At 35.2% G+C, this 72,089-nt stretch overlaps 1 pseudogene; it reads right to left on the minus strand.

The window, feature by feature from the left end:
- Positions 1–23,073: 23,073 nt before the first annotated feature.
- LOC123383988 lies at positions 23,074–36,053 on the minus strand (annotated as a pseudogene).
- Between the last annotated feature and the right edge of the window lie 36,036 nt (positions 36,054–72,089).

Consider the following 72,089-nt stretch of genomic DNA (forward strand, 5'->3'; position numbering starts at 1 on the left):
TTGTACCTTTTAACCACCTTTACCCAGTTTGCTCACCCCGCCCCCTACTTCCTTCTTTGGCAACAGCCAACTTGTTTTCTGTATCTGTGAGGGTTCTTTTTGTTTTTTCAGTTTTACATATAAGTGAGATCATACTGTTTTTGTCTTTGTCTGGCTTACTTCACTTAGCATAATGCCCTCAAGATCCATTGATGCTGTTGTAAATGGCAGGATTTACTTTGTTTATGGCTGGATAATATCCCTTTGTATATATATGCCACATTTCTACTTATCCGTTCATCCATCTTTGGACACTTACGTTGTTTTCATGTCTTAGCTGTTTTTAATAATGCTGCAGTGAACATGGGATATAGATACCTTTTTGAGTTAGTGTTTTCATTTCCTGTGGATGAATACCCAGAGGTGGAATTGCTGGATCATATTGTGGTTCCCTGCTGTTTTTCATAGTGACTGCCCCATTTTGCATTCTTTACATGCTGTTTTCCACCCTGACTGTCCAGGCTGTTTTCCATTGTGACTGCCCCAATTTGCATTCCCACCAACAGTGCACAAGGGTTTCCTTTTCTTCATATTCTCAACAACACTTGTTATTTCCTGTCTTTTTGATAATAGACATCATAACAGGTGTGCGGTGATAATCTCATTTGGTTTTGATTTGCATTTCCCTGATGATTAGTGATTTTGAGCACCTTTTCATGTATCTACCTGTTAGCCATCTCTATGCCTTTTTTGAAAAAATGTCTATTCAGATCCTTTGTCCACTTTTTAATTGGATTGTGACTTTTTTTCTTTTCTTTTCTTTTCTTTTTTTTTTTTTTTTTTTTGCTGTTGAGTTGTATGATCATGAGTTATTTTATATTCTTACTTTTGGCCCTGATAAGTTTTCCTGAAAGATGCATCTGTTTTACTGTTCTCTCCAGAACATTAATTTTCAAGGCTTTTCCTTAAGAAAATTGAAGGTCAAAATCATGTAAATATTAATAACTTGAAGACTGTTTTATTTTCTTTTTCATATATAATGCACTACAGATCTATAGGAGTGTAACACTATGGGAGAGGGTGATTTTTGTAACAACCAGTACCTTAGCAGGTGTGCAGAGAGGAGCTAACTTAGGACTGATTATCAGAAGAGTCCGCTTGCCCAGCTGACCCTTGGCTGGCTTTTGTAATGATCTCTGATTGATAGGTTGTTCTGTGTGCCTGGGACAATGGATTCTGTTGTCCAACTTGTCTGGGCTATATACCAACAGTGTGATCAATAGTGAGTTCTTACTTTTCTTTTAACAGTCTGAGATTTCAATGATTGTGGCTGATCATAAAGGCAGAGTGTCTGTCTTACCAGCTCACAATAAAAAACCTTGGAGTTTTAAGGGGCCTTACTTGAGCAGGAAAACTGCATAAGTGCTGTTACATTTTGCTATTGGAATAAGGAGACTGTAGGAAGCCTGTGCATGAGTTCCTCTAGATTCCACCTGATGTGTCTTTTTCCCTTGCAGACTGCTGTAATAAACTATAGCTGCGAATACAGCTGCATTTGAGCCCTGTGAATCTTTCTAGAGAATTGCTGAAATTGTGTTTGTGAGGACCTCAGAATAGAGGTCCTCAGTTACCTGTTATAGAATATCATGCAGCCAGGGATTATGTTAGGAAAGGTTATCAGAATTTATCTAGGGCAGGATCATAAATAATAGCTGGTTTAGAGTGTGAGAAGATAGCAGTTCCTCTGGGCTTAGCCCTAAAGGAGTTAGTGATGAAGTGAAATCCAGTAAAGGCACATTTTTTTATTGTTTTCTTCTTTTGTGTTGACAGTATGATAACCCATATGCATGTGTGGCTAGTGGATACTTTACTGAACAATGCCAATCTAGAAGTTTCAGATTTTTCCTGGCAGACACGTAAGGTGACAATGCTTGTTAGTTCTTAACATGGAATGAGATGGTCCTTTATTCTGGTGGAAGACATCATATGCCTAAATTTTTTTCTCAAGCTGAAAGCATCTCTCCTGTACTCAAAGTCAGCATTCTATAAAAATCTTTAGTTAAGTACTTAAATCAGTAAATTTTTTAGCATTTTTCCCAATATATGCTTTGTTTGTTCTTTATATGCATGCATCATTGTATTAATAATATACATATTAGAAAATACACTAGAAATTTTTAAAGAATAAGCTACAGTAAATATAAAGTCTAATATTATTCTCCCACATAATAATGGTTGCTTTGAGTACCTGTGAAGTATGTGCACTTGCATTTGGAGACCTCACCCTTATTTCTAAATTCCATTCTTCTAGAACGTACTGTAGTTCATTGAAGAAATGTGTGACTGTGTTGCTGGTGCAAGGAAAATGCACCATAACCTTATAACATGTTTTGGTACCAGAAAGTAAGAAGTGCTCATTGAGTGATGGAGACATATCCAAATGATAATTGGGGCAAGTTGAAAATCAAAACAAAATGTTAGCCCTCAATTGTAAACACTTTAAGCAAATTAGGAAACCATGAACCCATATTTATGTAAATAAATAATGAATACCTAAATAAATTCAGTAGAAAGGAAGCTCTACCATACAGTATCTCTGCTTAAAATAATCATTCATTGATTAATGAATGTAAAATACTATAAATTAACTTTTCAGTGGAGAAATTTGGCAGATATGATCTTAAGCAAGTGATAAAACTAACATCATTGATAATGAGAGGTAGAAACATCATGTAACCTGTGATATTATGCACTGAGCAGAAAACATTCAATGTATCTTTGAGTTCTAAACAAAGGAACAATTTATTTATGTGGAAAATCAGAAAAACCGCAAATGAGAGACTTTTTTAATGAAATTACTGACCTGTATGTCAAAGTTATGAAAGACAAGGAGACAATGAGAAGCTGTTCCAGTTTACAGTAGGGTGAAGAAAGATGACAACTAAATTCAACTTGTGATCCTGGATGTATTAAAGACTTTACTGGGATAATTGGCAAAGTTGAGTGAGTTCTGTGAATTAAATGATAATCTAGTGCATAATGCTAATTTTGTGATTTTGATGGTTATAATTGGTTTTGTAGGAAAAAGTTGTTATTTTTAGTGTATGCAAACTGAAGTATTAAGGAGTAATAGGATCATTTTGATTTTAATTTATTAAGTGGTAGAGAAAGTGTATTGTATATATATGTACCTGTATATATGCATACATATATTTATATAGACAGGTGTATTATATACACAAACATACAAAAAAAGCAAATAATAAAGCCAAATGCGAAATGCAGATGACGTATATACTGAGATTCTTCTCTTTTTTTAAATATATATTTTTTAGAGCAGTTTTAAGTTCACAGCAACACAGAAATTTTTCATATACCCCATGTCCACACATGCATAGCCTGCCCCCCCCACTATCAACCATCCCCCACCAAAATGGGACCTTTTTATTACAATTGATGAAGCTACATTGACACATCATAATCGCCAGAAATCTATAGTTTACATTATGGCTCACTCTTGTTGATTCTGTAGTTTTGGACAAAGGTTTCATGACATGTATTCATTATAATGAGTTGGGTTTCTTTTACTAGTTTTGCAACATATCTGAAAGTTTTAAATCATGTCTGAGGTTTTAAAAAGTTCAAAACACTGAAGATATTATCTTAGAATTAGGAAACATGATATTTGCATCAGTAAAAACTTTTGCTTTGGCCAGGAGGCCATAATAATTGGCCTCTACCTTGGTAGAGGCCTTGAGAGAAAGACTGTGAGCCAGGGAATAGAGGGTCCAGCTAAGCTACACCCAGGGTTCCCCACCCACAAGAACTGTAAGATAATAAATGTTGCCTTAAGCCACTAAATTTTTGGTTAATTTGTTATTCCACACAAGGTAACTAACATAGGTAATAGGCACTGTTATGATTCTCACTTTTGAAAGTGAGGACTCTGAAATTCGTTTCTGTAGTAACTGCTGGGATGTTCTTTGGTTTAAACACTCAGTGAGTATACTGGTACTGCCAGTTAGTTATCTGCCTGACTCAGAAAGATATTTGTCTTATTGTCATCCCCCAAAATGTCTTTTGCTTATGACAAAGCCCAATAACTAAGGTTTTCAGGGATTGTATTCTGAGAATACACTGACCAAATGCTTTAGCCAAATCTGTGTAGAACCCATTTGTGTGCTAGTTGAGCATATTATACTTTCAATAAATGTTTCAAACTCAGACTTTCTAGTTGAACTCTGGAACATTTCCCAGATTTCATAGATTTTTAATAATCCCCTGGTGAAACTGTACTAGTTTATATTATTTTAACTGGATCTAGAGTCCTCTGAATCCTTTATATTGTATACTTTAGGTTAGGGATTCTGATGGGAGCAGCCTTAAGTATTAAAGGTCACAAGAGTGTGCTTAATTCTAATCTCTTTATTTACATAAATATCAATAAAATGGTCTCTCTGGAGTGTGTGTGTGTGTGTGTGTGTGTGTGTGTGTCTTTTTAACCAAATGCTTTTTATAGTTACTTTTCAATATTTTCATAGTTAAGTCTATTTAAATTTTATATAAATGTATTTTGCAGAATTTATTTTTCATTATTCAACAAGCAAAAATAAGAGAATAAAGGATAAAATTGCAAGAATGTGTTCTCAGTGAAAGGTTACAGAGGCATTGAGTTATTTGTCTCCTCAACCCTTATGTAAAGTGTATGGACTCCCCAGACCTGTCCCTGGCAGATATGAGCGGCCTTACCTTAAGTCCCAGTCTGAAATACAAATTTTAACATTTTATGGGGTCATGCCAAAAGAAAGAGCAGGATACAGCTTAGTAAAATCTTTGATAATGTACTTTTTCCCTCAATCCTGCCCTTTTATTCAGTCACAAATATATTGGGCAGGGCTCTTAATAACAGAAATCAACTGTAGCTAATATGGGCAGAAAAGCAGTTTAAAGAGATGTCATGAAAGAATTCTTACGGAGATTGGGAAAGCTGGAATTTAAGGCTAATCAGCAAGAAATCATTTCCAGTTTGATTATGCTCTTGGATCTTGAAACTGGATTCAGACACCACAGCCTATACCAATAATACCCCGATACCTCCAGTGACATTTGCCTCTGGATTCTAGATGGTATACAGATAACTGCTATACTCTTACAATGAGCAAAGAGGAAGCACCTGCCACTGTCACTGTCTCTCCAAGAATGGATGCTGTGTGACTCTCACTTCTTCACCGGCTTCCAATTAAAGCTCAGAAGCAAGTGTTTGAATCCAGGCTTCCAAAAGGGGAAGGGTTATTTGACTTCTGTATGGGAGGGGCGTTTGCCTCCTAAGTTGAAAGAGTCCATACACATAGGACTTTTGTTAAATGCAAGTAATGTGAAACAATGGCAAATGTACATGCAACCAACCATTATCATAAATCCATTAGAGATGATAGCTAAAATGGATCATTTAAGAATGGTGAAAGTTTAAATGATTATAAAACTAAGGAAATCTCTGTAAGGGTTGTTTCTGAAGATGTTAATGCACTGCTTAAATATTTAAGAAAAAATTAGTCTGTTTCAAAGCCAATTTTCTGAGCTAAGTTCTGTTGGTTTTAAATTTGGAATGAAAAGTATGATTATTGGCCTAATAATGATTTGGAGGCTCATTTACTATCGTGGGTTACTGCTAAGCAATGTTTCAGATTCATTCATGATGGTAGGACAAAAGTCAAAGTGAATAAAATGAGGCACATTAACTCTTTTTCTTCCCTTACATTAGACATTCTTCAGAAATAAACGTGTTTATTAATTGATATTTTATTACCATCATACGTTTACAGGAATCTTATTTTAGTTATTGTGATACTTATATAAATACAGGTCATCTAAAGGAATGTGGTGATGAAATTATGAAATTTGGTATGTAATAAATGAAACGCTTGTGCTCTAAAACAGTTACCATTCTCACACTTTGAAAGCAATGTATGGTTTAGATTAAAAACGTTTATTTGGGACCAATATAGATTATGGGACAGCATTTAAAGAAATTCTCAACTCCTGGGATCTGTGAGCTTTCTAAACTGGATGAGTCAGTCAACAAGTCATGGAACTTCCCTGTAACATGGACTGTAAAGTGTGACTCAATATAACCCTGTTCTAATGTATTAGACTGTCAAAATCTTCTAAAGAAAACTGTCTTGTATTCAGTAATTTATTTGCACAATTATAGAATATTTTAAGCTTTAACTTTGTTCTCCTACCCACCTGTATGCACATGTGCGCACGCGCACACACACACACACACACACACACACACACACACAAACCAACACACAGATAGACAATTAGACACACATACTCAACTGGGATGCAGAATAGTCAAACCTATATTTTACTATCAGTTCTCCCATATTTAATTCTTTGAAGAACCAGACTTCAAATAATAGTAAGTCCAATTACAGCTTGACTTTATAGCCAAATTCAAGTCTTGAGTAGTAGATAGGTGAGTTTGTAATAACCGTTAATCAGTTTTTATAACTAGTCAATCTAGTTATAAGAAAAGCAATGTGTGGCAAAGAGGTAATGGAAGGAGGGTGGGAGTGGCAAGTAAAAGCAATAAACTTGTTCAATGGTATAATTTCCTTTTTTTATTTGGCTTTAAGAAACCAATTTGGGATCTATTTTCATAAGTAAGCTCTTAACTCTGGCCCTATGATATTGTGATTGTAAGAAATATATATTTAGTCATTCAGATGGCCAAAATATATTTCTCATATATATTTGGTCTTTGTTCACAGTTCCTGGCTCACAGCTCCCAAAACCATAGCAATTTTTAACTGTGGAAAGTGTTAAAAGTGTCTTTTGTTATGTTAACAGGGTATCATTTGGAAAGCACTTAAAGATGGAGCATGGTTGCCTAGAGAGCCAACCATGTGATTAGAAGGTTAGAATTTTAAGTCTCACCCCCTGATCTCTTGGGAGGGGAGAAGAGGTGGAAATTGAGTTTATTTGCGAAGGCTGATGATTTAATCAATGGTACTTAGGTCATAAGGCTTCTTTAAAACCTAAAAGAATGGATTTGGAGAGTTTCTGGCTTGGTGAGCACATAGCTATTCAGTGAGAGAGGTGCCCTGGAGAGGGCATGGAGGCTCTGTGCCCTTTCTCCATACCTTGTCCTATGTATCTTTTCCATCTGGCTATACCTGAGTCATATCCTTTTGTAATAAACTGGTAATCTAGAAATTAAAATGTTTTTCTGAGTTGTGTGAGCCACTCCAGCAAGTTAATTGAACCCAAGGTGGAGATCCTGGGCACCTTTCATTTATAGCCACTCTTTCAGAAATATGGGTAACAACCAGGCCTTGAAACTGGTATCTGAAGAGTGTGTGTGTATGTGTGTGTGGGTGTTGGTGTGTGGGTGTTGGTGCATGGGTGGGTGTGTGCGCATGCACGTGTTGGAGCTGGGGTATCAGTCTTGTAGGACTGAACTCCTAACCTGTGGATTCTGATGCTATCTCTGGGTAGCTAGTGTAAGAATTGAGTCGATTTCTCCAACCCCCTGCTGGTGTCTGAGAATTATTAGTCAATGTGAGGGAACCCCCCTTTCCACATTGGAAATTGAGTCTCAGACTACCAAAGGAAGCCCTTTTAAATTTACTGTGAACATTTTTATTGTATTTGTACTGGTACTGCTTTTGCCTTTAAGGCATGTATAATCTGAAACAATATAATTGTATACTTCTAAGATATAGAAATAATAGAATAAAAACTGAATTAATAAAAAAAGCAATTAGCACATTGTACTCATTATGGCAAAAACAACATTACTCTTTCCTAACATAAAATCTTCTTTCTATGACCTGGATATTATTGTAGAGAAATGGAATATTATAGTAATTAGAACTGTCAATTTTAACAAAGAAAACCTAGATTATCAGATAACCAAAGGAACTATCTTCTTCCTATACTCTGAAAAAAATATTCTATAAACCTGATAGAATCTTCATAATTTTCAGACTTTTTTGGATCATGCTGATAAGACATTCTCTTATGAATGTATGTGATGTAAAATCAGTGGCTGTTCACCACACAGTGACAGGAAGGTTAGGGTGATTAATGTGGAATGGGGGTAGGAGGCACTGGCAGAATGTAGCATTTTCATAAATTGTATGTTCCCCAAGGAGCTGCTTATTATGGCGCCTTCAGCACCAATCCCATCATTTCTTGCGGAACATGCCATATTCCAAATTAGTGCTCCATTCCCAAGACAACTTTCCTCGAGAAGCAGTCCTTTCCTGTACCGTGGATTCTTTTGACAAACTATTTCAGCAAGTGACACTTGTCCTCTACTTTCTCCTTCACGTCTTCCTCATCTGGCTCATGAATTTTCAATTCATGTTCTCGTACATTTGGGGGAAATTCTAGAACACTACCAACTGGACAAGTACTTAATTTCAACTCTGGTCATCAAATAAGTCTTTCAGGGTTTTAACACTTTTTCCACTTCTACCTTTCCTCATATTCTTATACTCACACCTATGTTATTTCTATGCTTTTACCTAAGCCCTGTGAAAATAGTAATAAAATTGATAAAGCTAATCTCAATACCTTTGTGGACAGAGATGGCATATAAATTAACATCTGAGCTGTGCTTCCATAGGTGTGGTGTTCCAGGAGCTTGGGGTGGGGAGAGCAGCAGGGAGAGTTAACTTATGGGCTGTGGTACACGTTAATAAAGGGAGGAAAAGGGATATCATCTTGTGAAGAAACCTGAATTGAATGCCAAGCAGAACAAATAACTGAGAAAAAAATCCAAATACTATCAAGGAAGTAAATGTATAATTTTGATGAGAACTCTAACCCAAGGAAAGAATAATCTGGAAGAATTCTCTGTGCCAGAAGAATTTTGTCAGAGATTCTCTTGACAGCCTCCTGTGCTTTCTGCCTTTGGTAAAAAGTACATTCTTAAGGGCGGTAAGTTTTCTTGAAATTCTACCCCTTCTTCAGAAATCCCTAATCTCAAGTAGGGTGGAGATGTTTTTTTTTTTCAGGTTTTCTTAGTGGGTGGTTTAAATATGCCTTTATATATTCCACTGTAGAGAAATGAGTTCTGACCATGGCCCTACAGGATGGACTTTCCAACTAACAAGGGTGCAGTTGCCAAGGCATTAATGAGAGCCTCTCTCTCCACTCACTTTGTTTACCACTTTATTCAATTAAAAATAAGAGTTTATCAAATGCCAAGGGCTGTACAAGATGTTGAGGGCAAGTCAAAATAGAAATTGTCCATGTCATCATAGAGCTCACAGGTTGGACAATTTATAAGCTCACTCCCCTCCAGCCTGGGTCGGTCATCAATTTAGAACTTGAGGTGCTGGGTGGGCAGTTAGTATTCATTTTCTGCATAAGTAAGAGCAGAGTAAGGTGGGATATTCATTGGTAGAATTTCATGAAACAGAGGTTTTTCCAGAGATCTTCAGGGAACTTACAAGGATTGTGTGTTTTTTCAAAAGTATGCCAAGAGTAGGAAAGGAATCCACTGTTACTATGAAAAAGGATATTTTTGATGAGGGACAACAACAAAGCAGTATAGATGGACTTGGGGAGCAATCATGTTGTTGGTTAGGCATAACAACAGTTTAGTATTCATTTGACCAATATGTACCTACTACCTATTCTCTGAAAAGCATTGGAGATACAGCCTGCAAGAAGCAAATGTTTTTCTTTCTCTCATGAATCCCACATATTAACTGGAGAGACAAATTTAAAGAATGTAATTACACAATTTATTAATGAATGTAATTGCCAAGATTACTATAAAGAGAAATTTCAGAATGTAAAGAGAGCACATCAGGAGGGTATATAACTTAGTTTAGGGCATTTGTAAATGTGTCTTTGAGTAAATTATACAAAGGGTAAGTAGAAGTTTCTAGAAAATGTGTGCAGGAAGGATACATAAATAGTATTGTCGCAAGGAGCAGTCTTTGTGCACTCTGGAAGAATGATTAAGTATGATGAGTGTGAGTAACTAAATTTGGAATGAGAGGTTTTGGAGAGCACATGGTTGTCTCTGCTCTGTGGAGCAGGCAATTCTTAATCTTATGGTTGTGATTTCAGGCCCCACTTTGGATATAGAGATTACTTACATAAATAAAATCTTTATTAAAAAGGAAAAAAGAAAGGGAGCCTTTGGGAGTGAAAGGCAGAGAATGGTAGACAAGGGTTAATTTCTGTGATTCCTAATTGACCACATTAAAGATTTCATGTTTTATCCTACTTGAGCGGGCATCTACCTAAGTTCTTGGGTCAGTGAAATGTCACAAATAGATTTGTCTCTAAAAAGTACTAGGAAGAATGTGTTGGGTTGAGGACAAGAATTAATTTAAAGAAAGCAGTGAGGAGACTACTTCAGTATCCAAGAAAGTGGTGGTATAGATATAGAATATGGTGATGGCAGGATTTGTTGTTGGGATGGATCTAAGGAGTAAGCAAGAAGGAAGAATCAAGTTTCTCTCTTATATAACTGCATGATAATTGTGCCAGTCACTGAAATAGAGGATATAAAAGTATTAATCCTTTTTGGAAGAAATAATCTAAGTTTTATAGAGAGAGATAGAAGTGCTTCTACAAATAGAGATGTCAAATAGGGAGATGGTTCTGAGGTTCTGCAACTCAAAGGTGAGGTCAAGGCTAAAGGCATCAACGTGTGAGTCATTGTATGTCAGAGTGTAATTGAAGTTAGGAAAGTGGATGAGCTTGCCTGGGAAAAAGTGTAGAGTGAACAGAGACTAGCACATAGGGTCAAGCCTAGAAGAACTACAGCATTTTAAAGTTTAGAGGAATAAAAGAGTCTACAAAGGAGGCTGAGAACTGACCAGAAGTATAGAAGGAAAAGAAAGACTATCTTGGGGTATATGTCTTTTAAGTATATCACTGGTCTTCAGGAATCACATTTGTAATCAGGATACCATTATTATGAACCCTCTGTGCCTCAATTTGCTCATCTATAAAGTAGAGGGTAAGAATACTTACCTGCCTATCTCAGGGGCATTTGAAGATCAAATATGATAATGTCCAAAAATAAATTCAAAATGGATTAGAGACCTAAATGTGAGACCTGAAACCATAAAACTCCTATAAGAAAATATAGGTAGTAATCTCTTTGATATAAGCCATAGAAACACTTTTGTAGTTCTGTTTCCTATGGCAAGGGAAACAAAAGCAAAATTAAACTATTGAGACTACATCAAATAAAAAACTTTTGCACAGCAAAGTAAACCATCAACAAAACAAAAAGAACCTACTGAATGGGAGAAGATATTTGCAAATGGTATATCCAATGAGGGGTTAATATCCAAAATATATAAAGAACTTAAGCAACTCAACACCAAAAAACACAATCCAATTAAAAATGAGAAGACATCAATAGACATTTTTTCAAAGAGTACATACAGATGGCAAAGAGACACATGAAAAGATGCTCAACATCACTATTCATCAGGAAAATGCAAATTAAAACCAATGATATACCACCTCACACCTGTCAGAATGGCTACAATTAACAACATAAGAAACAACAGGTGTTAGCAAGGATGTGGAGAAAAAGGAACCCTTGTGCATTGTTGCTGGGAATGCAAACTAGTGCAGCCACTGTGGAAAACACTATGGAAGTTTCTCAAAAAATTAAAAATGGAATTACCATATGATCCTGTAATTCTACTACTAGGTAATTTATGAAAACAAATAATAAGTTTGAATATGAAAACACTAACTTGAAAAGATATTTGTACCCTAATTTTATTGTAGCATTTACAATAGCCAAGATACGGAAGGAACCCAAGTGTCCATTCATAGATGAATGGACAAAGAAAGTGTGGTGTGTGTGTATGTATGCGTGCACACATATGCATGAGCATACACACACATATAGGAATATTATTCAGCCATAAAAAATGAAATCTTGCCACTTGCAATAACATGAATGGAACTAGAAGGTATAATGCTAAGTGAAATAAGAGAAGGACAAATACCACATGATTTCATTCGTGTGGAATTTAAGAAACCAGACAAAATTAAAAAAGAAACAAAAAACAGACTCTTACCTATAGAGAACAAACTGATGGTTACCAGAGGGAAGATGAGTAGGATGGTTGAAATAGGTAAAGGGGATTAAGCGTACATTTGCTGTGGTGAATATTGAGTAATGTGTAGATAGTTGAGTCATTTTATTGTACACCAGAAACTAATATAACACTATGTTAATTATACTTGAATAAAAAAATACATGATAATGTCTGAAAGGTCCCTGAGTACAAAAAAAAAAAAAAACAACAACTCTATGACAGCTTAAATTATAATTATGCATCATCATTTTCCCTCTTAAGTGTTTTATTATCTCTGTGTTCCTGAGGGTAAATGTACATGAAAATAAGACTCTGCCAAAAGCTTTTACTCAGCATGCTATCTCCTAACCTCTTTAGGTAAAGTTTTGTTCATTTTTCATCTTAGCTCAAGACTTACTTCTTTAGGAATGCTTGGCCTCAACTTCCAACATAGGCAAGACTCCATTGTTATAGAACTGAGTTCCTTTGCTTTAGAGGACTTAACTTGGATTTTTAATTAAACAGAATTTTGTGACTATTTGCTTACACTAGAATACATGCTTCATGAGAGCATGGGCCATGTCTTTATTGATCTTTGCTTGATTACTATTTCTTAGAATACTCTTTGTGAAAGGTAGGTATTTAAAAAATATTAGTAGAGGGGAGCCTAGGTGAGTCAGTCAATCGAGCTTCCGACTCTTGATTTTGGCTTAGGTCATGATTCCAGGGTCATAAAATTGAGCCCGTGCCTCATTGAGCTTGGAGCCTGCTTAAGATTCTCTCTCTGTTTCTCTCTCTCCCTCTCTCCCTGTCCCTCTCCCCCACTTGTGCTCTTTATCTCTCTTTCTCTCTCAAAAAAAAAAATAGTAGTAAAATAAACTGAATAAATGGATTAGTAAATGTTTTCTTCAAAAGTCAAGAAAGAGGAATTGAAAATAGAAAAATATTTAATTTACCAACATATAACTCATGTGTGAAATTAGGAAGACCTAGCTCAGTAAAGCATTTGTGATGCAAAAATGAAGGGCCTTGGAGAACAAATAGAAAATAAAATGCAATGATAGAGAACAGACAACTTGTTCAAGAGGATTGGCTATGATAAAGATGAGGGTGTGTGCCTGGGTAGCTCAGTCAGTTAAGTGTCTGACTTTGGCTCAGGTCATGATCTCATGGCTCATGAGTTTGAGCCTGCATAGGGCCTTTTGCTACCATCACAGAGTCTGCTTCGGATCCTTGGTCTCCTTCTCTCTCTGCCCCTACCCTGCTTGCTCTTGCTCTCAAAAACAAACAAAACTTAAAAGAGAGATGGGAGAAAGCAGTGGAAGTATTCTTCCACACCGGGTGAAGATACCTTATTTCATGAACACTAGATAAGTGGAATCAACATTAGAGGACTACAAAGAGCATACTTTACAACCTGAAAACAATTCAGAGACTGAAGTTAGACCTGAGTAGCATGGCATCCCACAGAGACAGCATTGTTTATGGATACGTGGGCAGTTGCATGTATAAAAAGGGGACCAGCACAGAAGATGAAGATGAAGTATATCATTTTTTGGAGGCTGTCTTCTTCATGTTAGGGTATCATTGTAGTGGGCCTGCCTGAACATGATTCTGTAGTACAGAAAGGAAGGTGTCCCTCAGTAAGCCTGCCATGGGAGTAGGCCTGTTGATGTCAGAAGGTATGGGCTCAGAAGAAGGTATGTTGGTCCTTCAGGCTGCTTAGTACAGGTGAAGCAAGTACTCAGATAGCACATATCCCACATCCCTGAGGATCCTGTGCAGTGCTTTGACCAGGCTGCATTAACACATGGTGGTAGTGTAGTACCTCATCACACTGGATGAACTGTTTCCCACGTTCATATCCCAGGTCTTAACCAACATCTCAGAGGCTCACTTCGATCATCTGAGTCAGTTTCTAACTAGATGGTATCACTGCACATTTCTCCATAAGAAGTAATTCCCAAAGGTGATGTCCCATGATACTTTAGATGCTAGGTTAAAACATCTTGAATATTTTCCTGACAGATACATAAGAAATAGACCTGTAAAAGTCCTCAAAGGGCTGCTTCTCTCTATAGACAATAGCCAAAGTATGGAAGGAGCCCAAATGCCCATCCACGGGTGAATGGATAAAGATGTGGTGTGTGTGTGTGTGTGTGTGTGTGTGTGTGTGTGTGTGTGTATATATATATATATATATATACATGTATACATATATATACATATATATATGTATATATATATATACATACTTGGTGATCAGAAAGAATGAAATCTTGACATTTGCAACTCATGGATTGAACTAGAGGGTATTATGCTAAGTGAAATTAGAGAAAGATAAATATCATATGACTTCACTCATGTAGAATTTAAGATACAAAACAGATGAACATAAGGGAAGGGAAGCAAAAATAATATCAAAACAGGGAGGGGACAAAACATAAGAGGCTCTTAAATATAGAGAACAAACAGGGTTACTGGAGGGGTTGTGGGAGTGGGGATGGGCTTGGCTATTTCCAGCTTGGCCAGAATGAAATTCTCACGTTTTTCTTTAGACTGCTGTTGCCTGTTGGCAGACAACTGACCTCTTCGATAAAGTCTCCAAGGCTTGGAGGAAATTTGATGGTTAGAAACTTCCTTTCCCAAAGAAAGAAGTTGGTCTTCAGCTTTCAGGAGAAGGCCCACGGGAGGCAGCCATTGGGGATGGAGTAATTTTAGGCTCAATGACCCATACTAATTGCCAGAGGCTTTGGTCATAGTATAAAGGAAATGAGAGGCATTTTTAAAGGTGAAGTTCCATCTCAGTGCTAGTTAGAAGTCTCCTATAATCAAAATAAAGTCAATCTCCACGTGACCCAGTCTTCACCCAGTGTTGTAGTTTAATAAATTTCTGTATCTAAAAGTAATTTTAAAAACATATAGAGATTAAATTGAGAAAACAGCAAAAGAACATTATTTTCCAAATACAAAGAAGAGTTCCTAAAAATTCTATGTCCTCAACTATTTCTCTCAGAATCTGATAGCTACTTCTTTGAATCCTGTCTTCTTTTGGTAAAATTCCAGAAAATTCTCCATCTTCTTAGCTCGAGTCAAATCTCCTCTCCTTTTTCCAGTCTCCTTTTGGGCACCAGACCCATCAGTGGCTTTCCATATTTTGCAAAAACAAAAACAAAACAAACAAAAACCAAAATGAAGTTGATTTTGTGCCTCTAAAATTTCCTAATCATCACCCTGCTTCTAAACAATGGAGAAACAGAACTTGTGTAGGGATTCAGAATTCTCCTTAGTAGACAAAGAGAAGGGTAAATTCTTTATTTTCTTGTCAGAAAGCTAAACCCGAGATTTCTCATTTCTTGAGCAAATGAATATATTGTGTACCTATTGACTCTAAAGTTGCACCAGCCTCATTTGAATTCAGAGCTGCTAATACTGGATATTTGACTTTGGGCAAGTCAGGTAATTTTCTCCTCTCTCAGTGGAGTTATTAATAGCTGCCACACAGGGATGTTGAGAGGATTACATGGAAAATATAGGAAACGATTCTGTTGTAAATGGCACATAGTTAGCTTGCAACAAGAGCTGGTTCCCTTGGAATAGAGTTCTCTGCTTGTGACAGTTGTAACTGGCACAGTAATAATTACTATGAGGATTAATTTTAACCTAAGTTTGTTTCAGCATATAAGGCAGGTTCAAAAATTTGACCAAAGACATTTCACTTTTACATTTGACCTTGAATTGTATAACACTTATGCTGTAAATAATTTTAAAATTATTAGTATTCAAATACCAGTGGGAAAAACATGGAGAGAATAGATTCTAACATGGTTTTTGGCAAATTGCTTACCATATGTGAAGCTGGATATTTTAATGAGGTGTTTTCTCTTGTTTCATCACACTTACTTGTGTTGACAAGAATCCCTTGAACATGATCAATGCTAAAATCTCACTTTGGATATTAGTTAATATTCTCATGTTCTAAAATTAAAAAATACCTCTATTTCTACTGACATTCATTTGCCTTTGCTTCTTTTTGTAGTTGATTGTAAAAGAGTTACTCTCATAAACATGTCATTACCATTAAGATTATTTGAAAACATTTTTATCAGTGTTTACCTTTGCTTCAAAGGATATAGTCAATTAATTTTCATGTCAGCCTTATCCTCAAGTAGAGTAGTTCCAGGGAACTTTTCACTGAACTTATTTATGTCTAAAAAACAACAACGTGCTGAATCAGTAACAAGAGAAGGAATCCGAAGCTTTTGGAAGTCTTTTTACTGAATTGAAAAATTTACTTTCATTGCATCAGTGTTTTATTAGAACAACTAATCAAATATATAATGCCCAAATTCTTTTATTTATCTATTTATTTATTTATCTACTTATTTCTAAAAATATTTTATTATTATTATTTTTTTTTCTTGAGAAAGAGCATGAGCAAGGGAGGGGAAGAGAGAGAGAGAGGGAGAAAGAGAATCCCAAGCAGGCTCCATTCTCAGTGTAGAGTCCAATGCAGTGCTCTGTCTCACAACTGTGAAAGCATGGCCTGAGCCGAAATAGAGTCGGATGCTTAACTGACTGAGCCACCCAAGCACCCCAGGAAATTCTTTTAAATCAACGTGTTTGTGTTTTTCTTAAAAAATCATAGTTTGTGTCAAGGTAATTCTAAATTACATTGGATAACCAGTTGGGATCAGATGGTTTGAATCAGTTTTAGTGTATGTTTCATTCACAAGAACCAATAGCATTCTTCTACTCAGGAATTTAGGGAATGAAGTTATTTGTTTATTAAAACAAAAATAGCAAAAATTTCTCAGAGTAAATACAAACCAAACATAAAACAATTTGGAATTGAAAGTGGAAAGTCACTTATAACTTCTTCTTTCCTTCCTTCCTTACTGCCTGCATTCTTTTTTCTCTTTCTATCTTCTTTTTTTTTCTTTCCTTCCTCCTTCCTTCCTTCCTTCCTTCCTTCCTTCCTTCCTTCCTTCCTTCCTTCCTTCCTTCCTTCCTTCCTTCCTTCCTTCCTTCCCCTGCTTTTATATCTTCCTTCAACTCATGTGAGAGACCCTATCCACAGGGATTTGAGATGGGGAGGTGAGTGGAGAGAAGAAATACATGTAGGCATCTCCTTGCAAATTGTTCTCAGTGGTAGCTTCAGGAGGGGCAGACATGGGCCAAGAAGATTATATTAGAATGTACTAGAATATGTTTGTAGGCTACAAGGAAGAAAGAAAAATTAATATTTGTTGATTCACCTAGATTAAACACTTGTCTGACATTTGACATTTAACTGAGGGCAGTATTTCCCTTTGACTGCAGAACTACATGGTAATCTGCCCTACACAAACTCCTGTCCTGCCCATAGGTGAAGGAGTGAGAGGAGAGAAAACAGGGGAAATTAGAGTAGCACCTGCAGAACATTCTGGTGCCTGAATCAGGTATAACTGTTAGTCCTAAAGGGATATACCATCATGTAGCCTGTGTCAGGACTGCTTTCCTTTTTATGGATAAATAATATTCCATTTTATGGATGGACCACATTTAAAAATTTTTATTGATGCAAAGCTTTTTAAAAATTTTAAATTGAAGTTAGTTAATATACAGTGTAGTATTGGTTTTATTTGGGATTGTGTGACTAAATAGATCAATTTCAGAAGAATTGGCCGGTTAAAAATATTGAGTCTTTAATCCATTACCACAAAATATCTCTTCATTTATTTATGTTGTCTTTGTTTTTTTCCAGTTTTTTGAGGTTTTCTGCATATAGATTCTGCATATATTTTGTTAAATTTATACTTAAGTATTTTATTTTTTGAATTGCTATAATATAATGTACATATATTATATTACACAGCATATTATATACTAGATTGTATACTATAATAATATACAATATAACCATAATTTGCACCTTTGATATGCTTGCTTTTTTACACAGATTTCTGGGAAGATTTTTTTGGTGAGAGGAATAAATTCTGTAGAATTTTCTTTATAGCCAATTGTATTGTCTCTGAGACAGTTTTTTCTTTTTCAATCTATTTATCTTTTATTTCTTTTTTTGTCTTCTTATATTATTCTTTTACTTGTATTATTGTCTTTTTACTTCCAGCACAATGTTGAATATGAATGGAGAGAAAGAACATTCTTTTGTTCCTGATCTTAGAAGGAATGTGTTCAGCTTCTCATGATTTAGTATGGTATTAGCTGTAGGTTTTATGTAGATGTTCTTTATCAAATTGAAGAATTTTTCTTGATTCCTAGTTTTATGTGGGTTTTTACCATGAGTGGATATTGATTTTGTTAAATGCTTTTCTGAATCAGTTGGTTATGGTGTATGACACTTTTTATACATTGATGCATTGGTTATGGTGTATGACACTTTTTATACATTGATGCATTCAAGTTGATGATATTTTTGAGGATTTTTGTGTCTTTGTTCATGAGAGACATTGGTTTATAGCGTTCCTTTCTTGTAAAGTCTTTATTTGTTTTGATGTTGGGGCACTGCTATCTCAGAGAAACAGTTGGGAAGTATCTCCTCTGCATCTTTTTTCTGAAAGAGATTTTAGAGAATTGGTGCCATTTTTTCCTTAAATGTTTGTTAGAATTTACCAATGAAATGATTTGGGTCTGGTGATTTATTGGTTTGGAAGCCTATTGCTTATGATTCAACTTCTTTCATAGATATAGAATCATTCAAGTTTTTGTGTGAATTTTGGTAGTTTGTGTCTTTCAAGGAATTAGTCCATTTTATTTAAGTTATCATATTTGTGGCCATAGAACTGTTCATATTATTCCTTTATCATTTTAATCCATGGAATCAGCAGTCATGAGTCCCTTTCAACTCCCATATTAATAATTTGTGTTTTCTTTCTTTTTTGTATGGTTAGCCTGGATAGAAGTTTATAAATTTTATGGCTGCTTTCAAAGAACTACCTTTTAGTTTTATTTATTTTTTCTATTGTTTTCTTGTTTTCAATTTTATGCTTAGTGCGCTAACTGCATTTTTTTTCCTTTTTCTTGCTTTAGAATTAAACTGATAATCTTTTTATAGTCTTTTAAAGTTGAAGCTGAAGTTAATTGATTTTAGATATTTCTTTTATATCATAAGTGGTAAATGTTACTCATTTCCCTTTAGACACTGCACTGTTTTCACAGCATGACAGTAACTTCGATAAGTTGTATTTTTATTTTCATTTAGTTCAAAATATGTTTTAATTCCTCTTGAGACTCTTATTTAACCCATGTGTTATTTAGAAATGTACCATTTAATTTCCAAATACTTGGTGATTTTCTAGCTAAGTTTCTGTTATTGACTTCTAGCTTAATCTCATTGTAGTTGGAGAACATACTTTGTAGTATTTATATACCTTTAAATTTGTTAAGGATGTTTTATGGCCCAGAATGTGGCCTCTTTTGGTTGGTGTTCCACATCAACTTGAGAAGAATGAATATTCAGCTTTTAATGAAGAGAGTATTCCAAAATTATCAATTAGATGAAGATGATTGATATTGCTGTTCGAGTCTACTCTCTCATTGATTTTCTACCTACTTGAACTATCAATTACTAAAGAGGAAGATGTTTTAATTTCCAGCTATAATAGAGTGCTTGCCTATTTCTCTTTTTCATTTCTATTAGTTTTTGCCTTACATATTTTGATGCTCTAGCACTAGGTCATACCCTTTTTGGATTGTTTTGCCTTCTTGGAGAATTAACCCCTTCATCATTGTGTAATGTTCCTCTTTATCACTGGTAATTCTCTTTGTTCTGAATTTGTCTTGTTAGAAACTAATATTATTCTTCCAGCTTTCTTTTGATGAGTCCTAGTGGAATTAGTCTTATCCCTTCCTTTGCATTTATCCTATCAGACTCTTTATATTTGAAATGATTTTGTTTTAGACAAAAATAAGTTGTGTTTTGTTTTTTATCCAGTCTGAAAATTTTTATTTTTAATTGCTATATTTAGAACATTTTATTTTATTTTATTTTAAGATTTTATTTTTTTAAGTAACCTCTATACCCAACATGGGTTCGAATTCACAACTCTGATATCAAGAGTGGTACATTCCACCAACTGAGCCAGCCAGGCGCTCCTTAGAGTATTTTAATTTAAAGTGATTATTGATATGTTTGGATTAATATATATTTTTTAACATTTATTTATTTTTGAGACAGAGAGCATGAACAGGGGAAGGTCAGAAAAAGAGAGAGACACAGAATCTGAAACATGCTCCAGGCTCTGAGCTGTCAGAACATAGCCTGACGCGGGGCTCGAACTCACAGACCGCGAGATCATGACCTGAGCCGAACTCGGACGCTTAACCGACTGAGCCACCCAGGCGCCCCATGTTTGGATTAATATTAACCATGTTTGTAAATATTTTTTTATTTCTTGTCAGAGATTTCTTTTTCAGACTTCTTTCGTTTTAATTAAGCATATTACACAGTTTCATTTTATGTATCCTCCTAAAATATACAAGGATACATTTTTTTTTTAATTTTTTTTTTTCAACGTTTATCTATTTTTGGGACAGAGAGAGACAGAGCATGAACGGGGGAGGGGCAGAGAGAGAGAGGGAGACACAGAATCGGAAACAGGCTCCAGGCTCTGAGCCATCAGCCCAGAGCCCGACGCGGCGCTCGAACTCACCGACCGCGAGATCGTGACCTGGCTGAAGTCGGACGCTTAACCGACTGCGCCCCCCAGGCGCCCCTCAAGGATACATTTTTACAAATATGTTATTGGTTACCTCAGAGTTTACAATACACTTTTTGAGTAACATAAGTCTACCTTCAAATAACACTATTCTCCTTCTCTTGTAGTGCAAGTATCTTAAGTCCAAGCATTCCCAATCTCTTGCTCCTGCTCCTTATAACATTGGTGTCATTTTACTTTGCTTATGTGTATGCTACAATAACCCAATGCCTTGTTGCTATTATTACTTTAAATACAATTAACTTCTAGATCAATTAAGAAGAAGAAAAGGCCCCTGCCTTACAACACTCACAAAAATTAGCTGAAAATGGATTAAAGATTAAGTTAAGACCTGAAACTGTGAAACTCCTACAAGAAAACATAGAGGGAGGGAAAGCTCCTTGTCATTGGACATCAGCAAGTCAGAGTATATGTAACTAAAAAGTTTCTGCACAACAAAAGAGAAAAGGAAGCCTACAAAATGGGAGAAAATATTCTCAAAACATAAATGTGATAAGAGGTTAATATGCAAAATATATAAGGAACCCATATACGTCAATAGCCGAAAAGACAAATAATACAGTTAAAAATGTGCAAAGGGGCAAGTGGGTGGCTCAGTCGGTTGTGTCTGACTCTTGATTTCAGCTCAGGTCATGATCTCACAGTTTCTGGGTTCGAACCCTGCATCAGGCCCTGTGCTGATGGTGTGGAACCTGCTTGGTATTTTCTTTATTCCCTTTTCTCTCTGCCCCTTGTGTTCTCTCTCTGTCTCTGTCTCTCTCAGAAACAAATATATATTAAAAATAAGAAAATAAAAACAAAAATGGGCAAGGGATCTAAATAAACTTTCCCAGAGAACATATACAAATGGTTAGTGGTACATGAAAAGGTGCTCAGTATAGCTAATGATGAGGGAAATGCAAACTGAAACCATGATAAGATATCATCTCACACCTGTTAGAATGGCCATCAGTGCTGGTGAGGATATGGAGAAAAAATAATGCTGTGTGCTGTTCATGGAAATGTAAATTTGTATAGCCACTATGGAAATCAGTATAGAGGTTTCTCAAAATATTACAAATATCATGATTCAGGATTCCACTTCTGGGTATTATCTGAGGGGAATGAAATTGCTATCTTGAAGAGATATCTATACCCCTAGTTCACTGCAGCATTGTTATAATAGCCAAGATATAGAAACAGGTGTTCGTCAGTGGATTAATAGATGAAAAAAATGTGATACATATACACGCACACACACACACACACACACACACACACACACACACACACACACAATGGATGATTATTCCACCATTAAAAAGAAATCCTGCCAGGGGCGCCTGGGTGGTTCAGTCGGTTAAGCGTGCGACTTCAGCTCAGGTCATGATCTCATGGTTCATGAGTTCGAGCCCCGCGTCAGGCTCTGTGCTGACAGCTCAGAGCCTGGAGCCTGCTTCGGATTCTGTGTGTGTGTGTCTCTCTCTCTGCCCTTCCCCTGTTCACACACTGTCTCTTTCTCTCTCTCTCTCTCTCTCTCTCTCTCTCTCTCAAAAGTGAATAACCAAAAAAAAAAAAAAAAAGAAAAGAGATCCTGCCACTATGACAACATGGATCAACCTTGAGGGCATTAAGTTAATTAAAAGAAATCAGACAAATACTGTGTGATCTTACTTATATGTGGAATCTAATAAAACCAAACATGTAGAAACAGAGAGTAAGTTAGTGCTGGCCAGGATCAGGCAGATGGGGGAAATGGGTGAGAGAAGTCAAAGGATACAAACTGCTAGTTATAAGATAAATAAGTTGCGGGATAATGTACAAAATAATGGCTATAGTTAACAATACGATATGATACACTTGAAAAGTTGCTAAGAGTGTAGATCTCAGAAGTTCTCACCACATACAAACACACAAAAATGGTAACTATTAGGTGGTGGATGTCTTAACTAACCTTATTATGGCAATCCTTTCACAGTATTCTAGTATCAAATCATCCCATTATACACCTTAAACCAATCCAATGGTACATGTCAATTATATCCCAATAAAGCTGTAGAAAAAGAAAAGAAAAATATTTTATTTCATTTTCATTTATTCCTTTCCCACTGTTCTTTTTTTTCTTTACATATATCTGTGTTTCTGACTTAATTTTACTTCTCTCTGAATTAACTTCTTTGAGTAGATTTTACAGGGCAGGTCAGCTAGTGATAAATTAATTCTCTGCTTTTTTTTTTGTCTGAGAATCTATTTTTCCTTCACTTTGGGGATAATTTTTCCAAGTGCAGATTTATAAACTGATTTTTTTTCTTTTAACACTTAAAATATTTTGCTTCGCTGTCCTCATGCTTGTACGTTTTCAGAGAAGTCTGCTGTAATTCTTCAAGTTGTTTTCCTGTAGGTAATCCCTCCACCCCTACTTCTTTTAAAGTGGCCCCATAGTCTTTGGTGTTCTGTTGTTTGAAGAGGATATACCTCATGTTTTGCTTTTGGTGGGTATTTTTGCTGTTTCTCTGCTGGGTGTTCTCTGGTTTTCCTGTATCTGTGGTTTGATGAGCATCATTAATTTTAGAAAGCTCTTAGCCATTGCTGATTCAAATATTTCTTCTGCTCTGTATATTCTGTCTTCTCTTTCTGGTTTTCCAAATGTTTATATATTAGGTCTTTTGAAATTGCCCTCAAAGTTCTTGGGTTTTTTTTTCAGGATTTGTTTTTTCTATATTTCCATTTCACTTTTGGAAATTTTTATTGCTATGTATTTAAGCTCACTAATTCTTTCCTTAGCCAATTCAAGTTTATTGATGAGCCCATTAAAGATTTCTTTATTTCTGTATCATGTTTAAAAAAATTTGGTTTCAGCATTTTCTTTTGATTCTAAATTCAAATTCCCATGCCTCTGCTTACAGAATCCATCTGTTATTGTATATGTATCTGTTTTTTTCCATAAGATCCTTTTAACACATTTATTATAATTATTTTATATTCTTTGTTGGTGACTCCCACATTTTGTCATATCTGAATCTGGCCATGATGTTTGCTTTTTTTCCCCATGGTCCATGTTTTTTCTCTTAGTGTGTTTTTCATTTTTTTGGTTTAAATTTGGACTTGTTGTTTTGGGTAATAGGAACTGAGATAAATGAGTCTCTAGTGTGAGGATTTATGTTAATACGGGTAGGTGTTACACTGTATTTTAATTTTGTTGTTGTTGTAGTTGCAAGATATTCTAAATTCCTCTAGTGTCCTTGGTTTTGTCTCTTCATAACTTTGGGCATTTTTAAGTTCTCCTTTCCAGAGAGCATTTGCACTTTGCAGGTTTTTCAGCTATAATCCACTCTGATTTAGTATAGTCTCCTGGTATGGTGATAAGGCATAGCGGGGAAGAAGTATTTAATAATCTTATTATTGAATCTCAGCCTTTTAGTGAGCCCATGTCTCTGGTCTGTGACTTTCACATGTCTTTCCTTGTATTAATTTCCAAGTAATGATACCTGGCTTGAGAAGCCCCCTCTCCCCCCCCATCACCTTTTTCATACAATGCTTATATAGGTAGTTATACTGCCTCTACACAATCCAGTTCATGTCACATAAAGCAATAAATAATAATAGGGAGCACTTTTATAATTTTTACTCTGTGTCAGGGACTAGTCTTAGCCCCTTATATATTTTAACCTAATTGTTCCCCATAAATAAATTATGAAGGGGTACTATAATTATCTGCATTTTGCAGTTGAGGAAACCAAGAGACATGTTAAATGATTTGCCCAGGGTCAGTCGCTAATAAGTGGCAGATCAGGAGCTTGTCATTGAGAAGACTACATCTTGAGTAATTGGAGACTTGGATGGATGGATGGATGTTGGATAAATGAGCCTTTGTTTTGCCAGATAAAAGCATGATTTTAGCTTGTTAGTTATTACTTTCTTTTGCTCTCATGAAAGGGCATAAAAAGCATAGCGTTTCTACAACCACTTAGTATATTGTTTAGCAGTTATTTCTGTGGTTGCTACCTGACAGCAAGTCAATACTTGTTACTTGTGAATGTTTTCATTTCTTTAGTGATCCCCAAATTTATATTCCTCCTGCACCAATCATTGAAGTGTAATCGAGTCTTCACCAGTAAATGAATTAGGTAGGTGAATCTGTAAATGTTTCTGATGAAATTAGGTTTCATTTTCTGTGGAGTCTGGTGGAAAAAATTAGGCATTTCATTCAATGAGTTATGAGGACACAGTCTGAGCTTCATTGATTTATTTACCTTTATTCCTTTAGTGTGGACTTTGGAAATGTAGTTATAACTATTATACTTCCAATAAAATAGGAAACTGAATTTTCACTACTGGAATGTTGGCATATATTTGGGTTAGTTTCTTTTTAAATGTTCCCTATATTTTATATTTAAAATTGATTAAAATAACCTGTTTTATACATTTATCAACATGATCAAATATATCCTATGCTTTAGGCTAGAAGTTTGGGAAGTTTGGCTGCCAACATTTCATCCTGTTCATACCATATTGGCCAACATTATATAAAGCCTAACATTCGCTGGAATTTTAGCAAGTAAAAAGAACCAGGATACAAAAGGTATCTTCTGTAAGCTTAATCTGTAAATTTACCAGATATATTTATTTTCTTTAAGCTCCTGAATAAAGCTTGGATATGAGAATTATGATCCTTTAAAAATGTATTTTTATGAAGATAGTCAATTTGGTCAAACAGTTGGGCCCACTGGCCAGCTAACATGAAGAAACATTTTTAGGTAAATATGATGGAATGTAATATCACAGGGAATCTACTCTGTGACTCAAACATATAGAATACATAGCTGGATAAATTAAATGCATAGCTAAACTGGAAATCAAGAATGGAAGAAGCCACAGGCATTTGAAAAGAATCAGAAAAGCAAAGAACACTGAATAGACACCTAGCCAAGATGTCCATAGGGAAAACTAAGGAATATGGGGCTCTACTCCTGATATACTAATAATCCTGACCCCTGATTCGAAAAGTATAGGAAGTAGGAGTTGAGTTGCCATGAGAAGGCCAGGAACCACACAGGCATATATTGTGAATTGTAACCCAGAAAAATTCCACCCCGGTTGCCACAGGAAAATAGCAAAGGGATTTTCTGTCTGCTATCTGTCTGAATAATATCCTCCCAATTTCATCCTTGTAAACCTTTGTTCTACTTGAAAGGTGAATAAAGGGGACCTTCTCCTGCCACAAGGCCTTTGAATCTATTGTTTCCTCTGCTTTGGATGTTCTTCCAGGGAGCCATGTGTCTCATCACTTTTCTTTGATCGGGTCATTGGTCAAAGATCATTTTGCTAGAATGGCCTTTCCTAAACTGCCTGTCCCCTTTACCTTTCTTTAGATTTCACCATAACACTTATCATCTAAAAGATGACAAATTGATTTGTTTACTATCAATCTTTGTCTAGTAGAATTAAATGCTATGCTTACAGGGACATGTTTAACCTCTTACTACATAGAAAATCATCTGGCATGCAGAAGATGCTCAGTAGTGGTTGTTATTAAGAATGTGAGGAAGGAAAGGGAAGGTAAGGAAAGGGAAGAAAGCAAGCAATAAAGCAATACAAACAGGTAAAGTAAATAAAAGTTTGCCTCTCTAAAAATAAAGGAGACATAGTTTGGGATTTATTGCTCACCGAGTTACCAAGCTGTTCTCATTTTTTAAAAAGTTGCAAATATTATGAAGTCATCAGTGATATTGTGTGAGGAAACAGATGTGCATTTGATATTACAAAGAGTTAAGACTCAATGTGTTTAAAATGCCAATTTAATAATCATCGGTGCATTATTACCCTCTAATCAAAGATCTAGTTTATGGCAGGAACCATTCTTCTCGATCCTGCTTGAGTTTAAGAAATTTGTCCTCAAGATTGTGCTACTACAGAAGTAGCAAAGAATTTATACCCACATTTCTTTCTCAGTTCATAATCTCTCTTCATGTTTCCTGTATTCTACTCATCTTCACCAATAGATACAATTCTTATAAACTTTATTATATGTCTGATGTCAAGTGGATTTTAAGATCAAAGTAGGCAGATGTGACCCAATGGCCATGTCTAGTCAGTAGAACTCTCCATGGGACAAATGTCTCCATATGGGACAAATACCAAATTTCTAAATCCTTCAGTGCCTTTTCATGATTTTGGTGTATAACTTTATGCCATTCAGGTTAGAAATGCTGACTTCCTATCTAAAAGCTTTAATTTCCCACAATATAAGATGTAAACCTTCATCTGAGTCTTGAAAGGTGTATAATACTGTGCCTTCTTTGGATCGATCCTGAAGGGAAATATAAAAATCATGACTTTTTTCATGTTACCTACTGATTTTTAAACACTATCCATAAGAATTGCCCTTGGTTATGAATATTTGAAATCTATAGGGCAAACATGAATGACAGTAAAGAGAAAATAGGGTCAAAATGGGCAAAGATTTGTCAGACTGAAGGAGAAGATGTTTTAAGAAAGGTGAAAAAGAAGTTTCTTTGAGAGACCTACAAATGAAATCTAGCATTCTTAAACATTTTATTTATTAACTTGGTTCAGTATCATGAATATTGGATTTGATTCTTTGAGAGGGCCTCTCTTTACATTCCTGTCTTGAATCCAGAAGATGAGCTTAAAGTATAGTGTGGTTACTTAAACATCATTATAGGCTTCATATTGTTTTAATGATTCATTCTTTCAGTAAGCATTTATTGTTCATGACTACATGCATAAGCATTTAAGCTGCGGTTGAAATCTATCCCGTTTAATGAATTGATTCAGTATACTACTATTGTGATCCACGTTTATCAGCTTGGGGTCAGAACATCTGGGTAGGCAGAGTTAACAACTGGGAAAGTTAAGACATTCCTCTTCCTTTGCTCTTTATAATAATTCATAGGAGAAATAATGTAGTCATCTCAGTAACTTTTGTTTGTGTGTGGAAGTGGGAGTTGGGGAATGGTGGATAATAGTGACCATACCCAGATCATCCTCCAGTGTGAAAGAAGCAGGAACAGAACTGAAAGGAAAGCAGAAAGAAGCTCTGTTTCTTTAACCTCCCAGAAGAGTGTGTGATTGGCTAAAAATTTAATTCATTGGCTTACTATAATTACAATTCAAACCAATCTATAAAAACTGGCCACATTTTAATGATGATGGAGCTCTAAAATTATTCTTCTTTAAGAAGACATCATACCTATAACACATGCTTCTTTGTTAAAATGCTTCTTTGTTATTATCTTAGCCAAAAGTCACACTTGGACACATTTTCTTCCTTTATATTGAGCAACATATGATGGAATGAACCCTTTAAAAGATTCCTTCTGGGCATAATTTAAGACAGAGTTTGTAGGACATGTGGGTGGCTCAGTAAGTTGAGTGTCTGTCTCTTGATTTCTGCCCAGGTCATGATCCCAGGATCATAGGATTGAGTCCCGGGTTAGTCTCCACACTAAGTGTGAAGCCAACTTGGGATTCTCTCTCTTTCACCCTCTGCCCCTCTCCTCTGCTCATGCTGGATGCAGATTGTCCATGACTAGCATGGTGATTCAACAGTGTTATTAGGGGCCTGTCCTACTCCTGAGTTTAATTTTCTTCATGTTTAGTGTATGGCTTCCATTTCTGAGGTTTTTCTATGGCCCAATGTAGCTTCTGATGCTCTAGGCAACATATTTATGTCCTGAGCAGCATAAAGGATAAAGATGGAAAGAGAACATGTCAGATACCTCAAGGGGGATACCTCAGGGGAGTCCACATTCTCAGCATCCCCACTCATATACCAGTAGTATGTAAGAAATTAGTAACGTGGACATACCTAGTGGGAGGCTAAGAAATTGATCTTGGCTAAAGATCGCTCCTGAACAAACGGTAGGATTCTTTTCTGAAAGAAGAGGTAAATGGATACCTGGTATGCAACTTAGAGGGTCTGTCACGGAAAGTGGGATGACCACAAGGTATCACATGTGTGCAGGGCTTGCAGTAGCTGGCAGAACATTGAGAGGTCCTTATGTAAATCAGGACCAAAAAGGTCATGATTCTTTTACGTCAGACATCAGGAATTCTGTATGAGAAAGGTATACCATTAATAAATAGGGAGGCAGTGGGCTATCATTAAAATCCAATTGGGGATTAAAACAGACTTCTTTTCTGCATTGATGATTTTATATTCTTCATCCTTAAGGAAAATATAATTTCTTTCTTTTTTAAAAAATGTTCATTCACTTTAGAGAGACAAAGTGCATGCACGTGCAAGTGGGGAAGGGTCAGAGAGAGGTGAGTACAGAGGATCTGAAGCAGGCTCTGTGCTGAGAGTAGAGAGCCCGATGTGAGGCTTGAACTCACAAAGAACATGAGATCATAACCTGAGCTGGACTCAGACACTTAGTCTGCTGAGTCACACAGGTTCCCCAGAAAAATATAATTTTTACATGGTTAAGAACTGAAGACTTTTAGAAGATTGACCAGTAAAGATTGAGAATAAAAAGAAGTTTAGCTACAGAGTTTTAAAAAAAATGCTCATTTCTGGGGCGCCTGGGTGGCTCAGTCGGTTGAGCGTCCGACTTCAGCTCAGATCACGATCTTGCAGTCTGTGGGTTTGAGTCCCGCATCGGGCTCTGGGCTGATGGCCCAGAGCCTGGAGCCTGCTTCCGATTCTGTGCCTCCCTCTCTCTCTGCCCCTGCCCCGTTCATGCTCTGTCTCTGTCTCAAAAATAAATAAATGTTAAAAAAAATTTTAAAAAAATACTCATTTCTTCTATTTCTTTGATACAGTGGTCAATGAGTCAATGATATGTCCTGTCAAATCTAGTTATTTAATTCTCATGACAGTGAGTTTCTGTTTGTTTGTTTCTTTGTTTATTTATTGTGTCCAGAGTTTATAATACAAGGACCAGAGCTTTCTCCCCAACTCAGGTTTATAAATTTTTCAATTGGCTTGTGAGGTCAGTAGGGATACTTTTTTTTTTTGTCTAATTTGGTTTCTGGGAAGACTTTATTCAGGTCCTCAATGCTCATCTGTTCACATGGAATTATGTTCTTCATCTTCTCCAGCTCTTTTTCATATTCCTCATTCCTGGCTTTTGAGGGAGACAAAAACTCAGCACATCTTTTCACATCTTCTTTTTCTTCAGCATCTACCTGGACAGTATATTTACCTCTGGGCATTAAACTTCTCAAAGTCATCTACCAAGCCAGACTTCACCACATTGACCTTGTAGTAAGCCCAGTAAAGGGCTTATAGCAGGTGGATTCTAGGGGAGAGTAGCCAACCTAGATGGAGGTGAGGGTCTCATTCCAGGATTTCAGGGAGTTAGCAATGGCCTTTTGGTTTCCAGTTATGGTCTCCCCAAAAGCTACCCAGTCAATGACTTTTAGAGCAAGTTTTTGCCCAGCTATCTTGAGATCTTTCACCTACCCTGGCAGCCCCATGAGTTTCTTATTTTAAGGAGCAATAGTTAAAAATGTGACTCATATCATTTGAGGAACTTAATCCTGGATTTAATAATGCTGGTGCTGAGCCTGCTCTAGAGATTCGGAGACAGTCTAGCTGTGATGTGGTCTAGGACTTTCTAGTTAGCAAAACCTCAAGGTGGCTCCATCCTGTCTAGAAAGTTTTCTGTTCTTGGTTATTGGATTTTTTGAAGGGAGAGAGAATAGGTCATTGTGGTAGAGAGTAGGCACAGAAGAGAAGAAAGCAATATTGGAAAATTTTCATCAGAGAGATACTGTAATTAGTTTTCCTCAAAGGAGCATGAACCCAGTAATAGCCTGACCAACTTCAAACCACAAACCTTAGTAAACACCTGTTACTTAATTATAAATTTTTACTATTTAAGCTTTCTTTTTGCCTCACTTTCCTCATTTATTAAAAAGCTTATTCAGTTGCATGAGTTTTAAAATATTTTGTATCAGTGAAGTGGTAAAAAGTAAAAGTTACCCATTAAAATAAAAGTATTTGGAATTGGCTGATTTTCTTGTCTTACATACTTCTTTGATTTTTCTTATTATTTGCCAACCAGTGTTTTCTAATTTTGGACTTACTGAAGAAAGTCAATAATTTTCTGTGACTTACTGATGGATCTTTTGTAATTACTGACATATTCAGTCACTGTGAACAATCATTAATTTAATGTTCTCATCATTCCTTATCTAGCCTATTCTACATATTTGATTATTGTTTCCCCTGAGCTCCTCCCCATAGCATATAACATATCCTCAAAGGAATGTAAGCCACATGAAGGTGGCATTTTATATCCATGCAATGCCTTTCCCTTACATATTATAATATCTTGTCATTTTGGAAAATAAAGTAAAAATGTATCTTAAATGTAGCTGAATTTCAGGGCACCTGGGTGGCCCAGTCAGTTGAGCATCAGACTTCAGCTCAGGTCATGATCTCACGAGGCTTGTGGGTTAGAGTCCCACATCTGGCTCACAGCTGTCAGCCAGGAGCCTGCTTTGGATCCTCTGTCCCTTTCTCTCTCTGCCCCTCCCCCACTCATTCTCTCTCTCTCTCTCTCTCTCTCTCTCTCTCTCTCTCTCTCTCTCTCACACACACACACACACACACACACACACACACACACACTTTCTCTCTCTCTCTCAATAATAATAAACATTAAAAATATTTAAAAATGTAATTGAATATTATTTTTGCAGTAAGCTAAGTAATAATTTTTAGCTATTCTTCACAGTGGCCTTATAGGCTGGCTGCTATTTATTTAAGGTTATCTTTCCCCTAGAGAGGATATTACAAAGGGAAGGGCAGATTCTTAAGTTAAAATTGTGTTTCCTGATCAAAAGCACAGGATTTATATGGTTGCTTTACTAAAATTATTGTTGCTGCTTTTTATTTCACTCCTAGGTTATTTGGTAAATAGAAACTAAACTTTCTTGTCAATTTATACTTACAATAATTTCAGAAGCTGTTGAGGTTGAAAGCATGAGCTATATTCCTCTGAATCCAGCAATATGAATTTTTAGTAGAAAGAGAGTAAACAAATTCAAAGAACACATGAACTGTTATTAAAGGTTCCTGTTATCATAGAATTAAAAGTTGTTAGTTGTAGATTAGCAATGTGGGTTATTTTTAAAAACAACTTTACTCTTAATCAAATAAATCCATAATTATAGAATTAATAAATTTATGTTTATAAAATAAGTTGCCTCAGCTTATTGATCAGCTTACAGAATCGTTTTAGAATGTTCACAGGGAAACAATTAGCTTTCCCTTCCCAAAATATATATTCCTTTCTCTCAAAATGTCTTGAGAAGAACATTCCAACTTCTAAAATTTCCATAATTGCTCTTGTCTGTATCTTCTAGTTTACTTTTTTCTAATGACTATATGACTTAGAGAAACTTCATTTCTATAATTCTTAAAATTTCATCAAAACACTTTCCTGAGCTATTCAGGTAAAACAAAAATATATATTTTCTGACTAATTCAAACAATTATTCTAATATTCACTTCATTTTGTGTATACCTACCCTTTTCCTATACATTTTAGACTAAATTTGTTTGATTCTACTCCCTGCTAGTTACAGTTGAGTCTTGAACAAAAGGAGTTTGGACTACGTGGGCCCACTTACATGCAGATGTTTTACAGTACCCTACTGTATGTGTATTTTGTTGATGATTTTCTTAACAAGACTTTTTTTTCAAGCTTCCTTTATTCTAAGAATACAGTATATAATACATACAACATACCAAGTATGTGTTAATTGGCTGCTTATGTTATCTTTAAGGCTTCTAGTCAGCAGTAGGCTACTAGTAGTTAAGTTTTGAGGGAGTCAAAAATTATATGTGAATTTTTGACTGCATGGCCCCTAATTGCCCCTAATCCCATGTTGTTCTAGGATCAATTGTATTTTCAACTTTTACAACATTAGCCAAGATTTAAGAAAGTGTAGGAAGAAAGAATGTATCTAATCAGTAACCTGAAAGTATAGCTAATGAATATGATCACTACATAAATAGCTGTCAAAACATGGATATTTTTTAAAATGAACGGAGGTGCTAACCAGGCCAGACACAAGGATAACTGTTCAAAATAACTGAGGCTGTCCTGGGAAAACTGAGGCAAATGTTCATACTGGTGATAAATAATTCACCACAAGAACTAGCTAAAATTCCCCATATTCTGTAAATTTATTGCAACATGCACTAGCTAAGATTTCCCATATTCTGATGCATATATTTTTACTTTTGGGGAGGAAACTTTTGACATTTTCATTCAACTGCATTTAGTTCTGGGATGGGAGTGAGGTGCTGAGGCTCAGCACTGAAGGAAACACATCCCACCATGTTGGTTCTCAAAGCATGCATATCAAGCTTTCCTGTTAAATAGAGGTATTACCATTTTATGGTATCTCCAATGTTTTAGGATGTAGTACAGATAAACTGTAATTAAGCTGTCATATTTAGGTACAACTGTGTAGTAAAACTGCTTTTAAAACAACATAATTTAAAGGAAAATCTATGCTTTCAAATGCCTAGTGCTTTTTTAACTTTTAGAGCTTATCTTAGGAGAACTAGTAAAGTGTAGGAGCATCTTTAAAGAGCAAACAAGTATTAGATGAATGAAGTCATTAATCTGTGGAAATCTCTTTGAAAGACAGAATGTTTAGCATAGCAAGTGGTTAAACAGTGATCGAAATGTAAAAGACAGAAACTAGAAAAAACAATAACACTATTACAGTTAAGGTTGCTTAAAATCAGTTTAAAGTGATTTAGAATATCTATTCCTTCTCTTCCTCAGAATAACTTCATATAATATTCTGCACGGTTCCTGATTTGTACTCTGAATTGGCAGGAACAATCATTTCCAGATAGATCTGTGTTTACCAGTGGTAATGAACACATCTATTCAAATTCTCCTTCTAAGTGGAGAATTCACCTGGGTGGCTCAGTTAAGCATCTGACTCTTGGTTTCGGCTCAGGTTGTGATCTCATAGTTCTTGAGTTCAAACTCCGCGGTGGGCTCTGTGCTGATATGCAGAGCCTGCTTGGGATTCTCTCTCCCTCTCTCTGCCCCTCCCCCCTCACACCCCCCCCCAAAATAAATAAATAAACATTAAAAGAAATTCTCCTTCCACATTTGATTAGAAATACTGGTGTTGCCTCAGTAATAGAAGTTTATTATAAAAAAATTACCAGTTGTTGAACTGAGTAGTACCCACAGCAATACCATGTGTTGTTGTGGAGACGTCCGTTTTGGTACTAGATCTTTTACTGCTTGACAGTGATTACTTATGTAAATAACTTTTCCTCTTTGGACTTAACCATGTGTGTGAACAGGTTGGAATTAGCCTCAAATGTCTTCTACCTTGAATGTTTGGTGAGTGGTTTTTTTTTTTAACATTTATTTATTTTTGAGAGATGGGGAGAGACAGAACGCGAGCAGGGGAGGGCAGAGGGAGAAGGTGACACAGAATCCAAAGCCGGCTTCAGGCTCTCAGCTGTCAGCATGGAGCCTGATGCGGGGCTCAAACTCACAAACCGTGATATCATGACCTAAGCCAAGTTGGACACTCAACTGACTGAGCCACCCAGGTGCCCCTTGGTGAGTGTTTTACTTTAATATTATAATAGAATTTCTCAACTTCTTTCTCTCATTATCGTATATTTTCCATGTTCCTTCTATTGTAGGGTTTTCTAATTTTCCTTTCCTTTCCTTTGGAGAGAAGCTTCTGAAGGAATAGGTTCATGCATTTTTCCACATTTATAACTCTGATTCACTAATACCTCAACTTTTTGATATGGCTTTTCTCTTACCATTTAACAGATTAATTATTATTTTTTAGGTCACCAAAGACATTTCTGTGACTAACCCAAGATGAGCATAGGAATTCTTATCTCATGTAACATCTCTGCAGGATGTGACCTTTTGGGGCACTTTTGCCATTTTGAAGTTCTCTCCATCATGGTATTTCATGACATTTCTTTTTACTTTTTGTTTCCTTAACTTCTCTAGCCACTCTGTTTTTTTTTCCTTTCTTTACCCTCTTCTTTAATATTGGTATTTCATGAACCCTTGTTCAACTTTTCTTTAATTCTACTTAAACCTATAAAAATTTATCTATATCCATAAGTTCAATTTCCACTTATTATGTACATAAATCTCTCTCATTAGACCAAATCTTTTTTAGGTTCTGCTTTACTACATACCTAACATTCATCTGAATATCCAACAGATACCTCAGGTTCAACAACTGTAAAAAAATAAACAAAACCAGTTTAGCATTCTAATACAAATGTATTCCTCCCAGAGTATCCCTTATCGCTACATATACTAGTTGCCCAAGTCTCAACCTTTTATCAGTTTTATCTACTTAAAAAATTATCAAACTCTTCTTTCCTCTTCATATTCATTACAAATGACTGTGGGTTAGCCTTATTATTCTTTGCATTTATGTATTAATAATACAATAGCCTACTGGCTAGTCTCTTGTTCTTCACCCCCAACCACTGTCTAAAATTTTGGCATAGATACAGCTTTCTGAAACAGTGAATTTGTTCTAGTTCTTGTCTGCTTGGAACCCTTCAATGTGTTTTCATGGCTCTTAAGGTAAAGCCAGAATTACTTGGGGCAGTGGATTCAGCAGCCGACTTCAGCTCAAGTCATGATCTCATGGTTCATGAGTTTGAGCTCTGCATCAGGCTCTGTGCTGATGGCTCAGAAACTGGAGCCTACTTTGGATTCTGTGTCTCCCTCTCCGTCCCTCCCCTGCTCATGCTCTGTCTTTTTCTCTCTCAAAAATAAACATTAAAAATTTATTTTTAGAAAAAAAAGATAAAGCCAGAATTACTTAACATGGAATAAGAAACCTTCCTGAGTTGGCTCCTGTCCATCCAGTCTCATCCTGCTATATAGCACTCTATAATTATTTATATATTTATTTCTTCCCTTGAATTATGTGTCCCTTGATGGTGAGGACTGTGAAATATCTCATGAGCTCAAACTCATGGAAGTGTGTCCCACATTTGAAATATGTTCAGATGGTATTAATTATTTAATTAAAAGATTATCAAGTTTAATAAAAGTAAAATAGGATTAATATGTTTTCAAAGTTATACAGAGTTAATACCTACATCGAATAATTAGAAACCTAAATTCTAATCTTCAATCTCTTATTAATTAGTTGTGTAACTTTCACCAAGTCACATAACTTTCCTGGCCCTCAGTTTCTTACCTGGAAAGTGATTCTGTAGTGTTAAATGATTTCTTAAGCCTCTTCTAGTTCTGACTTTCTGTACAACCTGGTACTGTTCCATGGTCATAATTTAATGAGACACATTAACTTTTCTGGCCTCTAAGGAACAATTTCCTTAACACTCAAATATAGTGTTCCACCCTAGTTTCTGTCCTATATCTAAGTATGTTTTGCCCAAGGGAAAACAGGCTCAGAGTGCTGTGATGGTGGAGAACAGTTTCTCATTTCCATTGGTTTTATATAAAGGGGAGAAAATGGTGTCATAACTCCAGTGGATTTATTTCCTGCTAACTTTAAAAGCTACGAAATGCTTGAAAATATATCCTCAATGTCATTGATTAGAACGTCCTGTGGAGACAAATTAATTTTCTCTAAATGACATTTGAAAACTTGCTAAGGGCAAAGAACAGGAGAATATGGCTATCCGATGAGTCATTTCATAATTTCAGGATGAAGTTGACTACCTTGTATGATAAGTTTTTGTGGAGCAAACAGGACAAGGTGAGTTTTACCCAGCTATGAGCAAAGTACCTATTACTAATTTAGAAAAGGGAGGGATAACAGTCTGGAAAATTATAGGCACATTTAAATAACTAAATGTGCTATAAAGATATATGCCAAGATTTTGGTGACAAGACTTAGAAGAGTTATGGGTAAATTAATACACAGGGACCAAGTTGGATTTATGAGGCATGAAATAATTACAGACAGTATGAAGAAGAGTTTTATGTTAATGCAAATTGATAGTGATACTGAGACTCTGGTGTTTGCAAATTCTGTTAATATCCTGGAAGTGTGTAATAGAATGGAATAGAAATAGCTAAGCTAATATTAAATCATGTAAGTTTATAAGTCTTGTTTTTTTGAAGAAGATATTATTGTAGCAAAAAAGGTTGTATATTTATGGTGCTAAATACCCAACATAGAAGACGTAGATAATGGAATGCTACCTAATTGGAAAGACATAGGTATATGATTGAGGTAACAGTTCTTTTTTTTTTCTTCTTCTTCTTCTTCTTGTAGACTGGCTACATGTTGAAAGTCATTTTTAAGTAGCTCCTACTTGTTTTACTCTTTTTCTTATTTTAACTTTTGTGATTAAAGAATGGCTTAAGTCACCAGTATGACACATTTTAAATAATACATTCTCAGTCATGGGGATTTGAACTAATTTAGGAGTTGCAAATTTAAAATGCTGATGATAGTGTATTCTTACCAAGTCTACAGAATATTTGAGTGAGATGCATGTAATCCTTTTGACTGAAAATATTAACATTTAAAATTTCACAGAACTAAAAACAATGTTTCAAACATGTCCATTACTGGTAGAGTAGTAGTTTAGACACTCAGAAGAGCTCTCCTGCAAAACAACTAAATCTTGCATTACAAACACATTGCTGAGTTTCAAGAAATAAAGGAAATCTTCAGGGGCCCAAGCAAGCAAAGAGCAAAGCTGTAAGTTGAAACCTTACCAGGAAGCAGTGAAGAATAAGTAATGGGAAAGCTGAGTTGGTCCAAGGTATAAATAAATACCCAGGCTAACCCTGTGATTAAATGCTGTTATGAGGATGTATCATAGTGTGCAGGAGCCTAACCAGGAGGGGTAAAGAAGCCCCAAGTAGGTACCAGAACTTGTTGATAACAGCAGAAGCAAACAAATCCTTTTTTGTTTGAAGTGTCATACTTTTAGGGCCTTATGATTCCCACAGAGTAAGGTCAAGAAAAGAAATGCTTATAATCAGAGACCACAAAACACAGAAGGAAAGAAGACCCAAGGGTAAGTATCAGCGTCAAGAAGAAATATTTCAGATGCTTTTTAAAAAGTTTTTGTTTTTAAAGGGCACTTAAGGGGTGGCTCAGTCAATTGAGTGTCTGACTCCTGATTTTGACTCAGGTCATGATCCCAGGGTCATGGGATTGAGCCCCATGTCAGGCTCTGTGGTGAGTGTGGAGCCTGCTTAGGATTCTTTCTCTCTCTCTCTCTCTCTCTCTCTCTCTCTCTCTCTCTCTCTCTCTCTCTCATTCTCTCTCTTCTCTCTCTCTCTCTCTCTCTCTCTCTCTCTCTCTCTCTCTCTCTCAGTGCCTGGGTGGCTCAGTCAGTTAAGCGTTCAACTTCAGCTCAGGTCATGATCTCACGGTTCGTGCGTTCAAGCCCCACATTGGGCTCTGTGCTGACAGCCCAGAGTTTGGACCCTGCTTTGAATTCTGTGTCTCCCTCTCTCTCTGCCCCTTCCCCTGCTCACTCTCTCTCTCTCCCTCTCTCTCCCTCTTTCTCTCTCTCTCTCTCTCTCTCTCTCTCTCTCTCTCTCTCTCACACACACACACACACACACACATACACAAATAAACATTAAAAAAAAAAGATTCTCTCCTTTTCTCCATCTACCCCTCTCCCCATTTGTGGTCTCTGTGTGTCTGTCTTTAAAATAAAAAAAAATTAATGTTTTTTAAAAGTATAATTGATATTCTTAAACAAGGAGAGAAAATGGAATTATATAAAATGCTCAGTTAAAACCGCAAAAGGCAGAAAAACTGTGGAAGACAAAAGTAAGAAAATGGGCAAGAAGAAAAAAAAGTAACAAATATGGTGTATATCAATCCACCTCTATCAATAATCATTTTAAACATCAATAGTCTATGCACCAATTAAAAACAGAGATAGTCATGCTGATCAAAGAATAGGATCCCAGTATATATTGTCTGTAAGAATCTCAATTTTATTAAAAGGAGATCTTTGAATAATAATAGTAAAGGGATGCTGAAAGATATACCACACTAACACTAATCAAAAGAGTGAACATCTGTATTAATTTCAGCCAGAAGAGACTTCAGAGCAAGGACAGGTATCAGTGATAAAGAGGGAATTGCATAATTATAAAGAAGTTAGTGCTCCAAGAAGACATGATGATCCTTAATAAGTACATGTCTAATAATAGAACATCAAAATATGTGAAACAAAAACTGATAGAACTACACAGGGAAGTAGATGAATCTACTATTATAATTGAAGACTTCAATGCTCCTCCATCAGAAGTGGACAGATCCAGCCGCAGAAAATTAGTATGGACATAGTTGAACTCAACAGTGCCATCAGTTAACTGGATATAATTGACATCTATTGAGAATTCATCAAACAATAGCAGAATACACATTCTGTCCATACTCACATGGGACATTTACCAAGATAGACTATGTTCTGGGCCATAGATCACGCCTTAAAAATTTTAAAGGGCTGAAAGTTCTAAGCTTCTAATCCTAGCTTAGTCTTTTAGTGACTGGCCCTCATTCAGGACTATTGCCTCACCAACCATTGCCTCATAAGAACAAAAGACACTCCTATCACCCAGGAAATTCCAATGGAATTTGTTGTATAATGCCACCTCTACATATATCCATTTTCCAAATGTGTGTATTATTGGTGAGATTTCTAGTCAGTTCCATTTGTCTGACCTTGTGCTAGTTTATCATTCTGTCTAACTTATCATAGTCATTTAATTGTTAATGAGGTAAGTTCTTAACAATCTCCTACCTGTGCTGCTTCTCAGGAAGTATCCTATATATTCTGGAATCGTTTTAGGCCCAGTTATTCTAACTCAACAATCTACTTTCAACCACATTGCCATCATCATTTGATATTACATTTGACAATTAACAAATACGTATTTGGCATCTACCATATGTATATACATGAGCTATGTTTGGGGATGTAGCACTGCACTGTGCTGTTAAGGCTCCTAAGCGACAGTAGCTTATGGACTTACTCTGGATTTCATTTACCATGCTCAAAGCTAGCAAGCAAGCATGTTCTCTTTTAAAAGAATGTGAAATTCAAAGTTGAAGAAAATATGACCATCCTCCCCCTGATTTTAAGAGATGCAAAATAAAACTAAAGCTAAGGAGTTCACGCCTAAGCATAACTGACTTCCAGCCAATTCCTAATACCTATTTAAAATCCGGCAGGTCTGCACATCTGTATACTTTATTCCACATTGGTGAAAGTCTGGAAAGTTGGTGAAAGTTCGTTAAAGTAAAATTAGAAAATCTAACCTTCAAAGTAAGTAGAGAAGGTGTTTCCTTGATGTGATGCATGTGCTTGTAAGAAGGAGCTGGTCTTCTAAATAGTCACTACTCTGAGTTCATGGCTACATTATAATCATTACAGAAATTAAATATTTAGGTACCAAGATTATCAACTGCTCTAATGCAGCTAGTACTTGCACTATTTGTGATGGTAGGGAGTATTTTAATTAAGAAAAGTCAGACTTCTGAGGATTAAATCATCTGTCACTTACCTTCCAAAATGGCAACTAGCCAACTGAGAACAAACTTCCCTAAATAAAAGGGAAAAAAAAGATGTCTAGGGAATTCTTCCTTCTGAAGCCAGGAAGCAAATGGAAGACCATGGGGGAGGCAGAGGAACAGCAGAAAGAAGTGACAAACCAGAAAGCTCACATTTTCACTTCACCTATCTCATTCCTGCTGTTTACACTTAGGATGTGATTTTATGGAGTACTCTGTTCTCAAAGAATTTTACCAATCCGGACAACACTGGACCCAGAGAGAGTGCTGAAACCAGAGGCCACATAAAACTGGAAGAGTGCAGATGGGATGGCAGAAGCTTATCAAGAGACAGAAGCTTGTTTAAAAAATGTTTTTAGAAGACAGTATGTTACCATATAGCAACAAAAGGTACTAAGTTCCAATTGAGCAAAGTATTAAAGAGCATAAAGTGCTATATAATTCTGTCTGTATTCAAAGCCAGTGAAAATGAAGTCAGGGAAGTTATGGGAATTAATTTAAGTTGAAGTGGGGTAAGGCAGCAGTTTATATGATGGCGATTGCTGGTGCCTGTGCTAGAGCAACTTTTTGAAATCTCAAGTTTCTTTCCCATTTGTATGTAGGGATAGGCCTATCAGAAGACCTGGGTCCAAAAGCCCATTGCCTCACCAAACTCTACATATATTGTGGATGCATCATACTTTTCAAAACCCCTGAAGAGGAGAGAACAAAGGAGCAAAGAGAAGCCACTTGAGTACACTTCTGGTTGATAATAAATTTTGCTTTTAATGCTAAGTCTTGTTAGACTTACACAGAATGAATATCTATTAGATTTCTTTTTAAGATCCCTTCTCTAAGCTCCTAAGTATATACAAAAGGTCCTAGATGGAAATTTTTGTTCGACTAGTTCTAAAAAAATGTAGATTTCTTTCCTTTTGTTCTTTTTCCTTTTCTTTTCTTTTCTCTTCCTTCTTCCTCTCCTCCCTTTCCCTCCCCTCTCCTTTCCTCTCCTTCTCTATTTTTTTTTTTTTGCTTCTTTTATCTCTCAGATTTAGAGCACAAGTGAATCACAAAAGGAGGCAAAGAACCCAGATGGGACAAATGATGCCTAGCAATAGGCCACATGTTTGAGTCTGTAATATGTTTTCACTCTCTCTTCTAAATTTTGAATATAATCCCAGTTAAAAAATAAAAAAGCTTCACAGCTTGCATACCTGACTCCTCATTCTCTCTTCTATTTATTATTTCTAAATGTCTCATCTTGGGGCGCCTGGGTGGCGCAGTCGGTTAAGCGTCCGACTTCAGCCAGGTCACGATCTCGCGGTCCGGGAGTTCGAGCCCCGCGTCGGGCTCTGGGCTGATGGCTCAGAGCCTGGAGCCTGTTTCTGATTCTGTGTCTCCCTCTCTCTCTGCCCCTCCCCCGTTCATGCTCTGTCTCTCTCTGTCCCCCCCCCCAAAAAAAAGTAAATAAACGTTGAAAAAAAAAATAAAAAAAAATGGCTCATCTTTGAGGTGATTTTAAAGGGGTAGTGTTATAGAACTTACGTTTCCTTATTTATGGAAGAATTAATCAAGTGTGTTTAGCATTATAAGTGCCTAGAAAGTCAACTTTGACCACTCTGATTACATTGTTAAGGTAATACTGAATTTCTTATTTAAATACTGATTATTATTTTCCACATGATTATATCAAATAAAAGCAATTACTATTGCATTTTGACTACATTTATTGCCAAATAAATGAATGCCTTGAATTTTTAAGTCAGGTGCTCTGTTCATTGAACTGTTCACAGAACAGAATGGTAGTTAATGTATATGGCGTTTCCCCAAACTAATTCCATTTGCCACAGAACAATTAAAATATACAGAATACAGCCTCACTTTTACTAATTCATCTGGTTTCTGTAATAAATTGTGTATACTAGTGTTGGCTAAACTAATGAAAGTATGTTTTGCTTGTGAAAAAATAATTCAGTACCATATGTTCATTATTTATATGATGGGTGTAAATTATTCAAAATGCTTCTCTTTATTATAAATTTTTTTAAAGTTTTCACATATTTCAGATAACTAGTATTTTTTAAAAAAACAGTTGTTCATATAATATTTTAGTGTATAGTTCAATGTATATAGCTGCTTTCATTCAGCCTTGAAAATAAGATTTTTTAAATGAATCACTTATTCTCATAGAAATTTATGTTGTATATATAACTTCTGAGCTAAAAAAATACGCAATTGCCACAAAAAGGCAAATTAATTACAGCATGAAAGGTCATTTTTAAGTTTTCTGACAGTGTAGAACATTAGAAGGACAAAAATCAATGGCACATTGTTCTATGCTGGAAAACATCTTGATTTAATCAAGACACTGTGTAGGCTTTTATGATTCAAAATAATTGTACTTTCTATGAAATCAGACATTCAGATTTGTAAGCTACTGTTTTAATAAGAAATGAATCAAAGATTAGAGAAACATTGCATTTACTTTCTTATTTTCTCTTACAAACAAATGTAACTTTCCAACACAAAGGCATTTCTTTCTATTTACTCTTTAAAGTTATATTTATACAATTGATGTATATTTTCAACATTAATGAAATAGCTCTCAAAATGTATAACCACATAGAAGTATAACAATTGTAAATTCAAGGATAACTTATCCTTGAAATTCAGGTTTTTATCATCTTTCATTGAATGTAAATTTGAAATGGTCTCTCTGGGGAATTATTTTCATTAGTACTCTCATCACCAATTCCCCCCAAATGCCCTTATTTAAAGATGAGTCATTGCCTTATTTCAAAAATACATTTTTTCTCTTTGCTTTTCTTTCTATCCTGAAAGCAAATGAATTTTAGGATTCAAAACATCATTGGCTAAACACTTTAACACTATTAACTGTGTGCTCATAAGTGAAAATCATGAGTAAATTTTGTAAGAGGTAATGTATTTTATACATGTATTATACTGAAAGACTATGGAAATTGGTGCCAATAAATATGAGTTTGAATTCTAATTTTCCCACATTCCAGCATTTTGAGAATAGCAAATCATTCTCTGCATCTTTTTTTTAATCTGTAAGAAGACAATAATCTGATTTAAAAAATCATATTTTTGTGGGTGCTGGGGTGGCTCAGTCGGTTAAGCATCTGACTCTTGATTTCAGTTCAAGTCATGACCTCATGATTTGTGAGATCGAGCCCTGTGTCGGGCTTTGAGCTGACACTGTGGGGCCTGCTTAGGATTCTCTCTACCTCTCTCTCTCTACCCCTCCCCCACTTGTTCCCTGTGTCTCCCAAAATAAATAAATAAACCTAAAAAAAATTAAAAATCATATTTTTGTAAGGAACAAGTAAAACTCTTTAGATGAACATATTGATGAACCATAAAATACCATAAATATCTCTGTTATTATGTAAAACCAAAGATAAAGCAGTCATTGAGAATGTAAATATGTAAAACCAAAGATAAAGCAGTCCTTGGGAATGTAAAAACAATATGGAGGTTCCTCAGAATATTAAAGATAGAGCTGTATGATCCAGCAGTTCCACTCCTAGGCATATATCTGAAGGAAGTGAAGTCACTATTGTAAAGAAATGTCAGCAACTCCATTTTCACTGTAGCATTATTTGTAATAGCCAAAATCTAAAAACAGGTTAACCTAAGTATCTACTGATGGATGGGTAAAAAAAAAAAAAAAAAATACAGTGCGTGCACGCGTGCACACACACACACACACACACACACACACAGGAATATTCTTTAGCCATAAGAAGAAAGAAATCCTGCCATTTGCAATGCCATGATTGGATTTAGAAGGCATTATACTAAGTGAAATAAGTCAGAAAGAGTAAGATACTATATCTCATTTGCAAGTAGAATCTGAAAAAAATCCCATATTAGTAGAAACAGAACAGAGCACTGGTTGCTAGAAGTGGGGGATATGGGAGGGAGGCAAGATAAAGAAGGCCTGATTATTTAGACATTGGAAAAATTATTTTACTCTGAGAGCTAAATCATAAAATCAACATAGCATACATAACTAAGCACAGTCATCAAAAATACAGAATGGCTAACGGACATGATAGGAATTAAAATAATATAATAGAACATTTCAAAAATAAAACATGGTTAAAAGCCAACTTATTCATAAAGGGTGTTGGTAGCAAAAGACACTTAGGAAATTCAATTATCAACTCTACAAACTCTCATTTGACTCCAGCTTGATGGCTTACCATGACCTTTAAATTCAATTAGTATGTAATTAAAATTCGTTCTACTTTCATTTAATATAGCATGGGAGGCCAGTTTTCTCCTTCAGATCTCCAGGGATTTGGGGGGAAAAGATCTATTTCAAATATTTGTCTACAATTCAGTTCTTACATCAAACTCCATTTTGTCTCCTGCTGAGCTATCATTCTTCTTTATCCCTTTCCCACAGAACCACCCAAATGAGAATGAGTGCATAACAATATAAAATTGTGACCGAGGTTCCAAGGGTGGTATGTGGGTAACATTTGTAGCACAGCACAAAACAATATAGAACTTGAAAGTCATTCAGCAGCCATATCTAATCACTGAGTAATTTCAAAATTCACCTCTCCTTGAAGAGCCTCACCTTTGTAGGTTTCTTATTCCCATTCATTCTGGTTGTCTCTCCCTAAATCAAAAATCTCCCCTCTCTCTACAATGGAGAACAATTCAGTACCCTCCAAATTAACTGCATGTCTTCTTTACATAGTCAGAGTTTATTAGACTGATTATTAAACAAAGAACCAAGGAGCAGTTGTAGAATCTCACACTTAACTGTGTTAGTTTCCTAGCACTGCCTTAACGAGGTACCAAAACTTAAAAGTCATGAGGCTTAAAACAACAGATATGTATTCTCAGTTCTGGAGGCTTGACGCTAAAAACTAAGATGCTGACAAGGTTTATTCCTCCCAAGGAATTTCTGAGGCAGAATTGTCCTTTGCGCCTCTCCTGGCTTCTGATGGTTGCTAGCAATCCTTGGTGTTCCTTGGCTATGGATGTATCTATCACTCCAGTCTTTGCCTTAGCCTTCACAGTGGCTTTCTTCTCCGCTGTGTCTGTTTTTAAATTTCCCTCTTATAAGGACCTCAGTCATTGGATTCAAGCCAGCCTTAATCCATTATGACCCCACTTTAACTTGATTGTATCTATAAAGACTCGGTTTCAAAAGAAGGTCATCCTCACAGGTTTGGGAGTTTGGATTTCAATATTTTTTTATTGAGAGACGCAATTAAATGCATAACGTGGAGCAAATGGCTTATGTAGGAAACTTAAAACCAGATTTTTCTCTATTGTCGACCAGCCCCAAGATTTGGCATAGCCGTTAGTCTCTAATAAGAAACATCCCACTTTGTTGGGTGCTCAATATTTTTGTGTTTTGTAGGGTGGCAAAATAAGTCACCCAAAAATATGGTATTTTTGTATAAGACTTATTTTGAGCAGAAAGCAGTTGAGAAGAAGCAGATACAAGAAAAAGCTGTCTGCTGTCCCCTATTTGCCTGAAAGCAGGACATAAATTTATAAAGGTGCCCTCTTCTCCTCTCTACCGGGAAGGACAAAAGTTAATCACTGGAGACAACTTAAGACTTTTATCAACTTAGCGACAGCACCAGAGGAATTTACATAATAAACTTTATTAACTAGCCTTGTCTGTCATTAATTTCCCATATATTTGCCTTCCCACACTTTGCCAGCCTTGGAAACCCTTTTTGTTTGTCCTGTCACTTCTCTAAAAACATATTGTTCCTTTGTTAAGATGCTACCTAAGCCCAAGTTCTAACCAAACCTCTGTTACTCTCACCTTGTGTACTCTTCATGTGTTATATGCGCAATGCATGTTAGTAAATACTTGTTTTTCTTTTGTTAATCTGTCTTAGGCCCATCTAATTTATAGATCCCCAGCTGGAGAACCTAAGATGGTTAGAGAAAGAGATTTTTCTTCCCCTCTAACTCCTATAAATATATTTTAACTTTCTTATGGGATCAAATAAATTACTTGGGAATAGATTGATCCATTTCAGGTCTGTCTTTTAAGATTTGTTAGGTGGGAACACAGCAATGCTCAATTTAGGACTAATTATTCCTCCACAACAGAGGCAAGGCTCTTCTGAGTACTCTATCCAATGCCTGAATCATGAGGTTTTCCAGTTGGCTTGGTGGGAATGGGCACTATTTCCAGTTCTATGTGAATTCCAGCACCTTTGCTTCTAGGCTTCTGGGTGGTTCTTTCCCTGACTTTGGGTAGTTTCCTCACAGACACGTATTGATTAGTGCTGAGAGGGCTCATCTGCAGGTTTATAGATTTCTCTCTTTGGGCAGCTTTCTTTTCATCAGTGGTCTGCCCTGTGAACTCTACTTACTTTGCTCTACCAGTCTCTCACCTTTATCTTCTCCGATTAGGGGATCTGCTGAGCTCTGGTTGGGTCCTCCCCCACGTACTGCAATCTTGTGTGACTTTACATCCTCCTGTGTGTGAGCATTAGATTGCTTCCAATATCTTGCTGTAAACAGTGCTGCAGTGAATAACCTTGTGCTTATTTTCATATTGTTAGAGGTTAATTTAACAATAAGATTTCTAGAAGTGCAATTACTGAGTGAAAAAGTAAGTGTACGTGAAGATTTTTTGTGTATTGCCAAAATATTTCCCTGGAAAGATTGTATCACTATCCATTCCCATTAGCAACGAACCAGTGTGCCTATTTCCCTAATCCCCGTGAACCAAAAATATTGCCATGTTTTTAAATTGTTGTCAGTCTGATAGTTGAGAAATGGTATTTTAATATTTTCAGTATCGTTTCTCTAGTTATCATTGAGTTTGAACATCTTTTTATCTGTTTGAGGACCATTTTTACGTCTTTTTTTTTGGTGAATTTTCTGTTGAAAATTGTGTGTGTATATATATATTTTAACCTATTAACTACAAGAATTTACTACATTCCAGGTTCAGATAACTCAAAAACAACCTTAGTTTGACATATTCTGGAAAAGTTTTAAATCTTGAAGATTTAAAGAATCTTATAAAGATCCTATAAAGAAAATGAGGTCATAAACACCCATATTTAGTACTTTTGATATTGACTAAGATACCATATTTAGTACATTTGATATTGGCTAAGGCCGTGAGTTCTGGGTTTGTGAGACTGAGCCCCACATCAAGTTCTGCTGATACCACAGAGTCTGCTTGGGATTCTCTCTTTTCCTCTCTCTTTGCCCCTCCCTGGATCATGTACACACTCTCGCTCTGTCTCAAAATAAATGACATTTAAAAAAAAGTTACCATCTCCCCTTTATAAATTCTCACTCTTTTGGTTATATATTTTGTTTGGTTTGAATGTGAATTTGATATACTGAGAAGTGAGAGTTCAATCAGCTATCAAAGTTGAGATATTTAGGCAGGGAATCTACAAAAAAAGGAATTCAAAGGAAAATTAAAAGTTAAAATATGAAATTAAGCATAATTAGTCTCTAAATAGCAAGGCTCAATGAGGTCATATATAGCTTATAGATGGCCTTTAATCATCATTTGTTAATTAATTCATTAATTAGTAGGGGACATTCCAGATAGAAAAAAGAAAAGGACTTAGAACCAAGACTTAGTTCTAAGGACTAAGAAACTGCAGAATTCAGAGGTTAGGTAGGGAAAGAGAAGGCCAAATAGAAAAGTAAGAAGTGATGGGCCAGAAAGAGCAATATTATGAGAGAGGAGAATTGTCAGAAAGCTAAGTGGGGAAGGCATTTCTAGAATTGAATCATAAACTATAGAATTCTTCTAAGATGTCAAATAAAACAAAGATATACTATAACACTTCCTAATGAGCATTGATTGCTTCATCTGCCTGCTTTAGGCACCAAAACTTCATGTGCAGTAGTTAGCTAGATCTAACAGTCTAAATTTGAGTTTCTAACTAGAAGAGCTTTTCTAACCATTATATAACCTCAAATTACTGCTATAATATGAAAAGGTAAATAGATTGTCTGAAAAATCTTTCTCTACAACATCACTAATCAAACTTCAGAGCAGTAACTTCAGGGCAGTGGGGAGATTTAATCTTCCATGAAATGCAGTGCTAAATAAAGAAACCTAGTGACCATTTGCAAATAGAGACATTTATCAAGTATAGATGGGATGAATGTCAGGAAGTTGAGCACTCGTTTGGTACATACACACTATATAATTAAAAAAGAAATTAACTGCTACTGGAAATGTCATATTTGAGAAATGGTTTTAAAATTCTACAGACAAAGTCAGATTTAGGAGAAGAAACAAAAAGTTATTTTAAGTATTTTTAGAATGTATTATATGGAAATTTTTTTGAGAACTTGTATGTGTATGACAGAGAGTATGTTTTCATAGTCATATTTTTATACTGGAGTATTTATTCATATTCAGAAGTGTTAGATAATTGATATAAGCCTAATGTCTCTGATAGCAATATAAATTTGAAAACAAATTTGAAACAGTAGAGAAATTACTTTATTTGGACAGGTTCTTGATAATTCAGGGAGAATTATGGACTCAGCATTTCTAAAGCCAAGATTGTTCATAAATTATCTTTGTGTGTTTATTTTTTTGTTTAGAACAACAAGACAAAAAACCCCACAAACCTATGTTTTGGAGTAAGTTTAAAAAGTTCCATCAATTTTTGTTAATGAACCTACTATCTCTCTTTATAAATTGGCAAAATTTTTATCACATTGAATCCTGGACACTTGGGTGGCTCAGTCAGTTAAGCCTCCCAACTCTTTGTCTCAGCTCGGGTCATAATTTCACAGTTCCTGGGATGAGTCCCACCAGGTCTGTTTCTGCTCTGACAGTGTGGAGCCAGCTTGGAATTCTCTCTCCGAGTGCAAGTGCATTCTCTTCCATAAAATAACCTTAAGAAAAATTTTTTAAAAAAGTACTTCCTCTGCAAGAATTGAGCTTCAGTGGGCTAAATTTTTAAGATAGACATTAAAACTCCTTTTTCACTATAGAAAGTATATTAAAGAATTCAAATTTCATGTTTAATTATTATCCTAATAGTACAGTCTTGGAACACATGAGGCCAAGTCTGTTAATAATTTAAAAATAAACTTTTTTTAATGTTTATTTTTCAGAGAGAGAGAGGCAGAGTGTGAGCACGGGAGGGGCAGAGAGAGAGGGAGACACAGATCATAATTTAAAGTATGATTTAAAAAATTGGCGGTATAGTTTAGTTCTTATGGATGGTAAAACTTGAGTGATTATATTTGACCTTTTTAATCAAGTCAAGCATTCAACTTTGTTTATTTTTTGTTAATATCATTTTCATTAGTGACCTTTGCACTTGATTTAAGTTTAATTTTCTTCCAGTCTTATAAAACTTAATTGTAGATATGGAAACAAAAAGCTTAGTATTTTCCAATGTGTTTACAATTATTTTTATCAATAGCCAATAATCTGCAGTCTGTTTGTATGTTATTAGATACTGCCATGTTGTTTTTCAACTTTGTGTGTACTTCTATACATTATCAACAGTTTGTGAGAGTGATCTTTACTTTATATCTTTAACAAAAATTTGCATTGTTAAACTTTATTGGTTTTTTTTTTTTTAGTTTTCTAGGAAATACATACACACACATATTTTTCTATTGAGTTGCACATACTTTTCTTAATTGCTTATAAAAAGTATGTAATTTGGGTAGAAATAGTTTTTCTTTATGTTATACATATTTCTCATATTTGAGGGTCTATTATTGAGAAGTTCTTAATTTTAGTGTAATCAAATTTTTCAGCTTTTTAAATTATGTATACATTTTGGGGATTTCTTTGAGAGATATTTTACTATTTCTAGATAAATAAGATGTGCCTGATATTTTTTTAAGGTTGTATTCTTCACATTTTTTATTTTCAAGAATGTGGAATAGAGTTTTGCATACAAAAGGGTTATCGTTTAGTTGGTGTTTTCTCAGTTCATTGCATTGGTCAGAGGTTTTGTAATGTATAAAATATCCATTTCAAAACTTTGTGAGGTTAATTTTTAATGAAGTTTCTGTGTGTGTTTATTCTGTAATTATTGACAGTACAATTCTGTGTATGTTCATTAAATGGTGCCGTATTGTTAGTAATTTGTAAGTGATGTGTTGAAATAACCCATTGTGATCATGGGTCCATCAATTTCTGTTTTCTACATATTAAGGTAAGATGTTTAATTAAATGCATTTAAATTTAGAAATTTAATTTCTTTTCCTAAAATTGTGTTTCTTTGAGAGAGGGAGAGAGTATGCAAGCAGGTGAGGGGCAAAGGGAGAGGGAGAGAGAGAATCCCAAGGGGACTCCATGCTCAGCACAGAGCCCAACATGGGGCTCAGTCTCATGAACCTTGAGTTCATGACCTAAGCCAAAATCAAGTCAAAGAGTCAAACACTTATCCAACTGAGCCAAGTGCCCCAAGAATTTTAATATCTTCTAAGTCAATTAAAACTTTTATGTTTCTGTAGTCACCATTTTTATCTCTGATAATTCTTCTGACCTTAAAATCTCTTTTGTTTTATACTAATGACAGTTGGTCAGCATTTTATAGTTGCCATTTTTCTGTATGTGTTTCCAGACCATCCCTTGCAGTCTATGTTCTTATGTTTGGAATAAACATCTTATAATCAGAAAAAGTTGGAGTGGATTTTTAATCTAAACAATCTGTTTCAGTTGAATTATTTTACTAGCATTTAAGATAATTGTGAATATATTTGAATATATTTCTACAGTCTTATTTTATATTTTTTGTCATCTTCCTTTTTTCTGTCTTTTTCTCCTTTCGTACTTACTTTTTCAACAATCATTTTTTTCCCATTTAGGTTTTCTCCTTTGTACTAGACACGAAAATTTTCATTCTATTTATATTCTTAACTAGCTATACTTGAAATCCAACTATGAATTTTATTATTTGTATGGTTAATCAGTGTCTAATTTCCTTCTGAAGAATTCAGTGAACTTAGTATGTTTTCATTTTGACCATGTGTGCACACACACACATCATCCCAGTTTACATGGACTTAATGACCAGCTATTTAGTTCTTTTAAGTTTATTTTTAATTTAAAAATATGCCTAATATATTGACTTAGTATTTCCATAACCAGTAAATAATATATATCTAACCCTATATTAATTTTCCTTTTTCTATACAATGTTCTTCTAAAGATAATTAAGTTTTAAGTTTCATTGTTAGCTCCATTTTGCATGGAAAGAAACCTTTGTGTCACCAGTTTTTACTGGTGTTGAGGACTCTTAGCTGTGATAATACCATAGGTCCTAGCCATGTGTGGTTTTAAAATTTAAATTAGGTAGAGCATGTGACCCTTGATCTCTGGGTTGTGAGTTTGAGCCCCACATGGGGCATAGAGCCTACTTAATAAAAGAAAAAGGGGGAAAAAGTGGATTAAACAAAATTAAACATTTAAATCCTTAACTGTGCTAGGCATATTTTTTATTATTTATTTATTTTTTAAATTTACATCCAAGTTAGTTAGCATATAGTGCAATAATGAGTCCAGGAATAGATTCCAATGATTCAACCCCTACATATAACACCGAGTGCTCATTCCAGAAAGTGTCCTCCTTAATGCCCCTTGCTGACTTAGCCCATGCCTCCACCCACAACCCTCCAGCAACCCTCAGTTTGTTCTCTATATTTAAGAGTATCTTATGTTTTGCCCCCTCCCTATTTTTATATTATTTTTGCTTCCCTTCCCTTATTTTCATCTTTTTTTTTTTTTATTTTTTTTTCAACATTTATTTATTTTTGGGACAGAGAGAGAGACAGAGCATGAACGGGCGAGGGGCAGAGAGAGAGGGAGACACAGAATCGGAAACAGGCTCCAGGCTCTGAGCCATCAGCCCAGAGCCCGACGTGGGGCTCGAACTCACGGACCGTGAGATCGTGACCTGGCTGAAGTCGGACGCTTAACCGACTGCGCCACCCAGGCGCCCCTATTTTCATCTTTTTTTAATCTTACATTCCACATATGAGTGATGTCATATGATATTTGTCTTTCTCTCACTAATTTCGCTTAGCAAAATACTCTCTAGTGCGATCTGCATCGTTGCAAATGGCAAGATTTCATTCTTTTTGATTGCCGAATAATACTTCATTGTGTGTGTGTGTGTGTGTGTGTGTGTGTGTGTGTGTGTGTGTGTGTGTATATATATATATATATATACCACATCTTCTTTATCCATGCATCTGTCGACAGACCAGACATTTGGGCTTTTTCCATACTTTGGCTATTGTTGATAGCACTGCCATAAACATTGGGGTGCATGTGCCCCTTCAAAACAGCACACCTGTATCCTTTTAGATAAATACCAAGTATGCACTAGGCATATTTTAAGTGCTCAGTAGCCTCATATGGCTAGTGGCTATTGTATTGTTAGCACAGCTATAAGACACTTAAACATGGAAAGTCCTATTGGATGGCACTGCTGGAAGGCCTGGGTGGGTCTCACTTCTCATTATTCAAGAATAGTTTCTTTTTTCCCAAATGGCCCTTTAACTAGAGCTTTGAGAGTTGAGCGTCTTAATTTTCAGTGCTCTAGTTTTCCAATTTGGATATTTGTCCCTTTCTTAGTATTTGCTGTTTTCAATTTGCTACCTCTATCTAAGTAGGTTCTTTGGGATTTCCCCTGATTTTTTTACAAACTTAGACATACATCTTAAAAATGCTTATTGTAATTTATTCAGTATCTATGAGTTATCAGAGGGCAGCAGACCACTATGATACTGGAATAAAAGACAAAATTAGCTTATTTTTATTATTTCTGTGTATATTCATACATATTTTCTTTTTCTATGAACTGTCCACTGTATTGCTCTTTACAAATTATCAATTAATTTCTGAATTTTTTATGGACTTGAAGGAACTCTGAAGGAAACAGCCCCTTTGGTACCAGATGTTCTTTGGTGATGTTGCTTTTTTTCTTGTTTTTGCTTTGTTTCTTTTTGATGTTTGGTTTTGATTCTGTAATAGTATATATTGCCAAAGAGGCTACTTCATTTTAATTTACATAACTTTTTATGGCTTCTCTTGTTTCATATGAAATTTAGGCAGGTCTTTTCCACACTGAAGATATACATTCTTCTTGTACTGTTGCAGTTTTTTTTTAATATTTACATCTTGAACCCATCAGGAATTACTTCTCGTGTAACCTTGAGATGGTAGTTTTATATATCCTCAAGATGTATGAGTTTTTGCAACACTATTCATTGAACAATGCATTGTTTTAACTGATAATAAAAAAATCGTAGAAGTTATGTAAAAGTCCTGTGTGTGTGTGTGTGTGTGTGTGTGTGTGTGTGCGCGCGCACGTGCATGTGTATGGTAATGAAGGTCTAATTTAGGGCTATTTATTTTCTCCTTCCTTATGGTTTGTCTAATATTGCATGAGTAACAGAGTAATAGGATTTCCAGAAGTGTACAGTTGTTGATATTCCTTTGTTATTTTTAATGTCTGTGTAGAAACTTTAGAATTCACTTGTTTAAAAAATTACATTGTGGCTTTTATTGGTAACAGATAATGCTTTAAATATTAATTTAGAAAATTTAACATTTTTCTTACTGAGCGTTTCTAGCCAGGAACAGCATATTGCCTTTAATTGATTCAAATTTTATTTTTATGTCCCACAAGAGAGTTTTAAAATTTACTTCATATGAATCTTGAACATTACTTATTAAATATATTTCTGTAGGTTTAATCCTTTCTTGTTTCTATTGTAAATGAAAGTTTTCAAACTGGTTTTGTTTTTGATAGAGGAAGGCAATTTAAATTTCAACCTCTAAGACAATGCCCTTATTTTAAAAAATATTTTTCAGTTGATTTACTTAGTTTTCCAGGCACACAATATTGTTTTGGTAAATAATAATGATTTTGCTTGTTTCTTACCTTATTTCTCTCTTTTGTCAAGTCATGTACGCTCTTATATCAAAAACAGTGTTAAACAACAGTGGTCATAGTGTATATCCTTGCGCTATTTATAAATTTAACAAGAACACTGATTTGCATGCAAAAATCTGTCTCCACATTAAAACTATAAATTTTAGATTTATGTCTAAATACGTGTTTAAACTTACATCTATTATCTGTATTTTCTAACGTCTAATAAATATCCAGGATTTTAAACTTGTTATGTACTATTTACATCAGATGTGGATGTAAAATTTTAATCAAATACCTTTTTACCATTTAAGAAGTGATGATAAATATTTTACATTTGTATTGTTATACAAATTATATTAGTAGATTCCTTCTCTTTTTTTAAGTTTGTGTATTTATTTTGAGAGAAAGTGAGCAGGGAAAGGGCAGAGAGAGTGGAAGAGAGAGAACCCCAAGTAGACTGTGCTGTCAGTGCAGAGCCAGATGTGGCACTCCCATCTCACGACTACGAGATCATGGCCTGAACCGAAGTCAAGAGTTGGATGCTTAACCAAGTGAGCAACGCAGGTGCCCAACAATATCAGTAGATTCCTTCAATATTTAAAATTTTCTTTTTAGAAATATTTTTTAACGTTTATTTCTTTTTTAGAGAGAGATAGAATGCTCGTGGGGGAGGGGTGGAGTGAGAGGGAGACACAGAATCCAAAGCAGGCTCCAGGCTCTGAGCTGTCAGCACAGAGCCTGACATGGGGTTCAAACCCATGAACCATGAGATCATGACCTGCGCCAAAGTTGGATGTTTGACTGAGCCACCTAGGTACCCCCTTCAATGTTGAACTATACTTGGGGGAGCCAGGGTGGCTCAGTAGGTTGAGCGTGTGACCTCAGCTCAGGTTATGATCTTGCCCTTCTGGAGTTCAAGCCCCACATTGGGCTCTGTGCTAACAGCTCAGAGCCTGGAGTCTGGTTTGAATTCTGTGTTTCCCTCTCTCTCTCTGCCCCTCCCCCACTCATGCTCTGTCTCTCTCTCTCAAAAATAAATAAAAATTTAAAAAAATTTAAAAAATACTGACTTATACCTGAATCCAGTAGACTCTAATCAATAAAATATTGTTCTTATTATTTATATTAATATGCATTAATATATGATTATACTCCTATATTCTGTCTGCTAATACTTAATTTATGATTTGTGCCAGTAGTGAAAATGTATTATTTTCTTTGTCTTTCACTTTTATTTAGATTTGCTAAAGATGCCCTTGAACAATTTAAATAGTATAAATTTTATGTTGCTTAAATAATTGGTAGAATTCCATGAATTTTCTGAGGAATCTGTAATTAGTGCTTTATCTTGAATGGGTTTATGTGTTCAGAGGTGTGGGAGGTGAGAGGTTGTTTGTTGACAAGTTTCTCTATTTCTTCTGTGGTAATCTGTATGTTTCAATTTATGCTATCTTGAGTGAGTTATCTTCTATTATTTTGTCTACATATGCAAATTAATTTTCATTGTTTATTTATAATTCTTTACTGTCATCTTTGAAAATTTACATCTTCTGGGGCGCCTGGGTGGCTCAGTTGGTTAAGCGGCCAACTTCGGCTCAGGTCATGATCTCGCAGTCCATGAGTTCGATCCCCACATCAGGCTCTGTGATGACAGCTCGGGGCCTGGAGCCTGTTTCAGATACTGTGTCTTCTTCTCTCTGACCCTTCCCCATTCATGCTCTGTCTCTCTCTGTCTCAAAAATAAATAAATGTTAAAAAAATTTAAAAAAAAATTTACATCTTTGCATCTTTAACCTTTTTTAAAAGATTAAGGATTTATCTGGTTTATTCTTTATTTTAACTATGGATGCATTTCTCAGAAATTAAACTAAATTCAACTTTTTAGTTCAATATGGGCTATTTATTACTTTTTCAATATAGTCTCCCTTCTTTATTGCTCTTTAACTTTTTAGGTTAGATATTTATTGTATTTTTTGCTTAGTAATGTAAATCATTAAACTATTCAATATTTCTCTAAAGACTACTTTACATGTGTTAAATAGACTATTGAATGTAATATTTCCATTAGTGCTCATTTCTAGGCAGTCTGTTTTGGTTTTAAACCAAAAACTATTTGAGAGATTTTTTTTTTTTTATATTTTAAAGTCTTGACAAGATTAAAAGAGTTCTCTGCTCTCTTTTTTTAGATTTATAATGTTTTGGACATTCAACTGATATATTCTGGTGTCTCATTTCATTCTGATAATAAACCTGAGAAGTAGACATTTTCCATATTTTGAACAATGCAAAGGGATCCTACAGTATTTAAGGAGTAGGATACGTCATGGAAAAATAAGACTGAAATCTAAAATTAAGCCTTGTCCAGATGTTGGGTATTTCTTTTTTCATGTACATATTAAAGGAATTAATATCTTTATTGAGTAAATGAAAGAATGTGATTAAATGAGACATAGGAGTCTGACGTACCACAATAGTAGGATCAGTCACCCTTTTGGTGGGATGTGCAGCTTGAAAGCATTAAGAGATGTTAGTGGAAATGGTGAATATTTCGAGACAAGTTCAACAGGGCACCCTGCTGCAGTATTAGATAAAGATTTCAGATTTTCTGGCCCCAAGTCACAATGCCATCTTGCCATAAAACTGTGACACTTGCTAGTTACCATTTTTTTAAGTTTATTTATTAGAGAGAGAGAGAGAGAGAGAGAGAGAGAGAGAGCAAGCAAATGAGGGAGGGTCAAAGAGAGAGAGAGAGAGAGAGAGAGAGAGAGAGAGAATCTGAAGCAGGCTCTGTGTTGTCAGCTTAGAGCCTGAAGTGGGGTTCGATCCCATGAACCGCGAGATCATGACCTGCGTCCAAATCAAGAGTTGGAAGCTTAACTGACTGAGCCACCCAGGTGCCCCACCATTTTGTTTTTTATTTCCCTGGTTAAATGTCTTACAACATGATAGGATGGAATCTGAAAACTGGATACTAAATAATACTTTCACAATATGTTGTCTTAATGATCTATTGCAGATAAGTATCATTTAGAGGTTCTCTTATTTACAGGATGAGTAATAAAAGCTCCAAAATTACAAATATAATTTCATTTGTAATGAGGAATCCCATCTCTCTTTTAAGCTTTGGTTATTTCCTTGAGAATGCACAGAAGAACTCTATGATACTTATCTTGCAAATCAAAACCTGAATCTCTAGCAAGCATTTTATAGTACTGTAGCTTAAATGCTGTGACTAGAAGGTTCTGTGGTATCTAATTTACACCTCCCTTTCCCCCAAGAGAAGGTGAAGACCTGAAAGTCAAGCTGTTCTTTTTGACCTAGAATGTAGGGAGAAAATCTAGACCTTCCTGATGGCAATCACCGTCACACAAAACTCTATTGTAATGCCCTGGAAACGTTGCAAATAATTCTGGTTGGGTGATAGGGCTTAGATACACTTGTGCTTCCATCGAACACCTCTAACCTTGGTCATATGTTACAATAAAAATAAGTCTGCTTCAGCAGAACATTCTGGGAATAACAACACAGATTGTCCCAGCAAGAGAAATGTGTTAATTATTTTATTTCATTTAGGTCAATAAGTGGCTTGTCTCTTAAATGACTATTAGCCCAGAACTAAGGTATCCTGCTTATAAAAATTTGGTTGACAAAGCTTGTCAGTGTCTGCAATTCCGTTTATTTTATGTACATATGAGAAAAAATGTAAAAACCCCATTTGAAACAGCATCTGTCCTCCTTTGAAAGCAGAGATCATCCAGTTTTTGTAGTGGATTTGTCTTTTTTAAGGCAGCAAAATTACCCTATTTGTTTTTACCACAACCTATAAATGTCAAATATTCTCAGTGAAAATGATAAACACATAATTTAACTGTCACATATATGCTCATAAAGCAGGAATGTGTTTTTGGTGAAACTTGGAGATGGGGTTTAACTTGGATTACACTATTGTAAAGTTATGAATATATATGGAATATGTGTTTATTGATCTTCAAAACAGTATTATTTGTTATTTAATTATTAACATATTTTAGAAATAATCACTTATGCTCACTATTTCCTAGTAAAAGGCTTCTTTATTACTTTGAAATAAGTTACATATGTTTATTTGGGATTATGTTATTGGAAATAGGTCCACAGTCAAGCTTCATATAGCATATGCCATGACACTGAATGTAAGCAATGACTTAAAATTTGATGTGCTACTTTACAGGGTGTGGAGTTGAGTCAGAGTACAATACTAATAGAAATCTAGTCCATAAAAAACGCTATTAGAGGCTTGGGGATGATTATATGGTTATTTATCTGTAAACATTGGATTTTTGGAAATAAATGATGAATTTCTACTACTGCCATACATTCCCATATATTCCTATTTTCCAAAGTACTGATAGGTCATATATATTTATTTTTGATGTTAAATAGAGAATATCTGACATATATTAAGAATTTACTGATATTTGTAGACTTATTTCAATCTTTTCCTTTTTCAAAATGTCACACATCTCCTAAAATCCTTATGAATTGCTGACGTTATATGATTTTGTTGAATGGATTGGCTTAGTCCTCTATAATAATGTAATCATATGAGGTGGGAGGAGGAAACTAAGTTAAACTAAACTTTGTACTTTTTCTAGTAGAGGAATAATTATAAATCTATAGAAAATCATAGTCATCCTGTCACCAGAGTACTAGCTGTTGTACACACATGAGTAAAACAGGCCATGAATGTAAAGGCACTGCCTACATCATTTTCTTGTTTTAAAACACTTCTTTCCAACCTATTTCCTGCAATTCAGAACCCAGACTAGAAATCAGTTAGTCATCCTTAACACCTCCTTCTCATGCACTCTCTCACATGTAGTCTATTAGCAGTGGTGTTGACTTCACTTCCTAAATATTCAGGACTCCATCATTTCTCCCTGCCACCATTCTACTCCTCGTGCGAGCTGACATCTCAGTTCTCTGCATCTCTTCAGCACAAGTGAAAAGTGCTACTTCTCAGGTCAGTCTGCTTCCACTTGTTCCCTTCTCAATTTATTTTCTATTATGTCCATGTCACTCTCATGTTTTCAACCCTCAGTTGTGATACGAATGTCAAGCTAAAGTCCATGTTAAAGCCTAAGAGCCTGAATGACCTCACCTATATCTAACTCCCCAACCTTAACCGCATCTTGCACTATTCTCTTGTCCTTTCTGTTCTCCCTTCTTACAATAATCCATAGTTACTGTCAAGTAATTTTCTACCCAAGGGTCTCTGTATATGTTATCCTTATTGCCTGGAGCATAATTTCTTCCCTTCTTCTCCACTTCCTAACTGAAGAAGGAGTCTGAGACATTTCTCAGGTCTCAGATCAAGCAATGCAGCCTTCCCTGACTTCCTTGACAAATATATTCTCTTGCAGTTTTCCTTCCTAGCACGTATGATAATAACAATTTGGGTAATTATTTGGTTAATACCTATCTCTGTCACTAGACTATAGTTCTGTGAAGGCAAGGTGGTGTTAGTTATTGTTAACACAATAATGTTATTATTTTATTATTTTTATTTAGTATAATGCTTGCTACCTTACTGAATATTTGCTGAATGAGGACTGTGAATAATGAGTGACAAAATTCAGTTTAAAAGACTAAAAACAATGAAAGAAAGGTAACTTTGGAGCTGGGATACCTGGGGAAGTAGGTCAACCTAAACAGAGTTTGAAATTGGGTCACATTCTTCTGGTGGCAGGTCCTACTCTAAATAATTATAAACCTAGTCTTACAATAATAATCAAAAATGAGTATCATTAGTTGAATATTTACTATGTTTCAGGAACTGCATTGGGTTCTTTATATAGTGCCTTAAAAGATTTGAGCCACAATTTTAAAAAGCATCTACATAATAAGGAGATGTCAAATGTTCCCAATTTCTGTGACATTTTTGTCTTTAGCAGGCAAAGATATCTGCTGAAAAGACATCAATTTGAATAAGTATGTGAGGATAATGTTTTGAGATGTAAACAGATGGAAGCTTCTTTTTTTGATATTTCCAAGTATTCCATATGGCAGAAGGATTAGATTTTTTTTTTTTTTTGATCAGTCAACGTCAGTTTTTTCTATCCGTGAGGTTAAAATTTCTGCCCTGTCTGGGATGAAAGAGAGAGGAGAATGAGAGAAAAGTCTAAAGATTAAAAGCTAGTGTGTCTTAAGAGTTCCCAGGGGAGAGATGATAGAACCCCTATGGCAACTAGATCTGAAGAAGCCTCATGCCACTGTTGTCTGATGGGGCCAAGAATGCAGCAAGATCCCAGAGTTTACCTTTTCCTGCGTGGTGTGGAAGCAGAAGAAATGTCTGTGTCATCCATGTAGTCCATGTAATGTTACTGAGTCAGTAGACTTTACTCTCAAGACCTCCTCATTGTTGAGGTGTTGCTAGAATATCTATTCATTTGACCCTTTACCTTGTGCAAAAGAGAGCACATTTGCATTTAGCTTCCTTCTTGGAAATTGGTAAATTATTTTGACTACTTTATGGTTTTGTTTAAATAGAAACCTTATTTCCTAGGGGAGGAAGAGAGGAAAGGAGAATGGTATTAGCCAGAGGGATCCAGAGAGATGACAACTTGAAAATCTCGAATGACTAACACTGCTGTTTAGTATCACAGGAATAAAGTGCTTTATATAGACATAAGGAGTCGATGAAACTACATTACTCATAAGGCAAAACACATTTTAAACAAAATTCCATAGGCCAAGAAAGCCAGTTTTCTTAAAAAGAACTAGATTTGCTGTAGCCTCTGGGCAAGACAGGAATTCTTATTGCCTGTGTAAGAGCAAGCACTTCCTACAGTCTTTTGAATTTTATGGGTATTTTCTCAGGTTTCAGAAAAAAAAATATATATATATATATATTTTAGAACATAGAAGTAAAAGCTTCTTTAGAAGTACTTCCTCTTTTTTAGATAATAAATACATGAAGCATGCCTTTTTTTCAGGGATAGAGGTTGGTTTGAAAGCCTTAATGCTCACAAATCACATTATTGTCATTATATATTTTGGGGTGTTTTTTTTCCAAATAGGTCAATTTGTAGGTTCAAAGAGACTTTTCAAAATTTGTATCAGTAAAAGAAGAACGTGATATGCTTCAGAAGTACTTTGCTATTTAGTTTTTCTTCTTTTTATCACCACCATCTTTGCTGGTTGCTATGCAATAAAAATTTGATTGCAATATGGAAAATTTAAAGTTTTTTTCAATAAGCAAAATCAAAGGTTTCTTTTTTATTATTTTGCTGAATTCTAGTGAGAAACCTATTTTAATATTCAAGATATTCTATTCTAGGATCAAAGGTCTAAATTTTTCTTGGAGTCCATGTAGTTTATATGTGGTTTTCTATAAGTTATTTATCAATGCAGAATTTGTTCTATAGAGAGCAAAATGCTGTGTACATCGTATCAGAGTATATTTGATTTACCTGTGATTTGAACTATTATATTTTTCTTCTAGCTATAAAAAGAATGCTGACTGTCCAGTAGAAAGGTCAGCAGGCAATGCGGCAGCATGGTACCATTCAAGAAGCACCAGCCTAGGAGACAGAGGACAAGGGACAAGGTACTCCCTGACTGTTTTTAATGATCTTGTCTGTGCTGAATGCCCATTAGTTTTGAGCCAAAGAAAAATAATTATTTCTTCCACATACATAAACATGTATAATTTTTTGTTTCCCTCTCCCAAATAGGAGAGAAATCTACTCCAAGTTAGCAACATTAAGAGACTATTGTATGCATATGACCAATCAGCATGAGCATCAACCTGCAGCCATTAATTGAGTTTATAATAATTGCCAAGAAAGGCAGTGTGGTTTAATTGAGGAAATAACAGGCAAACTTGAGCTGATATTTTAGTTTTAGTACTTATTAGCCATGTAAACTTGATCAAATTCCTTAAATTTCTGGGCCTTATCTACAACATTAGGCTAACAATGTTTACCTTCCTGTGTTGTTATAATGATTAAATAAAATAATTGACATATGCAGTGTATATCACACAAAGTAATTACTCCATAAATGGTTATTTTTATACTGGAAAAACTCTGACGTTTCACCATCACCAGTTGTAATGTGTTTCTTCTGATAAGTCTCATATACCTGCCACTTACTTTGTCCTCTTTGGACATTTGGTAAGGATTTGATGGTTATTCAGCTCTCCACCAAAAAGATCTTTATACAAAGATCACTATACCTTTATCATGTGGCCCTGCCATTCTGTCCAGCATTTAATTGGTCTGTAACCAGTTGACTGAGCAAACAGCTAGTAGCCTAGGGCTTAATATAGGATATATCAAGAGCCCAAAGGGGCATTTATCTCCCTTCAGTGGGGAAATTTGAATGTGACATTCGCAGATAGGTATCTTCTCTCCTGTTTCCTGTCTCCTGTCTTCTGTCCTGTCAAAATAAACCTGCATTACTCACATTATCTGAACGTGTCTCTGTTCATTGAGTGCGAACCAAAAAATGATACATAACACAGTTCTCCCTTTCATTTCACCAGTAATATGACACCTAAGTGATACTTTCAGTGGTAAACATTTTTTCTTACTAAAGAACCAGGTATAAAAGACTATCGTCCAGTTTATTTCCAAGGAATAGAACTCCATCCACCATTGAGACCCGCTCCAGAAGCACAAGAACTAGAATATGCAGGTCAAACTGTTCACTGGTCTCAGTCCTTGATAAAATTACTATTTAAGTGTCTAATGCTTATTTCATTTAGTATCAAAGTAAATGGTAATTGGGGAGAAAGTGATGGATTAGTTTAGTTATGAAGTGTAATAGTTGCAAAATTAAGTACAATGCCACTAAGTAGAAATTTTAGGCATAATTACTTCCAAGGGAGATAAAATTTTCAAATAGCCACTTTGGAAGATTACTAATTCATGTTTATAAATTATATTAAAGATGAAAAGCATTATTTAAATGTTAGGGTATGATCTAATGTGCCTCAAAGAATTTAATTTATGTGCAAAATGACAATTACCAGATTCTAATTAAATAGTAAGAGAGAGTAATGGTCTAATGCTTTGATGATAGGCAGAGTCCTAATCATCTAGATTACTAGAATCTAGTTCTAAGTTTGTTGGTCTTAGGCAATCTCTATTTTTTCTGATGAAACTTAATGAAATTTTTCTTTTCACAGGAATTAAAAAAAAATAGAGAGTGCTTGGAGTTGGTCTGACATTTTAAATATCATGAATTGATTTTGATAGAACTAATCAATTGACTTCTTTAACTCTTAAAAAGTTAATTCTTGTTTTCTTTAGCTCTTAAGGAATAAGATGATGTAGATATATATACATGAATAATTATGATTTTTTTTCCTCAGAGTAAAATTACTATAATCATTCATATATATATATATATAATTTATATTATATATTCATATGTATATATATAATTTATATTATATATATTCATATGTATGTATGAATATGAAAAATAATTTAAACTGGGATATAAAAATTTTTGTATATTAAACAATTTCTTAATGATCTATAAAAAACTCTACAATGAATTTCATGTTTCCGTTTAGCTGTGGAATTAATGTAATATTTCATAAATCTACCATCTAACAATTATGTGCATCATAGCCTTATTTAAGGGTCAACTTAGAACAAACTAGACCTGTATTTAAACTGAAGTCTTGATATTTTCTTACCCTGCATTCATGCTTATTGATTTTCAGTGTTCGTAGTCATCCAAAGTCTTCATCATTCATTCATCTATTATTCATTTATCAAGCTATTACTGAAACTCTTCTATGTGTTCTGGATGTTCTGCTAAATTTAGAGAATGTAAAGAACGTTAGAGCTCATCTTCTCCTCTAAAAAATTTCTTCTCCAGGGAATGGGATAAATAAGTAGGTCAAGTACACCAATGCATCAAGTTGTAAAGATAGTATATATACTGGGAGACTAAATCAAATATGTACACAAATTGATGAAAGAACAGAGAAGTCTTCCTGTAGTTTGTTCTCTGAATGGAATATTAAAGTATAAGTAGCTATTAGCCAAGGAAAGCAAGGAAGGGATGTAGTGACCCCGTTCCCTGAGATGGAGCTGATTGAACAAAGAAGGGAAGATACAATGTTAATTGTGCATGTCTATATATAGTGTGTGCTAAAAAGGGGACCACTAGGAGGGGAGCTTAGAAAGGAGGCAGGGGCCAGGTAAAGGTAAACCTTGCAGGCTAAGTGAAGGAACATAGATGTAATCAAATAAGTCAGGAGGGGCCAAGGTTTTTCCTGCTTAAGGAACAACTTGTTCCATATTTCTCTGTACAAAAGCATTCAGTACCCTGTATTGTATACCTTTGGCCGTTTGGCTCTCAAGAGAAGAGGATCTGTACAATATGGCTTGCCAGAAAGTATGTATACATCCCAATTAGGGCTCTCTACTTAAAGTTACTTCTCATATTTCCTTAAAGTACATCACATTTGGCTATGTAGTGCTATTAAACACTGTCTCTAGGATAAGTACATTCATACTTATATGTATGTAGTAACAGATTCAATGAGGTAATTAATGGCCAAGTCCAGTAGAATAGAAACTGTGAATTATCTATGTAAAGCAATAATATTTCTGTGTTTAAATAATTAGGCAGTATATATTACATATAATATAGTATAAATAAATCTCAAGGCAGATTTTCACTGTGTGACTTCCTGACTCACCCTAAGGAATCAGAAAACGGTAGTTAACTTTTAGAATAATTTAACTACACAGGTCCTTTGGGTAAGAGGAAAATTCCAATAGTAATTAGCATCCTCATTATCTAGGATGCCTATACATTAAGTTTAGGATATGAAGTTACTGGAAGAACCTAAAAGGAAATGGAAGCTTATTCCAAGTTATGTCTTATGTTCTGAGTTTTCTCACTCTTAATTGGGGGAGGCATTGCCTTCTGTACCACATGAAGTTCCAATAAATCTTCAGGTAGAGTGTAAATAATGTATGTTAGCTCCATTTATGGGATAATATAAATGGCTAAATTTGTGTGAAAGTAAAGCAAAAAGCTTCATTTCATGACCTTTCAATTTTTGTCATGTTAAAGTAGTCTTCAAGGAATCAATTCATTTCCATATCTGGAAAATGGAGGATATATGTCCCAGTTATTTCTTGTGGCAAGGTAATTTATTGAGATGTAAATTTGTGAGTATGAGGATGGGGCATACTATTTTTTCCAGTGTCCTTGAAGAACCCTTACCCTTCAATTCCAAAAAAGTGTTTTTTCCTGTCTTAGGAGCTCTTTCCAGTGGTAAGCATAGACTGCTACCTACGTTAGGATGACCACATATCTATTTTTTTCTGGGTTCATACGAGGGCAACAGATGATGCCCATGCTCTGCCCATAACCCCTCAGATTTTTTTTTCATGGAAGTGTGTCTTCTGTCCCAACAGTGGGCACTTCTGTCTTTTTGTGGGAAGGCTCCTCACAGATTCCTGTGACCCACTTTGGCAGCACACAGAGAACTGGAAGTATCTGGGAAGTTATTTATATTCATCTAGAGCTGCACTTACTGACTGATGGGTGCAGTGGTTTAAATATTCTAGCTCCCTTGTCCCCTGGCCCTCTTAAGTGTGACCCATACCTTTTCTCTCTCCAGAGACGTCTTAGGTAGGGTTGCCAAATGTAGCAAATAAAAATACAGGATGTCCAGGAAGAAATTGTTTTTAAGTATGTCGCATGCAATATTCTGAACGTATGTATGCCAAAAAATTAATTTTTGTTCAACTTGAAATCCAGTGTAACTGGATGTGTTGTACTTGATCTGGGACCCTCACTTTTGTGGGACTTGACTGGAAATGGCATTCTTGCTTGGCTTCTCTCTTAGACAGTTCTACCTCCACACTCATCTACCATATTTCCTTGGGAATATATCCTAAGAAATCACTTTAATACAAATCAGAATCTGCTGGGGAGCCTGATCTAAGACAACCAGCTTTATCTGTTGCCTTGCCATGATTATTAATCCTTTCTCAAAATGTTCTGGTTTGAATGACAAATTTTATGATCACTCAAGCTATTATAAAAACATAACTTACTGGAGACGTTGTACTGTGTTCTCAAGGAATATACAGAGACATGAAGTAGAGACTATGGGGTGGGAAATTGGAAACATCATAGAGAAAAGGCTTTTCAACCACAGGGCTTGATCTAAAGTTTGTGGTTTCCACAACAAGTGGGTATAGTGATTCAGACCCTTGAAATACCCTGGAGAGGTTAGAAGATTTATTTGCCTATTTACTGTGACTAAAGGTGTCCTTATCAAAGTTCCCTGTGCCCAAATATATCATAGAAATAGCAGAACAATCAGACCATAGGGGCTATGCAGGTTTGGATAATATTCCATATTAGCAAACAAGGACTACTGAAGCCTGAAGTTATGAAACACACCTGGGGCCTTCACATGGCCCTGAGCTGTGTATGTATCAGCCCTAATAATGGTGAAGATTAAATTCTCTTTTAACTCCAAGCAATGAAAATAAGTCATATTTAATTTTTTTATTTTTAATTTTAAAAATTGAGGATAGTTTTTATTTTTTTAAATGTTTATTTATTTTTGTTTTGGGGGGGTGTGTGTGTAAGGAGGGGAGAGGCAGAGAGAGAGGAAGAGGGAAAATCCCAAGCAGGCTTTGTGCTGTCATCCCAGAGCCCCACAAAGGCCTTGATCCCACAAACTATGAAATCATGACCTGAGCCAAAATCAAAAGACGCTCAACCGACTGAGCCACCCAGGTGTCCTTTATTTGATTTAAATAAAATAGCTTTATTGTGGGGTACATCTAAGTTTGTGGCTACAAATTTCTAGCATCACATTTTCTAGAAGTGTATAATAAAGCTAATAATTACTACCTCTTTAAGTTTTAGTTATAACTTCGTAAGTACTCAAAATGGCCACCCAAAACGTTTTGTGTTTATTTGAATCTAATTTCTAGATTTATATACAAGATCATTTCAATATTAACTTTCAGTGATCTCAAATAATACCCATAAAAGTGAGACAAATATTTCATGAAGAGAATTGTACGGGTTAGCATGTGATGTCATTTGTAGGATTTCAAATTAAATATTACAATTAAATTGCAGTCACCATGCTATCAGGCATTCGTAAATCAAAATATCACATACAAATCTGAAGCCAGCTACTAGATTCACCTTTACTTAATGGATATAGAAGTTGTATGAATGGTATGGTATTAAACATATAAAACCAAAGAGTATATTTTCTATTACTTTAAAAAATGATCTGTGTTAATCAGTTTCTTTGGCTGAATTAGTATGGCATGACCCTAGCTTTGAAATGTACTTAATTTTCTATCGTCAGTACTTTCTCAATGAAGAAATAAAATTTAGAAATTGGAGGACATGATAAATAGCCTTTATTCTAAGGTCAGACGTAAGATACTCAAAGCTAATGGCGAACATCATTCTAAGCCATAGCAAATGAGCCCTACCAACATAACAAACTGCTGATATCAGCCTGGAAACCATCTTGAATGTCAGGGATATGCTCTTCATTTGCAGCATTTGATTGTTCATATAAATATTTAATGAAAATATTATTAGACTATTCAGCTGAGTGAAATAAACTGATGGCACAAGGAGCTAGAGACGCTTACTTAATATTCACTAAATGAGATGGCATAATAATTTATTTTGCATATTACAGAAGTCTTTGGAGAGGTTTTGTACTTTTAAACTTTTTAGCACTATTTAAAAGGCATCCTGACTGCCATCATTATGAGTTTTTAATGTATTTTTATGGTTAATGAAAATGTAGCACACATTTTATAGGGAGAAAGAAGACCATCATCCACATAATGGATGATGGAAATAAGGTACCTCTGATTCTGAAGGTTGACTTACCTTTAATATAGCTTCACTGAATCTTACCATAAATGTTAACTTTATACCACATAAAATTACACAGTGGGTTTCTCAAGAGTAGAACTTAAATGATTAAATGGATAAGGTAGAAAGCTTTTTAACTATCATGTGAGCTTTGAATTTTCAGGAAAATTGGAAGTCGCCTGTTCTGAATCATGTATATTTTAGAACGCTGTTTTAGCGAGGCAATATGAAGAAATATTTGGCAAAACAAGTTTTAGAAAACTGTTATCAATCAGATCATATATTTACATATAACATTTCTCAAATTCTTTCTAAATGATGCATCTATTAGTTATTTTGAAAAAAAAATATTACTTGAGGTTCATGTATATGTACACAGGATAATAAAATGGGTAGAAAAAGAAGACATGTGTTCTAAAAATATGTTCCTTGGAAAGTCAGGAACAAAAAGGTGATACCTACTTTTAAAAAGTTTGTAAAAAAAAAGGTAGCACTAGAGAATAAACTGTATGCGTGTGTACATGAATGTGCTCACATGCTTAGGGTGTTTTCTCTCCAGTTTACCCACAAGTTATAGAAAGAATAAATCCTTTGCATTATTTCTTAAGTGTGAGACATAAAAAGCATTTGCCAAGCTTGCTTTTATTCTTGGTATTTGTAAGGAAACTAAGATAGTGAATACACATAAGCATTAAGAAAAAATTCCCCAGAATACTGCTGAGTCGGGGTGCCTGGGCAGCTCAGTCAGTTAAGCATCTGACTCTTGATTTCAGCTTAGGACATGATCTCATGGTTCCTGAGATCCAGCCCTGCATTGGACTCTGCGCTGAGCATGGAGTCTGCTTTGGGATTTTATCCCTCCATTTCCCTCTGTCCCTCTGTCACTTGTACCCTCCCTCCCTCAAAAAAAAAAAAAAAAAAAAAAAATACAGCTGAGTCAGCAATAAATGTTAAATAAATGTAACATTTATGTCCCTCAGACTTCAGCAGTTTATGGTATAAACAAGTCATCCAATCTCTGATGGGTATGAACAGAAATATACAAGCACATTTCAAAGAGCCATCCACAAATAATCAGCATACTGTGTGTATACTTTAGAATATCTTCTAGGACTGTGAAGATTCAGCAGCAAATCCATTAAATAGAAGTAGTTTAAGAGAACTTGCCTATGAACTTCTCCTCTCCCACAAAGAGTTTATTGAAAAATGCAATTTGGGAAACATAATTCTAGGAAATTGTACCAATTAGCATTTTTGTAAGGTTAATTTTTAGATATAAGAACACCAATAAAATACATCTTTAAGGCAACCTCTTCTCATGCCATAGAGAAAACTATATATTCTTTTTAAGTTTTTTTTCAAATTCTAATTAGTTAAAATGAGTGTAATATTAGTTTCAGGTGTACAATAGAGTGATTATGCACATCCATTAAACACCTGGTGCTCATCACAACACATGCCCTCCTTAATCCCCATCACCTCTTTAACCCATCCCCCACTAACCTCCCTCTGGTAGCCATCAGCTTGTTCTCTGTAGTTAGAGTCTGTTTCTTGGTTTGCATCTACCTTTTAAGAGTATAGTTTTATAGGGAATTTTTTGTTGTTTGCTTTTGTTTTTCTTTTACTACCTCTCTTCCTTTTATCTATTTAAAAATTACACTCAACTTTAGATTAATGGCAGCCTAGGAAATTAGACTTAAAGAGAAATTTATTAAAACTAAGCTTGGGTGGCTCAGTTGGTTTCATGTCCAACTCTTGATTTTGGCCCAGGTCATGATAGCAGGGTCATGGGATCAAGCCTTGCGTCAGGCTCCACACTGAGCATGAGACCTACTTAAGATTCTCTCTTTCTCTCTCTCCCTCTCTCTTTCTCTTTCTCTCTCCCCCTCTGACTCTCTCCCCTGCTCTCATGCTCTCTCTCTTTTTAAAAACCAAATCAAACCAAACAGACAAAACTAAGCTTGAAGGCATTGCAGAGTTATCAAGGCAGTGAGGAATAATGAAGTCAAGATCTAGGAAAATAAAGAAATCCATTGAGTTGAGCCCCATATTTGGGATGGCTGCTTTTTTCCAGATAAATTTCAAAAATACAAGCAGACTTTTTATAACCTCAGAAGACTTGGGGACAAAAATTGGTTTTCAGAGAGCATCATGGAGGGAAGATACTGGTGAATGCCCATACACCCCAAGTAAGGGTGATGTGGAAGATATTGGCACTTAAAGAAATTTCAGTTTTGGACTTTCTCAATCCCAAATTAGATCAAAATGGTTTGGGTTGTTGTGCCCTTGCCCACTTGCTAGTAGCAAGCATAAGTCTTCTTTGTGTGAATATGATATTTTCCTAGGCTTCAAATTATTTCTTTATTTTGTGAAATCAGAAGGAACTAGGCACATGAGGAGATGAAATGAGAGAGTAAAAAACAAACAAAAAAATAGAAGAGAAAGAAGAGGAAAAAGAAGGAAGAAGAAGAGAAGACAAGGGGAAGGAACAATAGACTCCAAGAAAAAGATCCCAAGGGAATCTGTTTGATGGAGTTCTCAGACACAAACTATCTAATCACAATTATTTTTTTAAAAAAAGATTTTAATTTTTTAGCAAGCTCTACACCTAGTGTGGGGCTTAAACTAACAACCCTGATATCAAGAGTTGCATGCTCTATCAACTGAGCCAGACAGATGCCCCTCTAATCAATATTCTTAATTCAGAGAAATAAAACACAAAATTATAACTTCAGCAGAGAATATATGAGAGATGTGTATGTGTGCATGTATACACATACATACAGAAAAATACATTAACTTAATTGCAACTGTGGAACTGAAAAATAAAACAACTTAAAATTCAGGTCTGAATAGATTAGTGTAACTCCATAGTTGTTATGAATGAAGAGGGGATTAGTAAATTGGAAGAAGGATCAGAAGAACATAGGTAAAGAAAAGCCCAGAAGCAGAAGATGATGGATGGCACAGAAGAGAAAACTATTAACATGGGGGCAGTAGTTGAGTACTCTATCACATATATAAATAGAAACACAAAGGAGAGGCAGGAATAGACAAGAAAACACTGCTTGTAAATGACACAGGAAAAAAAAAATGTGTGTGTGTCTACTAAACCTACCTAATCTTAAGAGTTTAAAGTGATTGAATATAAAATTAATTTCCTCCAACAAATAAAACTACAGTTCTTATTGGTTTAAGCCTATGGTTAAGAAGGAAAGAACACTCCTATGATAGACAAAGAGAGATCTTTTACTATTATTTTATGAGGGAAGGATACTCTTTGAAACTACACCCAATGGTAACATTATAAGAAAGGTAAAATGGAGGACAACTTTAAGCATAGATTAAAAAATTATAAGCAAAATAAAAGCATATCAGATTCAGTAGTATATAAAAAAGATGATGTATCATGATCAACTTAGGTTTATTCCAGGAATGTAAGGTTGGCTTGACCTTCAATAATCAGCCAGTTTTATTATTCATATTAACAAAATAGAAGCACAAATATATAACCACTAAATCAGTATGGAGAAGGTATTTGGTAAAATTAAACATATATTATGACTTAAAAAAAACTTCTAACAAATTATGAATAGAAGAAACATCCTTATTCTGATCATAGATAGGCACAGAAAACATAAAGGAGGTTTTGTGTTCAATGGTGAACTATTGAATGTTTTCTTTCAGAGATTAAGACTAAAACAAAGATTTCCTCTCTTAGTATGTCTAATAAGCATCATGCCTGAAGTCATAGCCAGTACAATAGGCAAGAAAAGAAAAAAGATAAGAACATGGAAAAGGAAGGGAGAATACACATATACATTATTATAATTAATATGCAGATTGACAAAGGTGTTGGATACAATGTCAAAAGGTAGATATGAAATTATATATATGTATATATGGCCTTCGCAGTAACATTAAAATGTTTCAAATACATTGGAATAAATCCTGTGAAAATCTGCCACAGAAAACACTAGAAATATTGTTAGATAGATTTAAAAAGACCTAAATAA

This window comes from Felis catus, chromosome A2 (genome assembly GCF_018350175.1).
Source record: "Felis catus isolate Fca126 chromosome A2, F.catus_Fca126_mat1.0, whole genome shotgun sequence".
NCBI classification, from domain to species: domain Eukaryota; kingdom Metazoa; phylum Chordata; class Mammalia; order Carnivora; family Felidae; genus Felis; species Felis catus.